The sequence below is a fragment of the Pinus tabuliformis genome, chromosome 4_2, assembly GCF_031772625.1.
Source record: "Pinus tabuliformis cultivar Carrire ecotype Pingquan chromosome 4_2, CPIR1, whole genome shotgun sequence".
Classification (NCBI taxonomy): domain Eukaryota; kingdom Viridiplantae; phylum Streptophyta; class Pinopsida; order Pinales; family Pinaceae; genus Pinus; species Pinus tabuliformis.
The window spans coordinates 87,365,979-87,438,067 of NC_142304.1; the positions used below are offsets into that span (position 1 = coordinate 87,365,979).

Sequence of the window (72,089 nt, forward strand, 5' to 3'; positions counted from 1 at the left end):
CTGGTTCAATGACAATCACTTAAACAGCCTAGCAAAAGCAAGAAAAGAGGAAGGTTTCACCAAACCACAAGCAAGCAGCAAACGAACCTTTGCAAACGAGTAACCAAGCAAAGCTTATCCAACAAACTTGGAACGATAAAACTAGGTCACAAGACAAAAAGCAAGATTCGCTTAACAAGACTCACAAGAAAGTGCTTCAATCTTCAGATAATGAAAATCAAGTCATAAACCAAGTGAAAATAACAGGGGATAGCAAGACCAACAGGCTCAGGAGGTAGAATTGAAGAAATTCAATTCTACAGGAATCAGCGCGGGTGGTACACAGCAACAATGCGCTGATCAGAAACTACACGTAGCAATAATGCGATGTCAGCTCGGAAATACACACCTTACCCACAATGGTCCGTTTTTCAGAACCGTCGTGACTGTTTGGTGTATTAATGCGATGATCAGGAGGTCACAAAAAAGTTTGCGCGATGACAGCGCGACTGTTTAATTATAAACCACGATGATGCTAAAAAATGGCCACAATCAAGACAAAAACTCCCAAACTAGGGCAATCAATCTTTAAACAATCAAGGCACCTCCCAGACTGAACCAGGAAACCCAAAAATAGAGAACTAACCCCCAATCTTTGAAAAGAGAGCAAAAACAAACTCAAGGAAAAAATGAACAAAAAGGACAAAAGCCAGCTCCAAGTTGTTCAGTTTTTAAACCAAACCGGAGATTGATTGAAGTGGCATTGATCTACTTCGCTAATGCAGAGAAATAGCGTTTCGAAGGCTATCTGGCCGTGCTTCAGACTCCGTCTAAAGTTCACAAATTAAACAACAAGGTAAGCTCCCCAGTGGAGTCGCCAAATTGTTGTGGAGGTAAATCCCCTCTATGGACAGGTGCGATCCCTACTAGTCCGAATAGGGTCTAGCAACAATCAAACAACGCTAACACGTAGGTTCCTAATTGCAAATGAAGACCAACGATGAAGGCCTAACTAGATTCCAACGCTAGTACTTATAGAAGAGTTGATGCTCCCGTTCCTTTGCCTCGGCTGGTCATAATCCTCACAGTCCTCATGCACGAGCACCTGCACATGCAAAGAACGATACAAACACAAGCATAAAATCCAATAGATGCAACTATATATCAGTCAGAAAGGATATAACTCAAATACCATCATAAAGACAATAAGAGTGGAACCATAATGATAGTCTTCTATTATTGATAAACAAAGAAGAATACAACCATAGTTCTAACATCAAATCCTTCTCAAGAGGGTCCAGCCAGCAAGTCCCTCAAGCATTCACCCTTGAAGGTAGATCTCGTGAGACAAAAATCTCTCTCACACAAGTTTACACAAGATCAAAACACTTCACAACCTTCCTTAAGCTCTCTAAAAATCCCACACTTGTTACACCAGCTACCTATCAAGCTCACACACTACCAGCAACACTCCAAACACGAATTCCAAAACTAGCAGCTCATGGCAATGGTGGAAGCTTAAATAGGGAAGGAGTCTCCATGAATGGTGGGAGGATGAGCTTATCTCCAAGGAAGGTGGCTCAAATGACGAAACAGACATGCCAGAGAAGGGAGGGCGACATTTACAAGGCCAACAACCAGGTCTCGAGTCATCTAGAAGGCCGGCTATTAGAACAAACTCAGCCAGACTAGATCATCGCGAGTGCCTAATTGCACTGGAGCGATGACATCGCTGCTGAATAACAAAGAAAGTCATATCAGCGCGATCAGATATAAGTAACAGACGCGCTGTCTCATGAAATTCGACCAGCGCGGGAATCATGTGTACTTCCGCGCTGGCAGCATGTTCGGTCTGTTTTGGAGCGCTCATCAGCGCGTTTATTTTTACAACAGTCGCGATGATAGAAGAACTTTGGAAAAGTGGGTCATTTGGCAACATTAGAGAGCATGAGCATGATTAATTTGTTCTCATGACATAGTAGGAAGACTGACAGGAAGACAGTGACAAATTACTATGTAACACGCCCTCAAACGAACCACCCAAACGAGTTTACACGGATGCCCTCAAATGACCCGCGCGAACGTGTTTACACGGACACCCTTAAACGACCCTCCCAAATGCGTTTACATGGGCACCCAAACTACTGAAACAAAGTCACAAGGGAGAGCCAGGAAAATGAGCTACACAAACGTGCACAAAGCCCACCCGAGTCACAACTTAATATTTTTTATACAGGCTCATGTGCCCAGGCGCACCCTCACATTGAACGACACGACCGAACGAGTTTATGTAGGCACCTTCAAACGACCCACCTGAATGATTTTACATGGAAAACGACTCACCTGAATGAGTTTACATGGCAAACAACTCACCCAACAAGTTTACATGGTCGCCCTCAAATGACCTACCCAAATGCGTTTACACGGCCGCTCTCAAATGACCCCCCGAACGAGTTTACATAGGCGCCCTCAAACGACCCACCCAAACGAGTTTACACGGCCGCCCTCAAATGACCCGCCCAAATGAGTTTACACAGGTGCCCTCAAACGACCCGCCAGAACAGGTTTACACGATCACCCTTAAACGACCCGCCCGAACAAGTTTACACAACCGCACTCAAACGACCTGCTTGAACAAGTTTACATGGAAAACAACCTTCCCGAACGAGTTTACATAGACACCCTCAAATGACCTGCCCGAATGATTTTACATGGAAAATGAACCTCAAATGACCCACTTGAATGATTTTACACAGAAAATGACCCTCCCAAATGAGTTTGTACGGGTGGCCGCAAACAACCCACCCGAACAATTTTACATGGAAAACGACTCATCCAAATGAGTTTACACGGGCGCCCTCAAACGACTCACCCAAATGAGTTTACACAGCAAACAACCCACCCAAACTAGTTTACACAGGCAAACGACCCAACCAAATGAGTTTACATGGGCAAACGACCTACCTGAACGTGTTTACATGGAAAACGACCAGCCCGAACGAGTTTACATGGGCTCTGACACACGACCGAAATGAAAGCACATGGGAGAGTAGGGCAAAGGGGCCACACGAACATGCACAAAGCCCACCCTCGGTCACAACTTAGAAATTTTTATATGGCTATGTGTGCCCTGGGCACCCTCACAAGACACGTATGACCCGACCCGACCCGACCAACCCCAACGCGTTTTCACAGGCACCCACACACAACAGGTCCTGACCCACCCGAATGAAAATTTGGCTTTCCATGGGTGCATGACTCAAACAATAAGAGCACAATGTTGGCGAGGCCAATGGCTTATAAACACCTTAGTCATTTTCTCTTAAGGTACATACCCACCCAGGTGTTCCCTAAGTATGACCTTATAGGAAAATTCTTGTCTTGGGTTCCCAACCCTCAAATAATATCACTCCTCTTGCCTACTCATGTCTTGGATGCCCTACACATCCTCTAAGAGCATCAGATGCCAGATGATTACACAATCCTCCCATTCTATCTTTCCAAGTGAAGAGAAGAATTTTGTGTCTATCTCTTCCCCTTGATTGAGGAAGACGTGCCCAAGTTTCCTCTAACAAGGAACTTTCCCATGCCCTTTTGTAGTTGGGAACTTATTATAACTCACTCTTAGCTAGGGACTTGTCCATTCATCAACAATGTCTTCTTCGTGGGTCCTTTAGGTGCTTGATCTCCTTCTTTCCTTTGATGTCATGAAGTCTTCATTTGAACTTCTTCTTCGCAGGGTACCAGCCATCGATCACATTTCCTCCTGGTTTGTCATGTCATTGCTCCCTTCGTGGAAAGTGGCCTTCTTGATATATATCAGGTTTTTTTTGTCAACTCCTTTGTCATCTTATCTATCCTTCATAATACTTATCACATGGATGCTTAGTTGTACTTGCTTGTTCCCATACTTTGATTTAGTGGCCCTTCATGACTTCATTGTGATATTACTTCAACATCAAATGGTGCTTTTGTTGGATGGTGTCGTGGCGGAAAAAGTCGTTTGTGTGGACACAACTGACCTCCCTAGGAGTCTAAACTCTCTAGCGACAAACAAGACAAAATGGAGTGATCTTTCTCTAAATATACCTTTTACAACATGAAAACTACGAGTGTTTAGGCTTACCTTATTCCAAAACGCTGTTGTTGTAGTCCGTCCTTGCCGATCCGGATGAGCTCCTCCTTCATGTCAATTCCTGCAACCACAAACAATCAAACAATTACCGAGCACTTGTATTTCATATAATAAAACATATATTCAACATGCAGACCAAGGAACACATGAAATAACTCATTAACACAAGCTATTGAGAAAAATAAACCAGTTTGTATTAATAACGAAACAAAGAAACTCTTACAACCTGGCCTTGGTGTTGTGCAAGTTCCTCCCAGGGTCCATCAAGGGTTTTCCTCTACTTTGACAAAGCTCACCCACTTCCAAGTAGAATCAAGCAAAGACAATCTCTCCTCACAAGGTTCTAAATGGGAGTCCTAATTCCTGCAGCGTTTACCCAAAGAAAATGTATAGCTCTAACCTCCCCTCCCTCTGGCTCAATGTCTTTATTTATAGTGCTGTAAAGAGGTTATTCAGGTCCACCATCAATGGGATAATCCCCCTCTTTGGGTGGGATAGCTCTCTTATTGATGGGATAAGTTCCCCCTTAATAGAGATACATGAACCAACTGGAGGCGCATCCATTTCATCAAACCGACCTCTAGAAGGTTCTAGAAGTAACCACAAGTAACTTTTTTAAGATGAAACTCGCGCATTTTGCCTTTTACAGAAGGACGCACCTGTCCCTTAACATACAGAGCATCCATGGACGCAGCTTTTGTGAACATGGTGAGCGTCCCCGCAGGTAAGGCTAGAGAGAACCTGCGACCCTAGAGATAAACATATTTTTTACAAGACTTTCTCTCTTCTTTGAGTTTGAGATGGATAGCAGAGGCATAAGACTTGCCTAAGAGGTTAGCATGACTGTTGATTTGAGCCATACTAACTGTAAGTAGTCATGGTGACATTTTTTAGTGTAACAGATTGCCCCCTAAAGTGCGAAGCCTGGAATAGATTAGGGTTTTGTAATTCTAGGAAGGGTGAAGCGCTTTATCATTTCAAGGATTGTCTTGTGGATGACCTGGTTGGAACCTGCAATTTTCAACACAAAATACATGTATAAGATTATATCATCACTGAGGTAGGCATTCCCATACTCAGATTCAAAATTTTAACTAATGGACTAACTATTCTGATACAGGAATGATTTTGCAGTACATCATTTTTTATAGACTTTCGTAGACGCAGTATGGACGCAGCCATCTGTTGATGATTAGTCTACATAGATAATGAATACAAAACTCCTCGCAGCCTGGATGGTAGAAACTAGATCCAGGGTCTTCACTTCTACTTCCCGAATTGGTACGATTCTAACCATGTGATTAAATGATTTGATGTCGAACATGTTAGAAACCACTTGATTACCAGTCGATGATGTAAACTGTTAACAAGCATGAGAGAGACCACCAGTAATGTCAATGGTTCTCAAAGTACCAAGCACAACCCGTGAAATGTGAATAGATGTTTTGATGTCGAACACTTCACGGAATCCTTTGATCGAAAGTCAATGATGTAAACTGACGTCAAAGGCGAGAAACCTGCCATTAATGCATGCAGACTTCAAGGTACTGTCGATTCCTAAGTCATCTTTCTAGATAATGTGTCGATGTCGATAGAAAGCGACCCGTTGCAGGCAAGCCTGCAACACGAAATCATTGTTCAAGTTGAAGAAATGTTGCTGTAAGGACTGACTCAGGGATGGTCAAATGGATGACAAGTATTTTGCAGATGAAAGTTTTGCTTGCAGACCTCTTGAACACATAACGACACGACAGATGGCTTGGTGACGAATAACTCAAAGTTAATCCCCGGAACCCGGTTAAAGACTTTCAAAGTGGTTTGGTCAACTGTGAGGTAAAAGATTTCCCAACCCAGGTGAACGAAAAGTGTCGTGTTCAAGAACGGTAATAAAGTTTCTTTTGAGATAAAAGGTAACAAATAGGCTCATTCTTCTCTCTTTTCCCCCACCATTTCTGGCAAGTACCTCTTTATTTTTAACAAGCTTGAGGAGGATAACATATGCTTGATTATAAGCTCATCCTTCGGACGAGTCCAACCTAGTTTAAATTCGAACCCTAGGAAGGAGTGGTTCGTTCCTGTTTGTAATTGAACAGGTCCTTTACTGTAAAAGTTTAACGAGCCCAGTATAGGAGAAACTCGGCGTTTTTCAATTTTAGAGAGTCTGAAAAACTTAAGGAAACTCCACGTTGAACTTTTTCGTAAATTTGTGTCCCTCAAGCCCGAAAAAGTATAAAATAATACCTGGGGGAACCGCTTGATCTTGCGACCAAGGAGTACTTTCATAATAGTGTCGTCGACCTGAAAAGTAAAAAGCGATCAAGGACACGTCGTTTTATTTCCTTATCGAGTTTGAAACGACAAAAACCCGGCAATCTTTTCTTGATTTTACGGCCAGAAAAGAGCTAAAAAGGGACCATCTTTTAATTCCGTTTTAACGAGTGTAAAAGAAACGCTCGGCGATCTTTTCATGTTTTAGGAGTCAGAAAAGGGCTTAAAAGATGACTCTGATATTTTTATTTGTGAAAAATGACAATTTCCCTCGAAATCCCTTTGTCCTGCACAAAAGCAACACATTACTCATACCTGTTTAAAATAGGCAAAAATACATCGAAAAACATCTTTTCATGGTAAAAAATGAACTAATTCATCCAAAAAACCTATAAAAAGACCTTTTACCATGTCATTTTTACCGTTTGACTTTGGAGGTTGAAAAAGGAGCTTTTGACAAGAAACTTCCCGTGGTCGCTGCGGAAAATCTGACCGTCGGAATCGAACGCCGTCTCATCCAGGTATTTTACACATCCTACTCTGCATTTCTATCCGTTTAGAATTAATTTTTAGGTCTTAGTTTCATTTTTTGGGGGGGTTTTGGTTTTGGAATGCGCCTCTCGGCGGACGCAGGTGCCCTTCGGGTGACCTGCGTCCCCCGACTTTTTCTCATACGGGAAAACGGTCGGAAGACGCGGCCCGCCTTCAGGCCAGCCGCGTCCGGGCGCCCTGTGCTACAAAGCCGGGGTGCGTCTTCCGAGAAGTGCGCATTTCAAAACCCCAACTCCCTCAAAAAACTACCAAAAATCCCCAAATCAATTTCTAATTGCTATTTTTGATATGCAGGGCATTAATCATGTTAGACTGGAGAGAAAGAGAGCATGTAGAGGAAGATGAAGCTGCAATAAATCATCAACCTTCCCTGGATGCCCTAAGAGCATGCGGATTATACAAATATTGGACCATACCGGGCATGAGGGGCCAGGTAAGATTCTTGGAATGGCTGGTTGAGCGATGGAACGTTCAAGAACAATGCTTTTACATAGGAGGGCACCAGCTCGAGATAGAGCCCTCGGATGTATACTTTCTCACTGGCTTGCCAAACAGAGGCGAGCAACTCAATCTTGCGGGGACTAGGCCGGGTGGCCAACCCCTTGATAGTCTCCGCGAGGATTGGTGCACACGTGGGGCTCACCATTCAAAAGGCATAGAGATAAAACACATCACTCTGCCTGAACTCAAAGTCATAGCGTTCACGGTTACCAGAATTTGCGGCGCGGCTGCTTTACACATTGCTTCCGGATCCCAAATGCGGATGGCAATTGACTGTTACCAAGGCACCATTTTCAACTGGTGTGAAGCTGTGTCGGCTCATATGAAGAGCCAACTGACCAAGGCAAAGAACGGACGACTAAAGACTTTTGGATATGGGCCTATAGTCGTGAGCTTTTCCTTGGAGAGAGTTCCAATGCTGATCCCTCAGCAACTCACTGTTGATATCTTGGGTCCTCGGGAGCCAAAGCTGATACGATGGGTTGCGGTGATGGCCCGGCATCCTGACGAGGGTGCGGCAGTGGTTCGATTTTCAGATAGTTACTTTCACTGGTTAGAGGACCAGGTTTTTTCGATACAGGACTTTCCGTATGCCGGAATGGATTTCAGAGGTGATCTGGACATGGTTCTTCCACAGGGAGAACAATGGGACGACAGAGGTACTTTTATTTTCACAAGTTTTCTAATTATGTATTTTTTTTATTTTTCATATATATCGTCTCAAAACTAACAGTAAAACTTTCAAAATGCAGATGTTGGTCCACAGCGTCCAGCCAACCTCCGGCCTTTTGATAGACTACATCCAGCTGCACCGGTACCGGCCCCACAGGACGCGGCAGCAGAAGTACTGGCTGAGTTGGAGCATGATCTAGAGCGTCTCACGGCAGATATACCTGAGACTACTATGGACGACATTCCTATCAGGCTTCAGCGTTTCGTAGTCGCGGTCCCTGGACCGTTTAGGAGATTTTTGCGTAAGGTAGCCCGCGCAGTGGTGTCATACAGAGAGCACCACCAGTGATTGACTAGTCACTTTTGTAGTCACATGTGACATTTTTGATTTTTTGTACTATCATTTTGCCGATCATAAGGTGTTTTCAACCTATGATCGAAGACGATGTATATATTTTTGACACACTTCTATCTATATATATCATTATTACCGGCTTATCCTGTTTAACATGTATGATGAAATGTTTTTAAATTTACTTGCATGATTATTGTAAATGTCTGTCCAACACTCGAGAAGCAATTGCATCTGCTAATGTATTTAAGGACCTTGGAATATGTTGATATTCAATGTAATCAAATTCACGTTCCAAGAGACGCACTCTCAAAAACAACCTTAATAACACAGGATTTCTAATGGCATAAACTCTATTAAGCTGTAATACAACAAGTTCAGAATCTAACCTCACTATCAAACGTCGAATTCCAAATGAAATAGATTCGGATAATAATTCAACCACTGCACTGTATTCTGCAATGTTATTCGTTGTTTGACCGAGGCTTACCCCATGCATAGAAACTAACTCGTCAGAGGGCGAATAGATAACCCAAGCTGCGGAAGAGATATTCCGTGTACTACGACAAGCACCATCAGCAAATCCAATGTATGTTTGGAGAGGCGTCGACATCTACAATATCAAGAGTAAAACCAAGATAAGCCAGAATAACGACGAAAAACCACACTCTCTAAGCTAAGCACACTGACTAAACTAACACACTTGCTAGCTAGAAAGAAAATCTAACCTATCTAAAAATTTCTCCATACCCATCATTTTAAGCATAATACCTCTTTAGGTAAAGTCCATTTCTGGGTTTACCCAAAGAGTCCCCATCAAAATCAACTAGCTCATAAGCCCCTTTTGCTAGCTTTCGCTTTACAATGTAGGGCCCATGCCACATGGGAACGAACTTTCCGGCACCTAGCTTATCGTTAGCTTGATCATATAATAGTACTAGGTCTCCTTCCGAAAAACTTCGAGGGGTTACATTTCTATCATACTGAGCTTTCATTCGTTTCGCGTGAGTCTCGATTGCCAATGTAGCGTCACGTCGAGTCTCATCTAATTTAGCCAAGTATAATAAACGTTTCTCCTCTTCGGAAGTAGCTGGAAGTAATTCGACAGCCATTTGAAGTGATGGGATTTCGCATTCAATGGGTAACACAGCTTCTAAGCCATACACTAGCTGGAAAGGAGTGAACCCTGTTGAATTTTTCACTGAGGTTCGGTATGCCCATAGCGCTGAAAATAACATGTTGTGCCAATTCGACCGATGAACACCAATGGTTCGTCGGATCATGATAACTAGAACTTTGTTGATAGACTCAACCAAACCGTTGGCTTGCGGATAATAAGGAGTAGAGCTATCGTGGCGCAAACCAAGCTGGCTTGTAAGCTCAGTCATCATGACGTTTCGAAAATGGCTCCCATGGTCAGTAATGATTGCTTGTGGGACACCAAACCTAGTTATGATATGATTGAATACGAAAACTGCAGCTGTTTTGCCGCTTGCGTCGAATGTAGGCATCGCCTCGGCCCACTTAGTAAAATAATCAACCGCAAGGATGATATACGCATGCCCCCCGGCCGAGTGAGGGTTACAAGTAATAAAGTCGATACCCCATTTGGCGAATGGACCAACGGCAATTATAGGGTGGAGAGGAGCAGGTGGAGCGCGCATCTTGCGATCAAACACTTGACAGTTGTGGCACTTCCTGACTGCAATGATACAATCCTTAAACATAGACGGCCAGAAATAGCCAGCGCGCAACACCTTCTGAGCTGTGGCATACCCAGACATATGACCGCCACATGCTCCAGAGTGACAATCATTCAAAACTCTCTCAGCCTCTTCGTGAGTTAAACAACGTCGAAAAACTAAGTCTGCCCCCCGGCGATAAAGTGTATCTCCAATAATTTTGTATGGCTGGGATTGAAACCGAATTTTTCGACGTTCTGCTTTGGAAGCTTCAGGCCGGAAGGTTTGGGTTTGGAGATAAATGATTATATCCCTGTACCACGGATCTACAGTACTGATGAGAAACAAAGATTCGTCCGCATTGGACTCTTCTGCCACAGTCTCTGTGTCAGCACTCGGGAAATCACACATCAATTCCGCAAAAACTAAGGATTTCTTAGACTTGGACTTCTCGAACTCCAAGTCGAACTCTTGCAGGATGACAATCCATTTAGAGTACTTGCCCCCTAGCAGTTGTTTTGTCAAAATATAAATCATAGGGTTGCAATCCGAAATAACTGTAGTCTTACGGAGAAGAATGTAGTGACGGAAACGCTGGACAGCTTGAACGGCTGCCAGGGCCAATTTCTCCACATGCGAATATTTTAGCTCAGTGGGATTCAAGGTCCTACTAAGATAATATATCACATGCTCTGCTCTGAATTCATCTTCTTGAACTAACACCATTCCAATGGTGGAATGCGAAGCTGCGAGGTATAAAAAGTAGTCCTGGTTGTAGTTGGGAGGATGCAATAACGGTGCATGGGTCAACGCGTGTTTAAGTGCATCAAAAGATTGTTGGGCAATCTCGTCCCAAAAGAATTGTGTGTTCTGTTTCAACAACCGTGTAAAACCTTTAGTGACCTCGGCGTAGTTTGGGATGAATCGGCGTAAAAAGTTTGCTTTCCCTTGCAAACTTTGGAGTTGGCGCAAACTCGAAGGAGGAGGCAATTTGATGATAGCCTCGACTTTCGAGGGATCGACGCGAATGCCGGCTTTTGAAACAACAAATCCCAGCAATCGACCTGTTTCTATACAGAAAACACACTTGTGGGGATTCAACCGAATTTGATAATGCCTACACCTCATAAAGATTGCTCGTAGGTGGACAAGGTGATCAGCTCGATGTAAAGAATGAGCAGGCAAATCATCGAGATAGGGTTGCACAATGTGCTTGATGTCATGAAATGCATAAGACATTGCCCGTTGAAAAGTAGCGCCGGCATTCTTAAGCCCAAAAGGTAATTTTCAATAAGCAAATGTCCCCCATGGACAAATGAATGCCGTTTTTGGTTGGTCGGCAGGTAGAATATTGATTTGATTATAGCCCGAGAAACCATCCATGAAGGAAAACATTTCACTTCCGGCACAATCATCAATAATTTGATCGATATAAGGCGTAGGATAGTTGTCTTTTGGACAAGCTCGATTGATATCCCTATAGTCGATACAGATTCTTATTGTTCCTTGTTTTTTATTGACGGGAACAATATTCGATACCCAATCCGTTAACGGGATCGGATAAATGAAACCTGATTTCAACAGCTTTTCGACTTCTGCTTTAATCGCCGCCGCTTTTCGAGGGTGAATCTGACGCAACCGTTGCCGAATGGGTTTAGCATCCGGGTAGGTTTTGATTTCATGAACAACAATGGCAGGATCGATTCCTGGCATTTCCTCGTAAGACCAGGCAAACACGTCGCGGAATTCTTGGAATAGGGCCTTGTAAGTTTTGATTTCTTCTTCAGTACATGCGGCACCTATATGAATGTTCTCCTCGATTCCGGGCTTCACTGAAATATCAATGGGAATAGTACGAGAAATATTCCCTAAATTCAACTCCGAATCAGAATGTTTCGTTGGATCCTGAGCGTCTTTGACATATTCAGCGGTAAAGATAGATGAAAAATCATTTTCAAATGCATCATCCTTAGGTAAAAACGAAGATCTGTGATGGAGATCCTCCCATGGTAGATTGTCTACACTTAGGATTTCGCGAAGCTGTTCGTCAGATGACACGACTTCGGGAAACGCTATCCATTCTAAGGGTGAGGTGAAAAGGGATTCTTCACTGACCACATTCATTTGGTCGACTTCGGTTGAATGAAAGTCGGTAAAAGACATAAGAGCTTCATAAGCAATTTCATACGGACTCAACGGCATAACATCACCGAATGAGTCTATCTCAGAGTCAGATGGAACATACCAAGGATCATCATAAATAATGTTTTCTGACGTGATCATATGAATTGTTGCAAATGAAGGTTCTACGCTGAGTGGAGGGAGAGGAAAAGTTCCCAGTAAACCGGAATCCTTAACTAAACCTACACCAACGTCCTTATAAGGGATTGTCGTCTTACCAACATGTTGGATACTCTCTGAAGAGGCTGGGTCGGATGAAAAGTATGTCAGCTGATCAATAGTCACGATCTTACCGTTATGTGGAAACTTAATTACTCTGAAGACCGATGAAACGACCGCTGTCATCGCATATGACCAACTTCGACCCAAAAGAAGGTTGTAGTCTAGAGGGGCATCAACCACTTCCACATCCAGACTAACGGTTTTACCTTCAACCCCTATAGGTAATTCTTGTAGAATACCAAACGGACGGAACCCACGGCCATCAAAGGCCTTAAGGATGGTGGGGGATTGGTTCAACGAAGGAGAGCCAAGCGATCTCCAACATTGAATCGACATAATACACGTAGAAGCTCCCTCATCAATCACAGTCCGATGAATAGGCCTGTTTTTTACTATCACTGGAATTTGGAAAGCCATTTGATGGGGGAGACGTGGCGTACTATTTTCTAGATCAAAGATCATTAGGTTCGGGTCCTGAACATCGACAGCTCCGATAGCCGACAAAAGCAATTTCCGTTGTGCTGGGCATGATTGCAGCACTTCGAGTGCCGACATTGCTGAAGGTGAAACAGCTAAGTCTTCAACAATGTTGTAGTTCTGGGCTGCTCTCGCATGTGGATTGAAAGCAGACCTTCGAAGTACACCCTTGGCGGGCGGCTTAATCACTAAGTCTGGGTTAGGTTTTTCGATTTGTAGTGGATCGGAACCAGGAGCTGAGGTTGATGGGTTAGAGTGAGAAGATTCTGCTTCCTTGCCATCAACAGGAGCCTTACTACCATAATCTTGCGATCGAGTCGCAATCCTCACATGAGACATCATCAAAATGGGTTCTTCACTGGCATTCGAAGAAGAACCTATCATCTTATTCTCCTGCTCTGGAAATGGATTCTTTAACACAGCAGGAGTGGGAGAACCTTTGACTATTTTCACTACCTCGGCCCGATGAGGGCAGTCTCTCGTAAAATGATCCTCTTCACAAATGAGACAAGGATATCGAGGTTTGCGCTTTTCGTCATTGGTTTCCGATATTTCATTTTTCTCCTTAGGAGCCTTGTCTGCTTTAGCCTTCTTCTTTCCTTTCTTCTTTCCACCGTTTTTTGATTTGGCCGTAGATGACTCTACAGCGTGAATATCGGCGGTAAGTTCAGGAGAAGACTCTCCTGTCGGGGAATCGGGCAAAGTGATAATAGGAGTAGTTGAAGCCTTGGAAGACTTCTTCTTGCTCTTCGTAGTCACGATACCAATCATACCATCAGCGGCATGAGATCCCGAAGGAGCAGCAGCGATTTGGTTCGACTTTGGAAGATCCGGAATCTTCTCGTGTAATGTACCCGACTGCGTGTAAACTAAGTCAAGGTATTGTGCCTGAGCAATGAATTGCTCCTCAGTAACTACTCCGGCCTTAGCTACATCTTCAGTAATTCTTGGTAATAGTGATTTAACAAACCATTCAGCTAAGATTTGGTCCGGGATAAAAACTTTCACTAGTCTTCTTCGACGTCTCCACTCATGGATGTGATCTGAAATATACGTGGAGGTCGATTGTTTTAGTGAAGTTAATAACTCTGTACCGTTATCGTATCTGACTGGTAACTGAAAATGAGTTAAGAACGAGGTAGCTAACTGGCTAAAATCGTAAAAAGAGGCCCGTGGTAACTCAATGTACCACTTGGCCGCGAGACCAATGAGCGTACGCTGAAAAAGACGTAAACGGATCGAATCATCCGAGATGGAATTTGAAGCACACCAGAGGTGGTAAGTCATCACGTGATTGGACGGGTCCTCTCCAGACTTACCTTCGAACTTGGGTATATCGCTGGGCAACTTATTTGGCATTGACGGCCAGAACGGAAGATATTGAATTGGATCGTTCGTTAGGCGCGTCAAGTCTGGTAAATCCAAAGTTGCGATAAACGGTAACTGCCGGTTAGGATCTCTAAAACTCTGGGTCACAATACCAGCCCCAGGAGGAGGATATCCAGGATAACTAGGAACAGGAGTCGCATTTGGGATATTATATCCTCCTGGAAAACCAGGATTAACCGGACCGTACTGGGGTTGCTGAGGTTGTTGATAAGTGTACCCAGGATACGGTTGATACTGGTAAACCGGTTGTTGGGCAGCTTGCCCAGGTTGATACTGTCCCTGGTACGGAGGTTGAACAAATTGAGGTTGAGTAGTAACAACCGTACTTGTACCAGGTTGGCCTACAGGCATCTGGACTGTGGTTTGAATCGTAGATCCAGACAACGGTACAGATGTCTGAGGAGTGGTTACAGGGACAGTAGAAACCGGAGCTGCCGATACTCCAGAAGTAAGTATGGTAGATGTGGCGGTAGTTGCTGCAGCCGTTTGAGATGGAGTACCAGGTGCAACTGGCGGCTGAGTAGCTACCGAAGTTACAGGGGTCTGAACACTTGACTGGACAGGTTGCGGTTGCTGGGGTGGACCAGGAACTACAGGTTGTCCTGCTTGAGGTACCGACTGTATACTTGGTTGCGACATCTGTTGACCCTGTGACGGATCCCACACTAACATTCCAGGGTACTGACCCGTAACAGGTTGAGGATACTGAAATCCATAGCCGGATTGAGGATAGGGTTGATAATTGTAAGGTGCAGCCCCATATGATTGCCCTTGAGGTGGTTGATAACTTTGACCAGAGTATTGACCCGTAGGTTGATAACCTTGAGGTAAATACGGGTACTGGGGTTGACCTTGACCTTGAGGTTGGTATCCTTGAGGTTGATACCCTTGGGGTTGATACCCTTGGGGTTGCCATCCTTGAGGTTGCCATCCTTGAGGTTGATATTGATACTGAGGTTGACTTTGGGGTACATATTGAGGCTGGGGTTGACCTTGAGGTATGTATTGCCCCATAGGAGCGTACTGACCTTGAGGTTGCCCCCCAGACACGAATGAAGTACCTTGAGGTTGCCCCCCAGGCATTAACGAAGGTTGCCCCCCAGGCGGTAATTGGCCACCTTGAGGTTGGGTAACGGGAAGTGAACCTGACATCATGTAAATGTCACCTATACTCAATGGTACATTACCACTGTTTCCAACTAATAACCCATGATCAATGGGTTGAGGAGATGCTCCCGCAAAGGTACCAGAAAGAGATTGATACCCAGTAGGAACAGAAGGACCGCCATGTAAAAAAGATTCAGGACTTTGCGTAAACACAGATGACTGACCAGACATATTTACAGGAGTATGAATTCCTCTAGGTGGAAAAGGAGTACGAGGTGTAGAAAAACCTACTGAGTTGTCTAAAAATTTGGTTAACGCAAGGTACCAAGATTCACTTCTAGGAGGACTGTAAAAGATGGATTCACGCTCCCTTAGATCAAGGGTAATTTGATCTTCAGAATTAAAGACGCCTATTTCTTCCTCTGGAACAAGTTCTTCTATAGCAACTAAACCAACAGGAAGATTTTCGGTGATAATTCTTTCTATTCTTGGTGAATCAGGAACACTAGGAGTTGGAGTAACAGGTTCGGAAATTTCAGGTTCTTCGCCTGTTTCACTGGCAGATGAAAAATTACCAGCAAGCTCGGAAACTGTCACAGTTTCGGGATTGTAACCTGTTTCTAAACTTTGGTAATCGGGATGGACTACCAAGGAAGATTCTCCTTCTTCAGGTGAACCTACTCTACTGTCACTAGGAGGAGTTACAAGGACCTTTAACCCTTCGTACTGACCTGGAATGTCTTCAGGAGATTCACCCCGCGATTTACGGAGTTTTCTTAACAAATCTATTCCGGTAACAATCTCAGGAGACTTGCCCCGAAGTCGACGGGACTGTCTCGGTAATTCCGCCACAATTAATGATTTTTTAACTACAACACACGAAAACAAAGTAAAAATTTCAAATCAAACCACCTAAAGTCTTCTAAAGAAGCAAACAAATTTGAAGCACACGCCTAAAGAATCTAGAGCGTCAAACCAAACACAAACAGTATCTTCCGGACCAAAAGCGCTAGTTGGTGATTAGGTCCAACCTCGCAGGATTCAGTACAGAAATGGCGGGTGGAACAGTTACGCCGACAACCTGCTTAATGAATAGACTGGACCAAGTTCCTCCACTTTAACCGTCTCAAAGTGAAGCGAACCCCCCAGAAAATCCAAGTGAGTATAGCCGACGTCTGCTCCAGGTACAGTGGGACCTTCCCTCCACCGTCACCTTGGGTAGAATCCTAGAGATTATGGTCACTAAGGTTACCAACGGCCACAAGTACACCTGGGGGAACAGTCTAAACTCCGACAGCACGCAAGGGCAGAGTAACAAGCTCAATCCCCTTACCGGCTCCTTGACAGTAATCCAAGGTTTACCGATAAGTGACCCCTGGCTCCTCGACAATGGTTAATCCGAGGTTTACCGTTTGTAATACGTACTGTCTGGCGTCGTTCCCAACGAGGGAGGAATGATCCCCTCACTGGTTCGGACACGAGCTCGTGCTTCTCCTTTAAGAGGAGCTTTCCCAGAGTGTAAATGTAACAATTGGATTTGATTCTATCACAAGATCGACTACTTGTTTGTTTTACTGCCTTGGAGAGTTAAGTACTCACCTATTCCAAGACACTAGCCTAAGCTATGTTGGTGCTTTAGAGCCCTAGAAAATAAAAATTACTAGATTGATTTTAATTTAAGCGTTACTTTTAAGGTTGTTTCTTAAGTCAAAAGGTGATGGAAGTGAAACCAGTGGTGTGTTGACCCGACTCGAAACCACTACAAAATGCACCTAGGATGATTTACCCACTACTTTACTTTTTCAATGAATTGCTTTAACTAAAAAGTTGAGAGAATGCAATCTTTATAAAAGCAACTTTTTAATTGAAGACAATCAAAGAAACAATTCGTTTGTCTTTTCCAAGCATAAAAACATGACCGCTCTTTACATGCACGAAAAAACTCTTTTCCTCTTTCAAAAACAAAAAGCTACTTGAAACAAGACTTTTTAAAGAAGATATTTTTGTATTTTTCTTTTAATAAAGCAAATAAATCTAATATAACCAAAAATCAATCTTAACGACTATTAAAATCTACGAAAATCCACTCATAAGCAAACTAAAAGGCAAATTTATTCTAAGCAATCTTAACGAGGCCAAAACTAACAATGATTATTCTAAGGTGTTTTACTTGATCACAATTAAATCAAGGACTAGCTTATTGCAGAACCAAAAACTAGCCAAAACAAAACTCTAATCTTTTTGTTCTTTTTGTAAAATGGAAATCAACACTTTATAAACAAGTAATTCGAAATTTGACCCAAAACAACTTAAATGGCAAGCTGCTCACACAAGGAGACTTTACGACAGGCCCGACTTCTAAGAAGGCTTACTAACCAGAGAGATCTAAGGCTGGACAACTTTCTACTGTCAAAGTCACTACAGAACCTATCCAAAAATCAAACCCTAGGTCTAAACTTCGTTGAAATCCACTAAAACACTCAAAGCTCACAAAACAAGTTCAGGTGAAAATTTTTGACAGGGTACTAAAGGATCTGGGCAGAAAACACTAAGAAAAATCAAAATCTAAAAGGAATTAAAGCAAAAATGGAATTTTCCTAAATTTTACAGGAAGACGCAGGCAACCCGTTATAACAGGTGCGGGCCCGCTCTGTGCAAACGGCAACAGCGCGTCCGAAGACGCACTGTGCAGTACTCAGAGGGTGCGTCCTTCTGGAAAAATGAAGAAAAACCAAATCTAACTAAATCTAAAGCTAAGCCACCCAAATACTAATTCTCACAGTCAAAAACCAGAAAATAAAAATGATTTTCTCAGAGCAAAGTTCACACAAAGGAAAAGACTCTCTCATTAATGGATTCCCCAGCGGAGTCGCCAATTTGTCGTGGCGGAAAAAGTCATTTGTGCGGACACAACTGACCTCCCTAGGAGTCTAAACTCTCTAGCGACAAACAAGACAAAATGGAGTGATCTTTCTCTAAATATACCTTTTACAACATGAAAACTACGAGTGTTTAGGCTTACCTTATTCCAAAACGCTGTTGTTGTAGTCCGTCCTTGCCGATCCAGATGAGCTCCTCCTTCATGTCAATTCCTGCAACCACAAACAATCAAACAATTACCGAGCACTTGTATTTCATATAATAAAACATATATTCAACATGCAGACCAAGGAACACATGAAATAACTCATTAACACAAGCTATTGAGAAAAATAAACCAGTTTGTATTAATAACGAAACAAAGAAACTCTTACAACCTGGCCTTGGTGTTGTGCAAGTTCCTCCCAGGGTCCATCAAGGGTTTTCCTCTACTTTGACAAAGCTCACCCACTTCCAAGTAGAATCAAGCAAAGACAATCTCTCCTCACAAGGTTCTAAATGGGAGTCCTAATTCCTGCAGCGTTTACCCAAAGAAAATGTATAGCTCTAACCTCCCCTCCCTCTGGCTCAATGTCTTTATTTATAGTGCTGTAAAGAGGTTATTCAGGTCCACCATCAATGGGATAATCCCCCTCTTTGGGTGGGATAGCTCTCTTATTGATGGGATAAGTTCCCCCTTAATAGAGATACATGAACCAACTGGAGGCGCATCCATTTCATCAAACCGACCTCTAGAAGGTTCTAGAAGTAACCACAAGTAACTTTTTTAAGATGAAACTCGCGCATTTTGCCTTTTACAGAAGGACGCACCTGTCCCTTAACATACAGAGCGTCCATACGCAGCTTTTGTGAACATGGTGAGCGTCCCCGCAGGTAAGGCTAGAGAGAACCTGCGACCCTAGAGATAAACATATTTTTTACAAGACTTTCTCTCTTCTTTGAGTTTGAGATGGATAGCAGAGGCATAAGACTTGCCTAAGAGGTTAGCATGACTGTTGATTTGAGCCATACTAACTGTAAGTAGTCATGGTGACATTTTTTAGTGTAACAGATGGCCTCTTCATCATGACATATTTGTAGAGTTGAATTGGTTATCTTCACCTTACTATCTCCAAGGCCTTCGTAGGTGTCAAGGGTCCTTTGATCTTTTTCTTCCTTTGTTAGAGTTGCCATGCCTTCTTTCGAGAGATGTTGATGAATCTTGTCAAATATTTATTCTTTGTGACCATACTATCCTTCACATGCCTGATCTCTTTCTTCATTTGCTTCTTCTTAGATTGATTAGTAAACCACCTTATACTCATGAGAGAACTTCTTCATGTTGACGTTTACTCCATTGTAGTACATGCCTCCGAGCATATCATTGGCGAAAGAGATCCTTTTATTCTTGATCATGATTCTATAACTTTTCCAATGACCCAATATATAAGATGACATAACTTAAACTTTGATGCATACATACCTCATCGTGACTATGCTTTTATCATCTTGGCTTTATTTGATAGTTCTCCTTGATTGGTGTAGCCTTTCTTGCTTCATCCGCTCTCAACTGTATATCATCCTTTGATAGTTCTCCTTGATTGGTGTAGCCTTTCTTGCTTCATCCGCTCTCAACTGTATATCATCCTTTCTTGAATCCCATAAATCAGACTCTCAATGAGACATCTACCCCCTTATGTACGAACCTTATTTTGAAGATTCTATCAAACGATCTTGAAGACCCTTACCTTACAAATGTTTCTTCCATTGGTGATGGAGGCCTTCTAAGAATTTTGATCATGATCAATCATTTTTTTATTGTGGATGAGACCCTATAATAGGTATGCTCCTTCTATGTGAATATCTTGAACTATATCTACATCATGCTCCTATATTCTAGAACATATCTTTAACCATGAAATCTGTTCTATTTCTATATGCTCCTATACTACTCAAAAATTTGAATGAAGACTCTAAGAAATGAGGTTGACTTAGCCATAGGAGGATCTTCCTTCTTTTGCTTCTTGTCATCTTCTTTCACTTCTTGAGTTACATGAGCTTCTTCCATTTTTCTCTTGTTGTTGTTGTCCTTCTTAAGTTTAGGACAATCCCTTTTGTAGCGTCCATATTCTTGGCGTCCAAATCATTGTACTTTGGACATATAGTGGTCCCAACCAATTTTTTACTTTCCTTGCAAAAGGACATTGAGATATACTCAGAATGGGACATATACTTACTTGATAGAGTTTGAGATGTAGTGAACTTGCTTTCTTCTTCAAGACTTGATGGCTTTCCTTCCTTAGATCTTGATGTTCTTCAAGTTTCTTTCTTCAAATGGACTTGCATGATGACTTGACTCATGGTGCCTTTCATTTTTCAAGATGGTGTAGCTTGATGTAGGTCCCTCTTTGATTTGTTCTTCTTGTAGGTGCCTTTATACAAGGTGTTTCTTCTTGCTTTGTAGTCTTCCATGATGAATGATAGATGGTAGACCTTCTTGTCCTTGATGTGATTGAGACTTCTTGGCTTGATGCTTCAACCTTGCGGATGTTCTTGAGATTCCATTTCCTTGATGTGTCACCTTAGCTCTGATATCGCGTTGAAGAATCTGGGGCAATGGGGTATAGCAGGATTCTTCTAGACTTGATAACAATTTGTGAAGCTCTTTTACAATTTATCTTGTTATCTTAATCTTCTTCTCTTCTTATTAATGCATGTGTGTTTACTTCATCAAACTGGTGCCAAAAACATAAGAACAAGAACACAAGATGTTGGCTCTCTGCCAGGGAAAAACCTCTCTCTCTCAGAGAGGAAAACCCTTTCGTAAATTTCTCTTATTGAAGCTTCTTATTGGTCATTGTGAAGCCCTAGACCCTTGACAAGAATATCCTCCAAGCACAAGTCAAGTCCTTCCTCCTCTCTGCACTTTGTTTCTTTGGCACTTCGTTCCTTGGCACTATGTCCTTCTTTCAACTTTTGATAGTCCTTGGTGGACTAGCTCTAGAAGAGACTCTGACCTTTGATCCTTAGCGAGATCTCTTACCAATGAAGAAAGATTCATTATATTGACCAACTGAGCCTTTTTCTTGATGTGAGGTTGCAGACTCGATGTACGCCAAGTTTACTGTACCTGCGGGATTTACATTGTGACGAGACATGGAAACCCAAAATTTCCCACACTTGGGAGGATTTCGACAAGGCAGGACATGGAATCCCTGGTTCCCCACAATTTGGAGACTTTTGTCGAGGAGGGATTGGGAGACTCCATGTCACGCTCCTATCCTAGTGGTAGTATTTCAACCACACATAAGTGGGTGCAACACTACCGTACTTTTTCCTTCTACCAATACTTGAGTACATGGTTTGTGCCTACTTCAACACTCAGCCAATACTCCAATAAGTGTTCTTAAAATGCAGCAAAAATAACTTACCATTAATTTATCTTCTTCAATTATTCTTTCAACCCATCGTGTCGTGTGGTCATGTTGCACTACCCGCGGCTTGCATGACACAAATCCACACCTGAACTGTGAACTTGTGCCCCCGAATTTCCATTCTGCGGTGCCCATTCGATAACCTGCCCCGCTCTGCCTGTCCACACTAGCAAGTTCAACTCACTTCCTATAATTTGCCCGCCGGTGCAGCCCTCTTACATGCATCCTTCTCTTCCTTCTGTTTTCACCCAACTCCTTCCTTCACACTTGTTCTGCGATGTGGAAGTCTAAGTTTGATGTCCATTCGTTGAACGCCATCCTCCTTACTTATATGCATCCTTTTGCCCAAGGGTTGTGTCTCTCGAGGATAACAAGGATCGGCTCCATCAACATGCATGCCCAACTGACCTGCCACATAACCTCGACACACCCCATTCCAAAGAACCACCACGTCCCTTTGTGTGCATCGTCGCACCCATGGGTCAGCTCCAACACTTAGCCTATTACACCTGTCACCACATGTTGCACACCTACCCACGTCCTAATTCATCTGTACATGGTCACCTCTTTCATCCAGGAACATAAAAAGGGTCGCCTGCGTGCCTTCTGTTGGTGACTCACCCATCGTGCACTTATCAAGGGGCATATGCCCTACCCAACACAGTGCGCCCGCTATGAGTGTGCCCATCATCATCGCGCATAAGCGAATGTCGTGGCAAGTCTGCAGATATAACCGAACGCTCAGCCAACTCACATATAACCAAACGCGGGTGCTCGTACTATGGGTTTAGTCTTTCAACTCTCTCGGGTGCTCCCGATTCAAATACCTGACACCCCAGGTCCCCCCCCCCCCCACGTGGTAGAGGTTTCCAACGCGATGGGACATGGAAACCTTAGATTTCATGCACTTGGGCAACTATCGTCATGGCGAGGTAGGGAAACCTCACTTTCCCCGCACTTGGATGACTCCTGTCACAACGAGGCATGGAAACCCCAAGTTCTAGAGATAGAATAGGCAAGCGGTTTCCACCCCATCGTGAAATGGAAACCCCAAGTCGCGAGACTTGGGCCTTTCTTGATCGTTCCGCAACATGGAAACCATGAGTTCCATAAACTTGGTGGATTTCGATCGTGTTGTGACATGGAAACCCAAGTTCCCCACACCGAGGCCGCGGTTTTCACTCGGGTAGGAGATGGAGACCCTAGAGGTTCCCGGAATTAGGCAGTTTCCCTCATGCCATGAAACAGAAGCCCCCAGGTTCCACGAACTTGGGCGGCTCTTTGTCGTTCTGTGGCATGGAAACCCGAGTTCCATGCACCAAGGTCATGGTTTCTGTTGTGGCGGGACATGGAAGACCTCGAGTTTCCCATAATTTGGCAGTTTCTGTCATGCCATAGAATGGAAAGCCCTGTGTTCGATAGACTTGGGCGGTTGTTCCCTATCACGCGATGACATGGAAATCTGAAGCTCCCCAAACTTGGGTAGCCGTTCACTGTCATGTGATGAAATGGAAGCCCGAAGCTCCCCAGACTTGGGTTGTAGTTTTAGCCACGGCGTGAGTGACATGGGAACCCCGCGTTTCCTAGACTTGGGTAGAAATTTTTGTCGTGACGCGAAATGGAAACCCTATGTGTCCGCTGACTTGGGTAGAAGTTTCCGTCATGCTGTGAAATGGAAACCCCGTGTTCCTTGGACTTTTGTGGCTTTTCGTCGCCCCACGACATGGAAATCCGAAGTTCCATAGACTCTTGGGTGATTCAAGGTGTGCCATGACATGGAAACCTTAAGTTTCCCAGACTTGGGTGGTTCCGACTGCGCTGTGACATGGAAATCATGAGTTCCCCAGACATGGGCAGCGGTTTCGAAACACCCCAAGTTCCCCAGATTTGTAAGCTGGTTTCCATCATCATGGAAACCCCAAGTTCCCCAAACTTGCGAGTTGGTTTGCATTGTCATGGAAACCCCAAGTTCCCTGCGTTGGGGCATTGTTGAAAACCCCACATTTCCATCGTGGCGTAAAATGTGGAAACCCACGGTTCCAGCAAGGGTAGGACATGGAAACCCCAAGTTTCCTAAGACTTGGGCACCGCCGGTTTCGGCCGTGGCACTACATGGAAACCCCATGTTTCCCAGGCTTGGGTGCCAAGGCATGACATGGAAACCCAAAGTTTCCCCAGGCTTGGGCATCACCGGTTTTGGTTGTGGCGCAACATGGAAACCCCAAATTTCCCAGGCTTGGGTTCCAGGACGTGACATGGAAACCCTAAGTTTCACTAGGGTTGGGCGCCGTTGGTTTTGGTCATGGTGCAACATGGAAACCCCAAGTTTCCCCAGGTTTCGGCGTCAGGGTGAGACTTGGAAACCCCAAATTTTGGGCACGACATGGAAGCCCCAAATTTTAGGCGCCAAGAAGAAGCCCCAAATTTTAGGCACTAGGTGGAAACCCCAAATTTTGGGCGTGACATGAAAACCCAAAATTTTGGGCGAGACATGGAAACCCAAAATTTTGGACATGACATGGAAACCCCAAATTTTTTTGCACCGGGTGGAAGCCCCAAATTTTAGGTGCCAGGTGGAAACCCTAAATTTTGGGCACCGGGGCACAGCATGGGAAACAACAATTTTTCCCATGGTTTGGTGCCTTTTTCGTCACAACGTGGAAACCCCAAATTTTGGGTGCTAGGGCATGACATGGAAAATGCAAAATTTTGGGTGCCAGAGCGTGACATGGAAACCCCAATTGTCCTGCGCTTCAGTGTCTTTTCTGTCACAGTATGGAAACCCCAAATTTCCTATGCCCAAGCAATAAAAAATTGTTGTTTGGAGGAAGAGGCAAAGGCGCGAGAGTGGGAGGGTTGTTTGGATTTGTTTGTGACAAGATCGAAGCTTTGAATAGATGCAACCAAGGGTTGAATCTTAGTGGATCATGGTAGCAAGGCCACTCTGCCACTTACAATACCTCGTCACGTATTTAAGTCATCTGCGAAGGATTATTCTCAATGACCATTTGGAATTGAACTTCAAATCTGCCCCGATCGAGATGCTTCATGGTCATGGTTTGCAAATGACACGAGACCCTAGGGCGACAAAGCCATGCCCCTACTGCGGGTCGAGATACAGTCGAAGAGTGACATGCACCACTTTTAGCATGGATTCTAACTTAGAGGTGTTTAGTCATAATCCGACACACGGTAGCTTTGCACCACTATCTTTTCAACCAAGTGCAATGACCAATTGTGTGAATCAATGGTTCCTCTCGTACTAAGTTGAATTCCTATTGCAGTGCAGTTCATCGGTAGGGTGAAACTAACCTATCTCATGACGGTCTAAACCCAGCTCACGTTCCCTATTGGTGGGTGAACAATCCAACACTTGGTGAATTATGCTTCACAATGATAGAAAGAGCCGACATCGAAGGATCAAAAAGCAATGTCGCTATGAACACTTGGCTGCCACAAGCCAATTGTCCATATGGTAACTTTTCTGACACCTCTAGCTTCAAATTCCAAAAATCTAAAGGATCGATAGGCCACGCTTTCATAGTTTGTATTTGTACTAAAAATAAAAATCAAATGAGCTTTTACCCTTTTGTTCCACATGAGATTTTTGTTCTTGTTGAGCTCATCTTAGGACACCTGCGTTATCTTTTAACAGATGTGCTACCCCAGCCAAACTCCCCACCTGATAATGTCTTCCACCCAAATCAACCTGCCAAAATGTGCGTTAAGGCCAAAAACAGGGGTAGTGCCCCACCTCCACCCCACGGAATAAGTAAAATCACGTTAAAAGTAGTGGTATTTCGCTTGCGCCAAAAACAACTCGCACTTATTCTACACCTCTCAAGTCATTTCACAAAGTCGGACTAGAGTCAAGCTCAACAGGGTCTTCTTTCCCTGTTGATTTTGCCAAGCCTATTCCCTTGGCTGTGGTTTCAATAGATAGTAGATAGGGATAGTGGGAATCTCGTTAATCCATTCATGCACATCACTAATTAGATGACAAGGCATTTGGCTACCTTAAGAGAGTCATAGTTACTCCCACCATTTACCCATGCTTGGTTGAATTTCTTCACTTTGACATTCATAGGACTGGGTAGAAACCACATTGCATCAGCATCCGCAGGGACCATTGCAATGCTTTTTTTTAATTAAACAGTCGGATTCCCCCTGTCCGTACCAGTTCTGAGTCGACTGTTCGCTACCTAGGGAAAAGCTCCCGGCAGGGGGCATTCTATGCCCGTAACCCAATCGGCATGTGACTACCCACCCTCGCTATGAGGGTAGCTCGAGTAGACTACCAACAACCCACGAGTTGAGGGTGCAGACCCCTAGGCCCAGCCCTCAGAGCCAATCCTCTTCCTGAAGTTATGGATCCATTTTGCCAACATCCCTTACCTACATTGTTCTATTGACCAGAGGTTGTTAACCTTGGAGACCTACTGTAGTTATGAGTACGATCGAGCATGAATGGTATTTGGTTCTATATATTTTTAAGGGTTGTTGAGGGCACACCGGACACCGCAAGACGTGTGGTGCTCTTCCAGCTGTTGGAGCCTATCTCTGGGTGAACCGATTTCGGGGTGGGAAAGCTGTTAAAAATAAAAGATAGCTCTTCCTGGGGCCCCCGACAACATCTCCGAATTTCCTAACGTTGCTGCCCACTGCCATGTCTTGGTTCACGAATATTAACCCGATTCCCTTTTGATGCTCGTGCAGCAAGCACCCTTGATACAAGGCTTCCCCATCTGTTATAGACATTTTTGGTCACTAAAACCCCAATCATATATGTCCATAAACCAAGGGATTTTGAGTCCCTAAAAGTGTTGTTTCATGCCCTAAATGAACAAGGTCAGCTAATTACATCATCTCCCAGAAGTTCTCCACAGAAAACTACTCAGAACTGGTCAAAATTGGACCATATAGGTTGCTCAGTGCTAAGGGTGTGATGCATCTCACCTGCCTAGTGTAAAAGGTGTGATGAATACTAGAAAGCCCTTCTGTAGGGTGCAATGGGCGAGAATGGACAAATGGCAGAGACAGTTTTTGAGGTGGATGATCATGGAATCTTCCAAAAACTTCTCCTGTGATACTTGCCTCTCTGAATTCACCCAAGGATGAGTAAGAGATCAACAATCTCCAAGTGGACCTAAGAACTATCAGAGAGAAGAAACTAATCAAAATCCTAGAAGCTGACTTACCTCCCTGCAATCATCTATATATGGATCCCTCATCCCAGAGATCCAGAGGCTGGAATTTTGTATCATGTAAGGAAGTGTTGTTGGTTTCCTAGTTGAATATCATAGTGTTGGGTGATCTAAGCTTTTGATGAGGTGAAGAAGGGCTTTCATGCCGAGAGGATGACGCTGGGTCAGATCAATGGGTTGTAATCCTCTCTTCTAATCTTTATATCAATAAATCTATTCAAGTTTTCGTCCACATTCTTGTATGTCTGGTAGTATATGAATTTGTGTGGTCAATATATATCTAGTCCTATATTGTTTATGATTGTAGATCTCTGCACTTCGAAGGTATTATGCTGATTTTACTTTACAGGTACTCTTTGAAGTGAAGTGGTCAAGCGAGAAGTGGAAAAGACCTGTTGGTGAGGAGAAGGAACAAGTAAGGAACCGAGCGAAAGATCGAGGTTGGTATTCTTTGATCCTCTCCTATCTACTTCTCATAAAGGAAAAAGAAAGTAATTTTAATCTGTTTGTTTCTAAGATAGCTACCCATCTTAGTGGGACTAGCAGTTCTGCCTAGACACTAGATTTCCCGATAACAAAATGGTGACTCTGCTGGGGAGCGAATAGCTCGTTTTCTTGTCTATATTTGTTTTATTTATAAACTTATAGATGGAGCCTGAAGTTAAGCCAGCTAACCTTCGAATTGCATTTTCTATGCAAGTGCAAAGTAGATTAATGCTACTTTAGTATATCTCCGGGTTTTGTTTATAAAATGAACAATCAATTTGAAAACATCCTAATTTCCCTAGTGGTGGCTCTAGTAACCTCATTAGATCAACCCCTGTTATTTCTATTTACTGACTATAATTAGCTTGGCCTAAATCCCTGAACTAAGCTGCAAACTGTGACCAAGAACCAAGTTGAAGTCTCGTCCCTGGACCATCTCACTTTCTCCTCTTGGGAATCTGGATGCATTGCACCTCCCATGTGCATTAGGTGCGTTGCATCATACTTTCCCTATGTTGCAGGTGCGCTAATCAGATAAGACCTCTTCTGCTTCCAGATTTTGGTTTCTTTGTTCACTCTCTTTAGCTTTATTCAGGAGTTTTGCTATTTGTGATCAGTATACCACTATGGAAACTCCCTCCCTTTGCATGATTCCACCTCCATAGTACAAATAATTGTGAATGTTTTTATGTATTGTGTGCCATTTACAGTTCTCTTTTACAAAAAGTAGCGTAATCGAACTGTCATCTTTTGATTTTTAAGTGTCGCAAGTGTCGCTTTCAGTCAAAGAAAAGAATCCTATCATTATTGATGGTTGATTATACAGTTACTCTTGTATTTGATTTTAATTAGTAGTTTTTCAAGTGTCAAAAGCAGTTCAATTCAAAGTCACAAAGTGTCATCATTATCTTCCTTTCGTTTTTGAAGAGAAATTTGTTAGTACTGTCACTTTGAAAAGATAATTCAGATTTGTACTTAGCATTCTTCTTGTCATTCACACATTAAGAAGGCTGAAAAACAAATACATGCATGTGAATTTTCATTTAGACTGCTTGTTGGTTTGATTTAGGACAATGCATCTAGTGTGTGCTCCCCACTCTATGTTGAAAGAATATCATCTCTCTTTCTTTAGTAGCTAGGATTTTCATTGCAAAAATAAGATTAAACGATTGTTTATCATCTTAGATTTCATTTTAGGAATTGTATGTCTACATTACACAGTGTGTTGTTGGGAAAAGTATCTATTCAGAATACCCCTATCCCACTCTAAGGTGTGATAGTGCCTTAGCAACAAACAAGGAAAACTACTTGAGTATTCTTCTTTATGAGATGTAAATGACGAGAAAGGATGTAACTAACCTGTGTCTTTCGCTAGTTTGTTGATCCAATCACTCCTCTCTTCAATAGCTCCCAGCTCCCTGCTCCCTTACAGGCCCAGCTTCACCGAATTCCTGGAAGATCACAAGAGATAGAAACTACACGAAGATATAGATATACATTCATAAAAAGCTCAGGATCAGATTAAGCTAAACATGCAAATATAACAAAACATCATTGATACACAGCATGTAGGAGAAACTCAAATAATTTTATTGATATGATAAGAAAGTCCAAGACGAGATACAACCAAGTGAGTCCCGATCCAGCATCTACCTCCCAGCAAAGGAATCCCTTCCTCTCCTCCAACAAAGCGTAAATCACCCAATGTACTAATCTCAATCTCAAACCAACAGCAATTCTCTGCAAAGTACAAAATTCCAGCCTCCGGATCTCTGGGATGAGGGATCCATATATAGATGTAAGCAGAGAGGATGAGTCAGCTTATATTTTGACTTGTGGCTTCTCTCTGTCAATTCTTGCTTCCACTTGGAGACTGAGAGCCTCTTACTCATCACTTGGTCGAATTCAGTGAGGCAAGTGTCATTGGAGAAGATTCTGGAAGCTTCCATGGTCTTTCCACCTTGTTGAATGACTCTGCCACTTGTCATTTCCCGCTCAACGCACCTGGGTAGTGCATTCAAGTGTGTTGCAACGCACCTAGCTAGTGTACTTGGGTGCTTTTCAACGCAGGCAGCTAGTGGAGCTTCTGAATTGATCCTGATTTGACTAGTTCTGAGTGGTTTTTGGTGGAGAACTTCTGGGAGAAGCTGTCATTGGTTGGCCTTGTTCCTTTAGGAGTTGTAACAACATCTTTAGGGACTTTGGATCCCTTGGATTATGGACATTTCATGCTTATAGTTGTAAGGCACAAAAATGTCTATAACAGTTGCCCCCTAAAGTATGAGGCCGTTTATCGGGTGAAATGCTTTATTAGGAGGATCCGAAGTTCTTTCAATGCTGGGAGGAGACCTGTAATAAGATACAATACAATACATTATTTTTCATACTGTTTTCATGATCTAGCTGAGGCGGGCATTCCCATGCTCAGCTTCATAAATTCATTTTATGTACATAGGACAGACAATCGTCTGATGGTAGACTGATGATTCTGATGAAATCATCATCCTTTTGGTAGGATGATTATCTGTTCTGCAGTGCTGTACATGTCAATGTCTTTATTTTTCCTGAATATATATCGCAGCCTGGATGGATGAAACTAGATCCGGGGTCTTCAATCTCGTCCGATCTTCACTCTAAGTACAAGTCGATCCATGTGAGAAATGTTTCGAAGTCGAACATGGAAAGACATTGCTTGATTACTAGTCAATGATATAAACTGTTAACAAGCGTGAGAGGAATCACCGATAATGATAATGACCCTCAAGGTAATGCAGTACAATTCACGTGGTGTGAATAAAGGACTTGGCGTCGAACACCACGCAAAATCTTTCGGTCGAAGGTCATTGATGTATACCTGTCGCCGGAAGTGAGAAACTTGCCATTGAGGCATGCAAGCTTCAAAGTACTGAAGGGGGTGTTCCTAGATCAAATTCTTGGATAATGAGCTGATGTCGACAAGAAGCGATCCGTAAAAGGAGGGCCTTAATGAATCCCACATCAATGACACGGAATGGAGCAAATGATTTTGATGGAGGTGAAAACGATCTGATGATATCTGTTTCAGGGTGGCGGTCATGAAAGAATGAAGTATAATGTATGGTAGTGGATGGGACACGGTTGACTTCTCTGGATGACTTATCTTGAACATATCGGCGACACTTATATGATGGATTGGTAGCATTTACCCCAAAGGTGGATGGTATGGCGAGACCATGGTGATGTGACCGGTGAATAAAACAACCCAACCCGACTCAGGCATGGAGTGGAAGTGTCATGTTCAAGAGCGACTTGCTACCAATAAAGGTTCTTTGAGTTTCTTCCCAATTTTTCCCCAGTCATTGCTGACCAGTACCTCTTTATTTTTGTCAAGCTTGAGGAGGATAACATATGCTTGTTCTATAATTTGCCCTTCGGGCAAACCCATCACTATTTTTTAATGAGCCTAGCGATAGTGAAACTCGTTCTCGTCTAAAGACAAGTTTGTCGCTATTAATCTTTTTAACGAGTCTAACGACAAAGATAACTCGGTCCTTTTCATTTTTAGAGAGTCTGAAAAGGTACGTAAAGTTAACTCCAGAGTTCCTTTTTCGTCATCTAATCCCTTAAGTCTGAAAAAGTATAAAACAATACAGAAGGGATGATTTTTCGATAGTTTTAACGAGCCGAACAAAACAAGCGCTCGATCTTTTTGTGCAATAATCCCTCAGGTCCAAAAAGATTAAAATCTAGAGGAGGGATAGCTCTTCCGTTCGCTTTAACGAGCTGGAAGGCCAAAACTCGGCAATCTTTTCATATTTTACGAGTCAGATGAAAAGAGCTTAAAGAAGACTCATCTTTGGAGGAACGAGTGATAAAATGGGTAGCAGCTGATTCCAGGTAAGGGTTGGAATTTTCCAAGCACGACAGTGCCACAAGGATGGCTAGTGAAATCACTCTTCGCAGTTGTTCCTTAAAATGGGTAAACAATCAAATGGAGGTGAATGATCGGCCAATGGAAAAGTGGAGGTGACGGTGCAAACACGACCAAGGCTTTAATGGCTGATAATGTTACATTCACGGTGGTTATTTACCGGAGGATAGTTCATTTTTTAACGAGCTTAAATGCAGGTTGAAACACTTGCTCGATCTTATGTTTATTTTTTAACGAGCATGAACTATGTGCTAAAACTACTTGATTAATCCAGTCATATGATAAGAATGTCTCATGTAAGATGCCATTTTTTATGGAGCTTGCACCTTACAAAGCTATGCCCCGCATCCTTTCGTTATGCAAGTTCGGAAATGACTAATCCTATGAGTTTAAAGGGTTAGACCTAAGGGTTTAAAGGGAGGACCTAAAAATTTAAAAAATAAATAGTCGCCCTTTGCTTGCACTCCAAAAGGTTTGCATGCCCCCAGGTATAAAACAGAGTTTCAAGGTTACCTCTACTTCACTTCCGCTAAAACAATTGTTTTACCGAGAGAGGCCTACCTCTTTTAGGTCACCCAAAGATTGTTCTGTTAATCTTTCAAAAAAAACACTTCTTCGGTGATGTCTACCGAGATAAACAAAGGTGAGCGATGAAGCCCGCCAACTCACATAACTTTAACAAAAGAATCTTATTCTAGAATAACCCCTATCTCAATCATGGACGGGGTACAGACTAGTCATATTCTCCGGCGGAAACCTACCCTATACCCAAAGTTTTCCTGCCGAAGCAGACCAGGATGCATGCCCCCTGGGTTCCAGTCATATCCCTCCGAATTACTCGCGCTCATCGGGAGGACGGACCGTGGGTTGAGACATTTCTTGCGTGAAGAGACCATTTAGGGATGGTATATGGCTATTTGCGATGCGTGATCTGGGAAATGAAAGCTGGTCCACGAGCTTGACCACTCTTCCTTCGTGCGGAAAACACATTACTCTAAAGAGTGAGGAGATGATGGCTCCCATGCAATATATATAGTCTCATCCAAGGAGTAGGTTATAATCCAAGGGTCCTTGAATGACCATCACGTTCATTTGAACGGTCTTCCCTTTCAATGTTATGGGCACATTGGGGAGGATCCCTAAAGGTCGACTAGTTCCTTTATCAAAGCCTGTCAGATTTCTCATTTCAGGCAAAAGTGATGGCGAACCAAGCGCTTTCCAAGTAGTAGAGGAAAGGATACTCACAGATGCCCCCTCACCAATGATGGTGCCAGCCATGACCATTCTGTATATTTGGACGATAATTCTGAATGGTATGCTTGCTAGTAAACGGGGTCTGCCTAGTTGATTCCAGTCGAAGGATACAACTAGGTTGCTTGGAGGTGGGACCGAGTAAACGGCCGGGTATCGCTCTGACGAACTTCCTTCCTACGATAAAGGAATGGGTGGATTGCCCCTATGTTCTTCAGAGTCTGTGTTGATGAAGAGAATTTGGATGGTGTCATCCTTATTCTCCTCAGTGATTGTGTCATTCGAAGATAAATCCTTTGAAGGCAAGACCGGGTCAATTGCCGCCTCGACCTTTTGACTTTCGTCGGGTATGGATTCAGCTGGTTCATCTTCAATGACCGGCGCTTCAGCTGACCACTTGAGCAGGCCAGCTAGATTTTCAACTAACGAAGGACTCGGCAAGAGTTTTTTATATCCAGGAGGAAGTCGTAACGGTGAAACTGGATGATCATCCAAAACTCTTTTAGCTTCGTCTAAGAAGGGACAACGGTGGATGGCGTGATTGCCTTCGCACAATTTACAGGGAGATCTATCTCTCCCTTTTTGTCCTGGGACTTCACTTTCGCTAGTTGACGGTGTGCTTTCAACATGGCAATTAGAGGTTGACGCCACCGTATTGTGCAAACGGGGAGACTAGTCCTTTAGTATCCAAGGGATACAGGGACAATGTCTGTGAAAGTTGTCTTCCTTGCAAATGACACATGGCTATTTAGGCCTGGTTAGTGCAGTGTGTGGATTTTCGTTAGATGACACGCGTTTTCCCCTAGTCACCTTTGGCTCCTTCTTCTTCTTCTCTTTCTTCTTCTTTTCCTTCTTCTCCTTAGGAACTTGGTTTTTTTCTTTGCCAGTCCTATCAAGTGAAGAGGAAGGGAGAGAGGAAGAATTAGAGGAAGTAGAAGGTTGGTGGGTAACTCTGGACTGGTCTAACTGCTGATTCGACTGTTCAGGAGTAGTGGTGTTCTGAACGACATTGGTTGAGAAGAGCCAGACTGGCAAGCCAATTTTCAGTCCTGGAAGCAACAATGTGGCCATATGGGGCACACCAACATCTCCCCAAGAGGAGAAGGGACTAGGATTTCCACCAAGGGGAATTCCTTGGTTGGTAGGCTCCATTTTCGCAACCTAAAGATCAACGCAGGAAAAAGGGTATGAATATTCCGTTTAAAATAAATTTTAACGACGCTTGCTTTTTCAATTTTAAAGAGTCAAGAAAAAGCAAAAGATGACTCTAGTCTCCTTCAATTTTTAATGAGCCTGAAGTGACAAGTGCTCAGATAGACCTTTTCCGTTAAGGAGTCTGAAAAGGAAAGAAAGGGACTGCTCTGGAGATCTAGGTAGAGGGTGTGCCAAACCTTTCGCAAAACCGCAGAATACTTTTTAAGGTACGGGCGGTCAATCTTCCCGAATGCTGTGTTCAGTGCATTGCGATCAGTAGGGAAGCCGACACGGTTTCCTATGGATAAAGGTTTTATGCCTATAGGGGTTTCACAATATATACTCGACGGTACGTGGGAGCACAATCCGTACTAGCACTTATCGTCCCTCAAGAGGAATCACCCAACCATCAGTGAGACCGACAGTAACCAGGTTTTACGACGTCAGAACACGTCTCTAGCCTAGACCTCTATGTTGTGCGTTAAGTTCCAATGCGTTTTTAAGTTCATTCAATTTATTTTAGGTTGATCTTTCTTAGAAGTTTTCCTTTTTGGATCACCACGAGATGTAGATGCAATTCCTAAATGCAGTCTAAAGATGATAAGCAAGCTTTTATCTCTTTTCAACAATGAAAATCCTAGCTACAAGGGGAAAAGAAAGACACAATCTTTTCTCAAAGAGCAAAGAGCACACTGTAAATGAACTTTTCCTAAATCAAACCATACAAACTATCAATATGCAAATGCACAAATGCATGTATTTGTTTTCACTTTCTTAATATTGATGCCTTAAAGAAAGCCGTTGTACAAATTTGAATTCGATTTCAAGTGAAAACACAAACAAGTTTCTTTTTGAAATCAAAAAGACGATTACGACACTTTATGATTTTGAAGTAAACACTTGTTTTGACACTAGAAATTCATAAATTCAAACCAAAAGACAAAAGTAAAAGTGCAATCAACTGTCAACAGCAAACAAGCTTACTCCTAAGATCAAAACGACACTTACGAGAGGTCTAGATCTAAGGGCGACAGTATGACTAGTTTACTTTTGTAATGGGAAACTGCAAATGATGTAACAAATACACAAAAACAAATACAGTTTCTTTATACAACTGAGGTGGAATTAAGGCAGAGAAAAGGGGTTTTCAGATAGGTACACACATTGATAACAGGTTGCAAAAAACAGAGATAAAATTGAACACAAGGATGCAAAGAACCACAGCTGCACAGGGCAAAGGCTAATCAGCGCACCTGTTGCACAGAGAAACTAAATTGCAGTGCAGGTAGCCCTCTCGGGACCTGCGTTGAAATGCAGAGTCTCTTCACAGAGCCTGCGCTGAAGCAGAAATGAGAATTGTCTCTGGGTTCTGGGTCACGGTTTGCAGTTTGATCTAAGGTTTTTGGCCGGATAAAAGATATCAATAAGGTACAATTAGAAGGATGATTTAAAGGAGGACTAAGAGCTATCACAAAGGGCAGTTAGAGAATTTGTGGATCAGCTATTCAGATCATAAACAGGCCCAGTGAGTGGACTAGAGTGGCAGATCTCTACTTTGCATTTGTAAATGGCAAATGCAATTCGATTCTCCACTCCTAAGTTTATGAGAAGAACAACAATAGAAACACAAATAAACTAACTAGATACAGTCCCCAGCGGAGTCGCCAATTTGTTGTTGGGAAAAGTATCTATCCAGAATGCCCCTATCCCACTCTAAGGTGTGATAGTGCCTTAGCAACAAACAAGGAAAACTACTTGAGTATTCTTCTTTATGAGATGTAAATGAGGAGAAAGGATGTAACTAACATGTGTCTTTCGCTAGTTTGTTGATCCAATCGCTCCTCTCTTCAATAGCTCCCAGCTCCCTACTCCCTTACCGGCCCAGCTTCACCGAATTCCTGCAAGATCACAAGAGAGAGAAACTACACGAAGATATAGATATACATTCAGAAAAATCTTAGGATCAGATTAAGCTAAACATGCAAATATAACAAAACATCATTGATACACAGCATGTAGGAGAAACTCAAATAATTTTATTGATATTATAAGAAAGTCCAATAGGAGATACAACCAAGTGAGTCCTGATCTAGCATCTACCTCCCAGCAAAGGAATCCCTTCCTCTCTTCCAACAAAGCATAAATCACCCAATGTACTAATCTCAATCTCAAACCAACAACAATTCTCTGCAAAGTACAAAATTCCAGCCTCCGGATCTCTGGGATGAGGGATCCATATATAGATGTAAGCAGAGAGGATGAGTCAGCTTATGTTTTGACTTGAGGCTTCTCTCTGTCAGTTCTTGCTTCCACTTGGAGACTGAGAGCCTCTTACTCATCACTTGGTCGAATTCAGTGAGGCAAGTGTCATTGGAGAAGATTCTGGAAGCTTCCATGGTCTTTCCACCTTGTTGAATGACTCTACCACTTGTCATTTCCCACTCAACGCACCTGGGTAGTGCATTCAAGTGTGTTGCAACGCACCTAGCTAGTGTACTTGGGTGCTTTGCAACGCAGGCAGCTAGTGAAGCTTCTGAATTGATCCTGATTTGACTAGTTCTGAGTGGTTTTTGGTGGAGAACTTCTGGGAGAAGCTGTCATTGGTTGACCTTGTTCCTTTAGGAGCTGTAACAACATCTTTAGGGACTTTGGATCCCTTGGATTATGGACATTTCATGCTTATAGCTGTAAGGCACAAAAATGTCTATAACACGGTGAACCTGAAAGGAAAATTTCTTAAGAAAGATCAATTGTAAAATAAATTCAATGAACATAAAAAACGCTTTGGAACCTAACCAACAACATTTAAAAGTCTAGGCTAGAGACATATTTCGGAGTCGTAAAGCCTAGTAACTATCACTTTCATTGTTGGTTGGGTGATTCCTCCTCTTTGAGACGACAAGTGCCAGTACGAACTTGTGCTCCGACGTACCATCGAGTATATATTGGGAGACCACAATAGGCTATATCATTTACCCTTAGGAAGCTCTGTCTGCTGCCCTATCGATCGCAATGCACTGAACACAACATTCGAGAAGATTCACTGCCATACCATAAAAAGTATTCTATAGTTTTGCGATTGGTTTGGTAATCCCTCTGTCTAGATTTCCAGAGTAGTCTCTTTTGTTCCTTTTCAGACTCCTTAAAAGAAAAGGTCCATCTGAGCACTTGTCACTTCAGGCTCATTAAAAATCGAAGGCTACTAGAGTCATCTTTTTTTTTTTCTCGACTCTTAAAATCTGAAAAAGCAAGTTGTGTCAAAGTGTCTAAAATTTATTTTAATCGTAATAACATCATTATTCCCTTGTTGTTCTTAAGTTGAGAAAATGGAGTCCACCAACCAAGGATTTTCCCTTGGAGGAAATCTTGGTTCTTTCTCCTCTTAGGGAGATGTTGGTGCACCTCATATGGCCACATTGTCACTTCCAGGATTGATGATTGGCTTGCCAATATGGCTCTTCTCGACCTCTATCATTTAGAATACCATCATCCCTAAACAATCAAGTCAGCAACTAGATGATACTAGAGTTAGCCCCCAACCTTCTACTTCATTCGTTTCTCCCTCTCCTCCTTCCTCTTCACTTGATGAAGTTGATAAAGTAAAAAATCAAGTAACTAAGAAGGAGAAGAAGGAGAAAGAGAAGAAGGAAAAGAAGAAGGAGACATAGGCAAAAAGAGGTAACCAAGCATCGTCTAGCGAAAATCCACACACTACACCATCCAAGCCTAAATCTCCATGTGTCATTTGCAAAGGAGACCACTATCATCGAGATTGTCCTTTCATCCCTCAGATCTTAAGGGACTGGTCTCCTTGTTTGCACAATTCGGTGTCATCAACCTCTGAAGATCATGTTGAAAGTACACCATCAACTAGTGAAAGCGAAGTATTTGGACAGAAAAGGAAATGTAAATTTCATTGTAAACTGTCTGAAGGCAATCACATCATCCACCGTTATCCCTTCCTAGACGAAGCTAAAAGAGTCTTGGATAACCGTCCTGCTTCACCGCTACGGCTTCCTCCTGGATACAAGAAACTCTTGCTGATTCCATCACTAGTTGAAAATCTGACTGACACACCATTGTGGTCGGTCGAAGCATCTATTATTGAAGATAAACCCTCTAAATCCACACCAGATGAAATTCCAAAGGTCGAGGCGGCGGTCGACCTGGTCTTGCCTTCAGAAGGTCCATCTCTAGATGATACAGTCACCGAAGAGAATGAGAATGACACTATTCAAATTATTTTTGTAAACAAAGACTTCGATGAACATGGGGACAATATATCCATTCCTTTACCACAGGAAGGAATTTTGTCAGAGTCGTATTCGGCTGTCTATTCGGTCCCACCTCCAAGTAACCTAGTCATTTCCTTTGATTGGAATCTACTATGTAGACCCTGTTTACTGGCTAATGTACCATTCCAAATCATTGTACAAGCTTACATACTGGTCATGGTCGGTACCATCATAGATGAAGGGGCTTCTGTGAGTATCCTTTCCTCAACTTCTTGGAAAGCGCTTGGTTCGCCATCGCTTCTGCCTGAGATGAGAAATCTAATAGGCTTCGACAAAGGAACCAGTCGACCGTTAGGGATCCTCCCCAATGTGCCTATAAAGTTGAGAAGGAAAACCATTTATATGAATGTAATGGTAGTCCAAGGACCTCTAGACTATAATCTACTCCTTGGGTGTGACTATATTTATTGCATGGGAGCCATTGTCTCCTCACTCTTTCGAGTAATGTGTTTTCTGCATGAAGGCCGAGTGGTCCAGCTCTAGACCAGATTTCGTTCCCTAGTTCACACATAGCTAATAGTCAAATGCCATCCCCAAATGGTCTTTTCATTCAAGGAATGTCTCATCAATCTCCAGTTTGTCCACTTGAAGAATGCGAGTAACTCGGGGGGTCGTGACTGAAACCCAGGGGGCATGCACCCTGGTCTGCTCCGACAGGAAAAATCTGGGTATAGAGTAGGTTTCGACGAAGGATATATGACTGGTCCGACACCCATCCATATGGGAAAATTGGATTAGACTGGATAAGATACCTCCGTTAGAAGGTATGCCTTTCCTGATAGAACAAATGTTTTGTTTGCAAATTGAAGGGTAACCTATAAAAGGCAGGCCTTTCCTGACAAAGCAAATGTTTTGTTTGCAAATTGAGGGGTAACCTCAAAACTATACTTCACTATACCTGGGGGCATGCAAACCGTTTTACATGCAAGTGAAGAGCGACCATTTATTTTCTTAGTTTGTAGGTTCTCAAACCCTTTAAACTCGTAGGATTGTTCGTTCCTAGCTTGCATAAGAAAAGGATATGGAGCAAAGCTTCGAAAGGTGCAAGCTCCATAAAAAAGGGAATCTATCGATGGGACATCCTTATTATACGATTGGCACGAGCATTTTTTATGTGAAGTTCAATCTCGTTAAAAATTAAACCGAAGCAATGAGTAAACGTTCCCCATAGTTTAAGCTCATTAGAAATGAACCAATTTTCGGTAAATAACCATTGTGAATGCATTATCAACTCTTGAGCCTTGGTCGTGTTCTCATCATCACCTCTTCTATGTTTTAGCCGATCATTCACCTCCATCTTATTGTTTACACTTTTTGAGGAACAACTATGATGAGTGATTCTATTAGCCATCCTTGTGACACTGTCGTGATTTGAAATTCCAAATGTTACCTGGAATCAGCTGCTACCTGAAATTATCACTCGTTCCTAAAAAAAAGAGTCTCCTTTAATCTCTTTTCATCTGACTTGTAAAATATGAAAAGATTTTCGAGTAGTTGGCCTCTCCAGCTCATTAAAGCTACCGAGAGTGTTGTCCCTCCTCTAGATTTTAAACTTTTTGGACCTGAGGGATTATTACACAAAAAAATCAAGCGCTTGTCTTGTTCGGCTCGTTAAAACTATCAAAAATTCATCCCTTTATTATTATTTTATACTTTTTCAGAATTAAGGGATTATATGATGAAAAATAATTATTGGAGTTTCCTTTACGTCCCTTTTAGACTCCCTAAAATTGAAAAGGACTGAGTTATCTTTGTCGTTAAACTCATTAAAATCAATAGCGAAAAACTTGTGCATATAGACAAGAACGAGTTTCATTGTCGCTAGGCTCGTTAAAATATAGCGACGAGTTTTCCCGAAGAGAAAATTATAGAACAAGCATATGTTATCCTCCTCAAGCTTGATAAAAAATAAAGAGGTACTGGTCAGCAATGATTGGGGAAAAATTGGGAAGAAAACTTGAAGAAACTTTATTGGTAGCAAGGTCGCTCTTGAACATGACACTTTCACTCCATGTCTGAGTCGGGTTGGGTTATTCCATTCATCGGTTATATTACCATTGGTCCACCGTACCATCCATCTTTGGGTTTAACGCTACCAATCCATTTCAGTTTCGCCGATATGTTCAAGAGAAGTCAATCAGAGAATTCACCAACCCATCTTGTGTCTCATCTGCTGTAATACATTTATGCTTCATTCTTTCATGACCGCCACCCTGAACCCTGTATCATCAGATCGTTTTCACCTCCAAAAGTCATTTTCTCCTTTCCGTGTTGTAGATGTGGGATTCATTAAGGCCCTCCTACGACGGGTCACTTCTTGTCGACATCAGCTCATTATCCAAGAAGTCGACATAGGAACAACCCTTTCAGTACTTTGAAGCTTGCATGCCTCAATGGCAAGTTTCTCACTTTCGACGGCAGGTTTACATCAATGGCCTTTGACCGAGAGATTTTGTGTGGTGTTCGATGCCAAGTCCCATTTTCACACCACGTGAATTGTACTATCATACCTTGAGGGTCATCATCATTATCGGTGATTCCTCTCGTGCCTGTTAACAGCTTACATTATTGGCTGGTAATCAGGCGATGTCTTTCCATGTTTGACTTCGGAACATTTTTCACATGGATCGACTTGTACTTCGGGTGAAGATTAGACGAGTTTGAAGACCCCGGATCTATTTTCATCCATCCGAGCTACAATATATTCAAGAAAATAAAGACATCAAATGTACATCATTGCTGCACAGATGATCATCCGAATCAAAGGATGATGGCTCTATCAGAATCATCAGTCTGCCACACAGATGGTTGTTTGGCCTATGTACATGAAAATGAATTTATAAAGCTGAGCATGGAATTCCCACCTTAGCTAGATCATGAAAATGTTATGAAGATAATGTATTGTATTGTATCTTATTACAGGTTGCCTTCCAGTTCGAAAAACCTCAGATTGTCATGATAAAGCATTTAACCCGACATCAAAAGATTAACGACCTTATGCTTTAGGGGGCAACTATTATAGACATTTTTTCGGCACTACAACCCCAATCATATATGTCCATAAAACAAGCGCTTCTGAGTCCCTAAAAGTGTTGTTTCATGCCCTAAAGGAACAAGGTCAGTTTATTACATCATCTCCCAGAAGTTCTCCACAAAAAACTGCTCAGAACTGGTCAAAACTAGACCATACAGGTTGCTCAGTGCTAAGGGTGTGATGCATCTCACCTACCCAGTGTAAAAGGTGTAATGCATACTGGAAAGCCCTTCTGTAGGGTGTGATGGGTGAGAATAGACAAATGGCAAAGACAGTTTGCGAGGTGGATGATCATGGAATCTTCCAGAAACTTCTCCTGTGACACTTGCCTCTCTGAATTTTCCCAGGGATGAGTAAGAGATCAACAATCTCCAAGTGGAACCAAGAACTATCAAATAGAAGACACTAATCAAAATCCCAGAAGATGACTCACCTCCCTGCAATCATCTATATATGGATCCCTCATCCTCCAGAGGCTGGAATTTTGTATCTTGTAAGGAAGTATTGTTGGTTTCCTGGTGGAATATCATATTGTTGGGTGATCTAAGTTTTTCATGAGGTGAAGAAGGGCTATCATGCTAGGAGGATGACGCTGGGTTAGAACAATGGGTTGTAATCCTCTCTTATAATCTTTATATCAATAAAGCTATTCAAGTTTTCCTCCACATTCTTGTATGTCTGGTAGTATATTCATTTGTGTGGTAAATCTATATCTCGTCCTATATTGTTTATGATTGTAGATCTCTGCACTTTGAAGGTATTATGCTGCTTTGACTTTATAGGTACTCTTTGAAGTGGAGTGGTCAAGGGAGAAGCGGCAAAGACCTGTCAGTGAGGAGAAGGAACAAGAAAGGAATCGAGTGAAATATCGAGGTTGGTATTCTTTGATCCTCTCCTATCTACTTCTCATAAAGGAAAATGAAAGTAACTTTAATCTGTTTGTTTCTAAGATAGCTACTCGTCTTGGTGGGACTAGCAGCTCTGCATAGACACTAGATTTCCCAATAGCACCATCTCTTAGGATCGACTAACCCATGTCCAAGTGTTGTTCACATGGAACCTTTCCCCACTTCAGTCTTCAAAGTTCTCATTTGAATATTTGCTACTACCACCAAGATCTACACCAAGGGCTGATCCACCCAAGCTCACGCCCAAGGTTTCTCAATGACCCCCGCGTCCTCCTACTCATCGGAGCCAAGCAATTGCTCTGATGGTAAAGTATAGGTTTTTCACTTTAGCACCATCCATTTTCAAGGCTATTTGATTTGGCAGGTGAGTTGTTACATACTCCTTAGTAGATTTTGATTTCCATGACCACCATCCTGCTATCTTAATCAACCAACACCCTTTATGGGATCTAGGTTAGCGCACAATTCGGCATCGTAACTCGACTTTCGGTTCATCCCGCATTGCCAGTTCTACTTACCAAAAATGTCCCACTTGGAGCTCTCGATTCCACGGCATGGCTCAATGGAGTAGCCACACCTTCTTACCTATTTAAAGTTTGAGAATAGGTCAAGGGCATTATGCCCCTGACGTCTCTAATCATTTGCTTTACCCGATAAAACTTGCGTGTGAGCTCTAGCTATCTTGAGGGAAAATTTGGAGGAAACCAGCTACTAGATGGTTCGATTAGCCTTTCGCCCCTATACCCAAGCCAGACGAATGATTTTCACATTAGTGTCGCTATGAGCCTCCACTAGAGTTACCTCTGGCTTCGCCCTGATCAGGCATAGTTCACCATCTTTCGAGTCCCAAAAGGTGTGCTCACACTTGAACCCTTCAAATAAGCTCAATGTTGGTTGGCAATGCACCCCCCTAGAGAGGGGATCTCACCCATCAGCTTCCTTGTGCCTCATAGGCTTTCAAACTCGATGACTCGCACACATGTTAGACTCCTTGGTCCGTGTTTCAAGATAGGTCGAATGGAAAGCCGGCCAACCAACACCACGAGCACGCAGGTGCACATGGCTAGCCACAAGGGCACACGCTCCCTTCCTTGACCACCGCAATGGCAAACTGACAGGTAGTAATCCACTTGCGATTGTGATGATGTAGCAGCCCGTGTTGGTTTGCACCTCAAGTCGAGTGGCGAACTAGCCTGAGCCGTTCCACATCTGACCAAGACACATCGACAGCGTACATCTGCTTCCCTCTTGGCAATTTCAAGCACTCTTTAACTCTCTTTTCAAAGTCATTTTCATCTTTCCCTCGCAATACTTGTTCTGTATTGTGATGCAGGAAAGTGTTTTCTCTGCAGACAGAGGCAACCCCTCTAGCCCTACTACCTAGAGTGGGTCTAGTCACAGCAAAGACAGATCAACAATTGATTTCCTTAAACAGTCATCATTGGAGGCCTACCTCAAACAAGTGGTTGATGAAGTTCCATTGCACTGCTCCAGCTTCCGCTTCCTTCTCCTGAATGAGTGATTAACCTGAAACAATACGTAGGAAAAACGACAAAGCACGTAACCGGGAAACAACAATGATCTATTTACTCATAAAGTCAAGAAGTCATGAGCTATCAAGTAAATTACATACAAGACATAGGAAAACATCATTCATTGTATTAATGATGAATCAAGAGCAATTTTACAACCAAGTCTTGATGTTGTAAGCCTTCTCAGAGGATCCAGCCAGTATGTTCCTCAATAATTCACTCTTGAAAGATGGATCTCCAAACATACAATGTCTCTCTCTCACTCATAAGCTTTAACACAAAGTTAAGGGCACTCCACAACCTTCCACAAGCTATCAACAATCCCACACTTGTCACACCCACACCAGCTATCTATCAAACTCAAAAGCACTAGCAGCATTGCCCAACCAAAGGAACTACTAACTCAGGAACTAACAGATCATAGTAATGGTGAGTGATTTTATAGTAGGAGGAGCCTCCATGAAATGAGGGAGAGGGAGCTTATCCTCAAGGGAGGTTGCACAAGAAGTGGAACCACCATCCTAGAGGTGGAAAGGTGACCCAAACTGACCCAACAACCAGCTCTAGAAACATCCAAAAGGCCGAATGTTTGAACTAATTCGCCTAATCTGGATCGTTGCGGGTCATGAACTGGGGACTAGTGACCACGTCACAACGATATAGTGCATCAAAGAGAACCATTGCATATTTTAAGGGTTTACTAGTGACGATGCAGGAACTTAGTAAAAAAGGGTCAATATTCAACATTAGAGAGCATTTTCTTAATCTTATTACGTCAGTGGGAAGATATGAACATGTTTATTTGACACATGACACAGCAAAGAGAATGAGATGAGGACAATGACAAATTATTGTGTAATAGCTATCGGTCTCTTGCCTGTATTTAGCCTTGGATGGAATTTACCACCCAATTGGGGCTACATTCCCAAAAAACCTAACTCACCGACAATTCCTCGTGATGTGGAAGGGTCCCGACCCAATGGGGCTCTCACCCTCTCAAGCGCCCCCTTCCAATGGACTTGGCCCAAGTTTGCCGCTGAGGATGCTTCTATAGACTACAATTCAAGCAATGATGCCACCCAATTTTGATGTTGGGCTCTTCTCAGTTCGCTCGCCGCTACTAGGGGAATCCTTGTAAGTTTCTTTTCCTCTGCTTAATTATATGCTTAAACTCAGCGAGCGCTCTCGTGTATGCTGAGGTAGAAAAGTTGGAGCTAAATCCGCCTTACCTAATGGGAGGACAAGAGAGAGTAAACCAAGTTCGAGCGATGTCACACAAAGCCTGCATTAGCTAACATCGACTACCCATCCAAGGGGACAAGATCACCGCTTGCCGATGCACACCACGAAACATTGCTTGAGGTATTCCAGCCAACGCACTGCATTGGGCACGGACGACCAGCTCCACTGCTCCCTAACATATTGCAGGGAGCATGTTTGAATGGGATGTCGTGCCCAGACAGATGTGCCCTCGACCGAGGCCTCGGGCGAAAATTGCATTCAAAAACTCGATGATTCACAGGATTCTTCAATTCACACTAAGTATCACATTTCGTTATGTTCTTCATCATAACAAGAGTCGAGATATCCGTTGCCAAAATTCATTTCCACGTATTACCAAAAAATCAGCCACAACACTGAATAGGGGCACCCCACACAACAAATGTAAGGCTAAGGGCCAAAAGGAGGAAAGGAAGAAAAACACATGAAAGAAAGAGAAAAAAAGGTGTCTACCCCCCTCACATGAGGAGGCTCAAATAGAGAACAATCTCCTTGAGCCCCACACCCTCGCAAAAAGGGAGGAAACACATGGAACAACAATCGAGAAGGACTAGGGTGGCCACGCTGGGAGCTTGCACTGCTTTTAATCCTTCCTAAACATCAGTTCACAACAATTCCCCCTTTTCTCCATAAAGCTAGGGACTGAAAGGAAGAAGGGAAGAAAACAAGGTGAAAGAAATAGATATCAAACATGGCTACCAACTCACAATGGGAGGCTCAAACAAAGCACAAGCCTCCCAAGCCCCGTGCCCTCGCAAAAAGGGGGGAAAAGAAGGGGACGACGATCGAGAAGGACTAGGGTGGCCACCCTAGGAGCTTGCACTGCGTTTTGTCCTTCCCAAGCACCAATCCACAGCAATCCCACCTTTTCTTTGTAAAGCTAGGTCCAGAAGGAAGAAGGGAAGAAAACAACATGAAAGAAAGGGATATCAACTGTGGCTACTGGCTCACAAGGTGAGACTTCAAACAGAGAACAAGCTTCCCCAATCCCGTGCCTTGGCAAAAAAGGGGGAACTGCAGGGGACGACGATTGAGAAGGACTAGGGTGGCCACCTTGGGACCTTGCACTATGTTTTTTCCTTCCCGAACACCAATCCACAACAATCCCACCTTTTCTCCGTAAAGCTAGGGGCCAAAAGGAAGAAGGGAAGAAAAAAACATGAAAGAAAGAGAGATATCAAACATGTCTACTGGCTCACAAGGGGAGGCTCAAACAGAGAACAAGCTTCCCCAACCTCGTGCCTTTGCAAAATGGGGGGAACTACAGTGGAAGACGATTGAGAAGGACTAGGGTGGCCACCCTCAGAACTCGCATTGCTTTTTGTCCTTCCTGAACACCAATCCACAAAAATCCCACCTTTTCTCTATAAAGCTATGGGCCAAAAGCAAGAAGGGAACAAAAAAACCTGAAAGAAAGAGATATCAAACGTGGCTACCAGCTCACAAGGCGAGGCTCAAACAGAGAACAAGTTTCCAAAACCCCGTGCCTTCGCAAAAAGGGGTGAACTACAGGGAACCGCAATCGAGAAGGACTAGGGTGGCCACCCCGAGAACTCGCACTAATTTTCATCCTTCCTGAACACCAATCCACAACAATCCCACCTCTTCTCCATAAAGCTAGGGGCAAAAGGAAGAAGGGAGGAAAACAATAACAAAGAAACAATGATCCCAAGAAAAGAGGGAAGCTCAACATCACACTGAGTAGATTTCCGTTAACCAAAAAGAAATCAAACAAGGCACCCAATCAAAAAGCATCCCACCTCTTCACAACCTCCCACATACATTATGGCACAACACCCTTTCTAACTTACAACATAACAAACAACAATCAAACAACCAAGGAAATAAATCACAACCTAAATTTGACCACTAGAAAAGACAAGGGCTGCGATGAGACCAGTGTTTGGAGCACGTTACTAAGAGGTAAACAACCACACAATCCAGCACAAGGCTTTAAACAACAAATGGACTTCTAATAACAAACCCACCCCACTATTGTGCCCCTTCGTGTACAAAACACCCAACAACCTTTCCAGCGAAAAGTTCAATGGGGGTCAAGAATCAAACTCTGAAGAGGAGTTGTCATGGGCCGATACTCAATATTAGAGAAAGCCACAAGCCACAAATACATCAATGGTGCAAGGCCACTAAAGAGAGGGACGTCCGCAAAGTGCACACCATGAAACAAAGAAATGACCAAGTCCCACAAAAAACCCACAATCCAAAGGGAGGAACAAAGACACAACCCGCTACTTCTTTTTTCCTTAGAAGGGGAGTGGCTCATGAGAGGATGAGGAATTCCCTCGATAGCAAAGGCACGAGATAAGATTGCCACCCTCATGCCCATTGGCGGGGAAAATTGTGATCTCGATGGAGCTCAGACCGAGGGAGGGGTTTTTCATTACCTGGACACCCAACCCTTCCGCGAGGGCATATCAAGGAATGGTCAGGAGGACTAGGGTGGCCAGCCTAATGGGTTGAACCACTCTTCATCCATCCCATACTAACCTCACCCCAAAAATTTCCCCTCACGGAAGGTTTGAGCTACTAGGTACATGTGCAACCACTCCCTCGACTCAACCACTAGAAAAATAGCTCACCCAAGCAACACATCAACCACCACCACCTTTTCCAGAGAACCAACTATGGAAGCCTGCACCCTTGGCCCATGCTTTCCAATGAAAAAAATACTGAGCACTGCCACTATAAATGAGTAAAAATTTATCCATCGTATTTCCCAAGCACCTCAATTGCAGCAACCATGCCAAGCTGAAAAAATCATTGGAAAGGCTCCCAAGAAACAAGCTCTCGAACCCCCTAGAGAAACACATTGGGGGAAAGAAAAACAAAGGATGGGTGGGACAAGCACAAGCATGGCTTGCAAAAACACACACAAAAAAACAAGCATTGCCTCAAGACAAGCAACCAACAATGTTCCCGCCAAACACCAAACCTGCTCCCCTAGAGACACACCACATAGTCCCACATTGCAATCGAAACACCAACCAACCCGAACCAAAAAAGAAAATCCCTGCTATCAATGATCCTATCGCAAATTCACCTACAGTAACCTTGTTACGACTTCTCCTTCCTCTAAATGACAAGGTTCAATGAACTTCTCATGACATCGACGGCAGTGAACCACCATCATTGATGCAATCCGAACACTTCACTGGATCATTCAATCGGTAGGAGTGATGGGCGGTGTGTACAAAGGGCAGGGATGTTGTCAACATGAGTTAATGACACACACTTACTAGGAATTCCTCGTTGAAGAGCAATAATTACAATAGTCTATCCCCATCATGATGAAATTTGAGAAGATTTCCCGATCCTCTCGAATCAGGAATAAAAACTCATTCGCTGCATCAGTGTAGTGCACGTGCAGCCCATAACATCTAAGGGCATCACAGACTTGTTATTGCCTCAAACTTACATGGCCTAAATGACCATAGTCCCTCTAAGAAGTTGGCCGCGAAGGGGAACCTCCACGTAGCTAGTTAACAGGCTGAGGTATCGTTCCTTATCGGAATGAACCAGACAAATCGCTCCAACAACTAAGAATGGCCATGCACCACCACCCATACAATCAAGAAAGAGCTCTCAATCTATCAATCCTTACTATGTCTGGAACTTATAAGTTTCCCCGTGTTGAGTCAAATTAAGCCACAGGCTCCACTCCTGGTGCTACCCTTCCGTCAATTCCTTTAAGTTTCAACCTTGTGATCATACTCCCCTCGGAACCCAAACACTCTAATTTCTCAAAAGGTGTTGGCAGAGTCCTTAAAGAAACATTCGTCAATCCTCGGTTGGCATCGTTTATGGTTGAGACTAGGATGGTATCTGATTGTCTTCGAGCCCCCAATATTTTTTCTTGATTAATGAAAACATCCTTGGCAAATGCTTTCGCAGTGGTCCATCTTTCATAAATCCAAGAATTTCACCTCTAACAATGAAATATGAATGCCCCCATAGTCCCTATTAATCATTACTCTAGTCCCAAGGGCCAACACAATAGGACCAGACTCCTATTGTTTTATTCCATGCTAATGTATTTAGAGCATAAGATTTCTTTGAGCACTCTAATTTTTTCAAAGTAACAATGCCAGAGCCACAACCTAGCCAATTAAGGCCAGGAGCATGCCGCCGACAAAAGGGATGGAAGGGCAGGTGCACATTGAGTAGGCAGATCGACCTTTATGATGCAAGATCCAACTACGAGATTTTTAACTGCAACAACTTAAATATATTCCATTGGAGCTAGAATTACCGTGGCTACTAGCACTAAACTTGCCCTACAGTGGATCCTCGTTAAGGGATTTAGATTGTACTCATTCCAAGTACTAGACTCTATGAGCCTAGTATTGTTATTTATTGTCACTACCTCCCCATGTTAGGATTGAGTAATTTGCACACCTGCTTCCTTCCTTGGATGTGGTAACCGTTTCTCAGGCTCCCTCTCCAGAATCGAACCATAATTCTCTATCACTCGTCACCACCATGGTAGCCTCTATCCTTCCATCGAAAGTTGATAGGGTAGAAATTTTAATGAAGCATCACCAACACAAGGGCTATGTGATCCATCGAGTTATCATGATTCACCAGAGAAGCGGGCAAGCCCGTACGACCTTTTATCTAAAAAATGTATCTCTTCCAAAGACTCGGGACTTGGTGCACATATTAGATCTAGAATTACTATGGTTATCTGAGTAGTATGGTACCATCAAAAAAACTATAACTGACTTAATGAGCCATCCACAATTTCACAGTCTGAATTAGTTCATACATAGACATGCATGGCTTAATCTTTGAGACAAGCACATGACTAATGGCAGGATTTTGATGCAGGAAAGTGTTCCCTCTGCGGACAGAGGCAACCCTTTTAGCCCTAGAGTGGGTCTAGTCACAGAAAAGACAGATCAACAATTGATTTCCTTAAACAGTCATCGTTGGAGGCCTACCTCAAACCAGTGTTCGATGGAGTTCCATTGCACTGCTCCAACTTCTGTTTCCTTCTCCTTAATGAGCAATTAACCTGAAACAACACAAAGAAAAACAAAAAATCACGTAACTAGGAAAAAACAATGATCTATTTACTCAAAAAGTCAAGAAGTCATGAGCTATCAAGTAAATTACATACAAGACATAGGAAAACATCATTGATTGTATTAATAATGAATCAGGAGCAGGCTTACAAGCAAATCTTGACGTCACAAGCCTTCTCAGAGGGTCCAGCCATTATGTTTCTCAATAATTCACTCTTCAAGGATGAATCTCCCAACATACAATGTCTCTCTCTCACTCTTAAGCTTTAACACAAAGTTAAGGGCACTCCACAACCTTCCACAAGCTATCTACAATCCCACACTTGTCACACCCACACTAGCTATCTATCAAACTTGAAAGCACTAGCAGCACTACCCAACCAAAAGAACTAGCAGATCATAGCAAAGGTGAGTGCTTTAATAGGAGAAGGAGTCTCCATGAAATGTGGAAGGAGGAGCTCATCCTCAAGGAAGGTAGCACAAATGATGAAACTACCATACCAGAGGGGGAAGGGCGACCCAAACTATCCCAACAACCAGGTCTGGAGACATCCAGAAGGCCGACTGTTGAAATGAATTCACCCAATTTGGATCGTCGCAGGCCGTAAACTAATTCTTCGCGATGGCATTGCGAGGAGGCAATGTACACAGACCCATCGTCGCTATATACAACTCATAACCTTGCACCGGGTCTAGAAATACGACCATCATGGGAAACAGATGTACACCTTCGATGGAGTCCCAATGAAACTGTTATGGACATGGGAATGTCGCATATATTAAGGTTTTACTTGCGAAGAGGTAGAAACCTAGGGAATGAGGGTCAATTGGCAGCAGCAGAGAGCATTTGCTTAATCTTCTTACATCAGTGGGAAGATATGAACATGTTTATTTGACACATGACACAGCAAAAAGACTGAGATGAGGACAACCAAAAATTACTGTGTAACAGATGCCCCCTAAAGCATGAAGCCCAAGAGAGTGGGAGGGGTGAAATGCTTTACGAAACTGTCTGAACTGGAACCACCTTGAAGATACTACAGGCGCAAGTACAACCGATATCTATGATAGTGAAATACATATAGTCTAGGCATGGGCGCAACCATCCATAAGACATATGAAACTTGGTCTGTGGTATGGACGCAGCCACCGAGTTGATAAGACCATAATAATGACAAAGGTATGGTCGCAGCCATCCATCATAGAGTCATATATGTAAACACGAACCCATCCATGCAGCCTGAACATATGTAATCTTAGTTTGGGGTCTTGAAACCCAACCAATCATAGCACAAATTCTATCATGTGAACAGATGTGCTAAATTCAAACATGATAGAAATTCGCTTGATTAAGGTAGAAAACAACTTGCGATGCAGGAAAGTGTTCCCTCTGTGGATAGAGGCAACCCCTCTAGCCCTAGAGTGGGTCTAGTCACAACAAGGATAGATCAACAATTGATTTCCTTAAACAGTCATCGTTGGAGGCTTAACTCAAACCAGTGGTTGATGAAGTTCCGTTGCACTACTCCAGCTTCCGTTTCTTTCTCCTTAATGAGCAATTAACCTGAAACAACACAAAGAAAAACAAAAAAGCACGTAACCGAGAAACAACAATGATCTATTTACTCAAAAAGTCAGGAAATCATGAGCTATCAAGTAAATTACATACAAGACATAGGAAAATATCTTTGATTGTATTAATAATGAATCAAGAGTAGGCTGACAACCAAGTATTGACGTCACAAGCCTTCTCAGAGGGTCTAGCCATTATGTTTCTCACGCATTCACTCTTCAAGGATGAATTTCCCAACATACAATGTCTCTCTCTCACTCATAAGCTTTAACACAAATTTAAGGGCACTCCATAACCTACCATAAGCTATCTACAATCCCACACTTGTCACACCCACACCAACTATCTATCAAAATTGAAAGCACTAGAAGCACTACCCAACCAAAAGAACTAGAAAATCATAGAAAATGTGAGTGCTTTAATAGGAGAAGGAGTCTCCATGAAATGTGGAAGGAGGAGCTTATCCTCAAGGAAGGTAGCACAAATGACGGAACTACCATACTAGAGGGGGAAGGGTGACCCAAAATATCCCAACAACCAGGTCTGGAGACATCAAGAAGGCTGACTATTGAAATGAATTCACCCAATCTAGATCGTCACAGGCCATAAACTAATTCTTCATGATAGCATTGCTAGGAGGTAATGTACGCAGACCCATCGTTGCTATATACAACTCATAACCTCGCGTCAGGTCTATAAATCCGCCCGTCACGGGAAACAGATCTACACCTATGATGGAGTCACGATGAAACCATTATGAACATGGGAACATCATGTATATTAAAGTTTTACTCACGACGAGGCAGAAACTTAGGGAATGAGGGTCAAATGGCAGCAGCAGAGAGAATTTGCTTAATTTTATTACATTAGTGGGAAGATATGAACATGTTTACTTGACACATGACACAGCAGAAGGACTGAGATGAGGACGGTGACAAATTATTGTTTAACAGATGCCCCCTAAAGCGTGAAGCCTGAGAGAGTGGGAGGGGTGAAATGCTTTACGAAACTGTCTGAACTGGAACCACCTTGAAGATCCTGCAGGCACAAGTACAACTGATATCTGTGATATTCAAATACATATAGTCTAGGCATGGATGTAGCCATCCATAAGACATATGAAACTTGTTCTGTGGTATGGACGTAGCCACCCAGTTGATATGACCATAATAATGACAAAGGTATGGTCGGAGTCGTCAATGAAGACTCAGGTATGGTCACAGCCATCCATCAAAGAGTCATATATGTAAACACAAACAATTCCACGTAGCCCGAACATATGTAATCTTAGTTCGGGGTCTTGAAACCCAACCAATCATAGCACAAATTCTATCATGTGAACAGAGGTTCTGAAGTCAAACATAATAGAAAGTCGCTTGATTACCGGTCAATGATGAAAATTGTTAACGAGCGTGAGAGAAACCATCAATAATGCCAATGGATCTCAAGGTATTGTCTAGCACAATCCACTAAGTGTGAAAAATGAGCTGAAGTTGAACATTCGTGGAATCACCCAATGGAAGACCAATGAGGAAAGTTTGTCGTCAGGCGCGAAGAAGTTGCCATTGAGGCATGCAAGTTCCAAGGTACCGAAGGGGATCTCTAGATCAATCTCCTGGATAATGAGCTGGCATCGATAGAATATGATCCATCGTAGGAGGGCCATGATGTTTCCCCCATCAATGACATGAGATAAGGAACAAGTGGTAGATGGTGAAACAGAATATCATAGGAGGAGATAAGGATGTGAATTGCAGAAGGATTATACTCTTGAACATATCAGCAATATGACTCTGGAATCTGGTAGCATTTTGGTACCAAGGGATCGAAGGCTTAATAGAGGCAACATAGATCAGATGGAATGAGGCAAAATGGAAACCTAGAACCATGAAAGGCCAAATGATGATGTGTGGATATCCCAACCCGACAAGAAGAAAAAGTGTTGATGTTCAAGAGTGACTAGTTGCCGCAGATAACCATTGATGATTTCCAAATTCCCCCCACCATTGCTGGCGAGTACCCCACTTATTTTTGAAAAAAAGCTTGAAGGGGATATCATATGCTTGTAATATAAGTTTCACCTTCAGTTGAATCCAACCTAGTAATAGTTTAATGAGCCCTAGGGAGGAGAAGCTTGAGTCTCATCATGGTGATGAGTCCAATATCATCAGGTTTTAGTGAGTGTGGCATAGGTGAACTCGGAGTCTTTTTCATGTTTAGAGAGTTTGAAAAAGACATGGAAAAGAAAACTCCAGGAGGGTCCTTTTTCGTAGATTTGTGTCCCTCGAACCTAAAAAAATATAAAATAATACTCAAGAGAACCACTTGACCATTACGATCAAGGATTACTTTTCGTAATTAGTGACCTCAATCTAAAAGAGTAGAAAAGCGATCGAAGACACGTCGTTTCGTAACCAATATCGAACTTGAAATGATAAAATTCCAGAAATCTTTTCACATTTATACAATCGAAAAAGAGCTCAAAGTTGACGCCTCTTATTTCATTTAACGAGTCAAAAGGAATAACTTGGCAATCCTTTTGTCTTTTAAGTCAGAAAATAGCTTAAAGAGGACTTTGCCGAAAAAATGGACCGTGATATGGGCTAGCCATCGCTATTTCTACACAAAACATTGCACCATAAGATCCATTCAACATAAATAGATTATATATGTGGAAATAAGGTAAAAACCCAAAAAACCCTAATTAAAAACCCAATATAAACGAAAAAACCCACACCCTAAAGTGTAATTTCTATTTTTTTCAAAAAAACACTATAAAAAGGGCTTGTGCTAATTCTAATTTTTTACATTAAATTGTGCATTTTTACTTTTGGCATTTGAAGCACAAACCTGAGCAGACTTCCGAAGTCGATTCCACCATCAACAGTTCGCAGTTTCTCTTGAAACTTTCTCCAAGTAAGTAAATTCCTCCTTGCACTACCTTTTAGTGGTTTTTTCATGCAATTTGGTGTTAGATAGGTGGTTTTAGGTGTATTTTCAAATCCGAGTCTGCCTCTCGGTCGTCACGGAAAATCCACTTGGGTTAGCAACGACTAAGCGTGGTAACACATACCACCATCAGCATCATCGTGAGAGATAGATGTACTCTCACGACGATCGCGGGAAAAATGAACTATTGAGCTCGAGCCATCGCTGCTGTTTGGAAAACAACCGCGATGGCGCTGTAAAGTTGAAATTCTTTATAATTTATGGATTTAAACTTATAAAAAGAGTTCTAATTCATATTTCCTTTAATGTAGGGAAACATCGCATCTGTATGGCAAGAAAGAACTCATGATATCAACAACGAATAAGTATTCAATGATCTCGGGTGACGAAGAGCTTTACTCACTTGTGGATTATTAAAATTCTTCCTCACTCCACATCTTTGGGCCCAACCTAACTTGTTAGAGTTGCTAATTCGTGTTTGGAACCCGACAGATGGAAAGATCATCATCTGGGGAAAAGACATTGAGTTCGATACTATGGATATATATTTCCTGATTGGATTGTCTCATCGTGGTGAGAGGTTGATCTTAGAGGGCCAACAAGTCACCGACGAATCGCTAGACATGTTGATAGCACAGGTGAGCCTAGGGGCACGCAAATCAAACTCTAGTGGGAAATTGAAAATCCCAATAGTAGAAGACCTGATTCTTTGCTCAGTTTTATTTATGGTGACGAGAGCAGTGGGATTTCAAGCCCAGCACGAGGCAACAAAGACCCACATTTGGTTGGCTTTTGAGTGCCTTAATCTAAACATGTACAACTGGGCTGAAGTAGTGGCCAGTAACATGAAGAGGCATCTCACCAAGTGTTGTCACGGGGAGGTGAAGCAGTTTGGTTATGGGCCTATTCTGATCTTGCTCATGCTAGAGCGAGTGCCGTCACTTTAGTTATAGTACATGGACTTAGACAGGCCTAGACCGCAGGAGACCTAGATCACTCGCTGGGCACATGTCATGCCGCGAGGGGGCGGCGGTCGACTAGTGTCATGGGGGACACTATTCCGAGAGTGGCTAGATCGCCAGATGCTCTTTGTCGAGGATTAGCCATACGCAGGTATGGATTTTCGCGGGGACCCCAACATGATGCTTCCTGCTGGCGAGCAGTGGGATGATGGAGGTAAAACACTTGATCACACTATTTTGTATTTTGTTTTTAATGATGTTTTTCGGATTTTTATCATGCATATGTCTTAACGATGTATCTTATGGTACTTTCAGATGTGGGACCAGAGAGGCCTGTGGGACTAGCTCTTGAGGCATGAAGGGATCCACAAGGCATTAGAGAGCTGGCCTTGGTTCCCCCAGCTGGCAGTTCAGTGGAGACAATAGCCCATAACCTTGAGAGCCTGATAGAGGGGATCCCAGATTACAAGGGGATCGACGAGGTCCCCATAGAGTATCAGATACATACAACAGGGGTGATACCTAGGGTGCATAGACTCTTGAGACAAGTCACACGAGTAGTGTTTTTCTACAGAGAGCATAACCCACCGCAGTAGATGCCTAGGTTTTATTTTCTGCTGATTTTTTGAGAGACATGTGTCTCGGATGTACACAGACTCTATTTTTTGACATATACACTTATTTTTTGAGCGCCTTGGTGCACCACACGACATATATATATATATATATATATATATATATATATATATATATATATATATATATATATGATACATATATATATAGATACATACATACATACATACATACATACATACATACATACATACATACATACATACATACATATATATATATATATATATATATATATACATGCTATCTTATGGTTCATTATTGTGTTCAATACTTCTATACAATGTTTGATTACATGTTTCATAAATGTTTGTCTAATACATGATTTCCTAATGCATCAGTTAATGTGTTTAATCTCCTTGAAATGTGTTGATATGTAATAAAATCAAAACTTCTTTCCAATAATTTAACACGTAAATACAACCTTAAAATCCGATGATCTCTGACGGAATAACACCCATTAAGTTGGTGGACAAGAAGTTGAGAATCCAGGTTCACAACCAATGCACGAATATCGAGGTTAACTACCTCGGTCAACAATTCAATAACAACGTTGTATTCAACGACATTGTTTGTGGTGCAATCCAGCCAAATGCCCTAAAGGTCTACTAACTCACCTGTGAGGATCATAGATCACCCATGCCACAAAGGAAAGATTCCAAGTACTACGGTAGGCACCATTAGCGAAACAAACGTAAGGTGTAGTAGACATCTGTAGAAGAAGTGGAGAAAACACAATAAGTGGCAATTTCGCCTACACACCAAGCCATACAAGCAAACGAACACTGAAAATGCACATGCTGAAAACACATGTATGTACAAATCAAATGCATGAGATTCATGCATAATATTTTTTCAGATAAAGCCCATTTCGGGGCTTATCTAGAGGATTCCCTTCGTAATCGATCAGCTCATAAGCCCCTTTTTGTAAAACAAGTTTGACAATGTAGGGCCTATGCTACATAGGCTTGATTTTTCCTACCCCTAACTTATCATTCGTTTGATCATAGAGCAGGACTATGTCTCCTTCAACAAAAGAATGAGGATGAATAGTTTTCGCTCTCTTCTTCTGTGGTTCAGTGACTAGAGAGGCTAGTTGATGGGTCTCGTCTAACCATTCTAGGTAAAGAAGACATTCTTCCACCGGAGTAGTGTTCGGGAGCAATTCGACGGCTAATTTAAGAAAAGGGATTTCACACTCAATTGGAAGAGTGGCCTCCATACTGTAAACTAATTGGAACAGGGTGAAACCAGTGGCATGTTTTGTGGAAGTTCGGTAGGCCCATAAGGCAGAAAGCAACATCAGATGCCATTGGACTTATGCATGCCAATGGTGCGTTGAAGCATCATGACCAAAAATTTGTTGATAGCTTCTACTTGGCCATTGGCCTGAGGATAATATGGCGTAAAACTATCATGCCGAAAGCCTAGCTGGGTTGTTAACTCGGACATCATATGATTACGGAAATGACAACTGTGATCAGTGATGATAGTGTTATACAGTAATTTGTCATTGTCCTCATCTCAGTCCCTCTGTTGTGTCATGTGTCAAATAAACATGTTCATATCTTCCCATTGATGTAAGAAGATTAAGAAAATGCTCTTTGCTTCTGCAAATTGACCCTCATTCCCCAAGTTTTTGCCTCGTTGCGAGGAAAACTTTAATATACACAACATTCCCATGTCCATAACAGTCTCGTCGCAACTTCGTCGCAGGTGTACATCTACTTCCCACGACGGTTGGATTTCTAGGCCCGACGTGACATTATGAGTTGTATCTAGCGATGATGGGTCTACGTGCATCGCCTCCTCATGATGCCATCATGAAGAATTAGTTTACGACCTACAATGATCCAAATTGGGTGAATTCATTGCAACAGTTGGCCTTCTGGATGTCTCTAGATCTAGTTGTTGGCATAGTTTGGGTCGCCCTTCCCCTCTTGACATGGTAGTTCTGTCATTTGTGCTACCTTCCTTAAGGATGAGCTCTCCTTCCACATTTCATGGAGACTCCTCCTCCTATAAAATCACTCACCATTGCTATGATCTGCTAGCTTTTTTAACTAGTTAGTAGTTCCTTTGGTTGGGCAGTGCTGCTAGTGCTTTTGAGTTTGATAGATAGCTGGTGTGGGTGTGACAAGTTTGGGATTGTTGATAGCTTGTGGAAGGTTGTGGAGTGCCTTTAACTTTGTGTTACAGCTTATGAGTAAGAGAGAGAGACATTGTAAGGTTTGGAGATTCATTCTTGAAGAGTGAATGCTTGAGGAACATACTAGCTGGATCCTCTGAGAAGGCTTGCAATGTCAAGACTTGGTTGTAAGCTTGCTCTTGATTCATTATTAATATAATCAATGATGCTTTCCTATGTCTTGTATGTAATTTACTTGATAACTCATGACTTCTTGACTTTATGAGTAAATAGATCATTGTTGTTTCCTGGTTACATACTTTGTTGTTTTTCCTTCGTATTGTTTCAGGTTAATCACTCATTGAGGAGAAGGAAGTAGAAGCTAGAGCAGTGCAATGGAACTTCATTGACCACCGGTTTGAGGTAGGCCTCCAACGATGTCTGTTTAAGGAAATCAATTGTTGATCTATCTTTTTTGTGACTAGACCCACTATAGGGCTAGAGGGGTTGCCTCTATCCGCAGAGGGAACACTTTCCTGCATCACAAGTTGGCGACTCCACTGGGGAGTCCTTTGTATGTTTTTTCTCTTGTTTGCTTTTTTTTGGTTTTGATTTGGTGTCTCTTGAATTTTGGGGTTAAACCATCAGTTTTTGGGCTACCTGGGTCAATCTGGGAAATCCCTTTATTGTCTGTAAGGATAGACTGGTCTTTGTTTGGGAGTTTTCATTTACCTTTCATTGTTTTTAAGTTCATCGCTGTAAAAATTTAAACACCTGTGCCGATGTCTCATTGTTTCTATTTTCGAAGTCCGTGCGTCACTGAATCCTGTCACACAATCGCGATGATTTCTGAAATTGATCTGTCACGTTGAAGGCGTGCACTTTCATGATGACGTCGCTCTGTTGTTATGGCTAGTGTTTGATAGGCACTAGTTGCTTGTGTTATGCCAGTGACGATTCCTGTAGAATTGTTTTTCTCAATTCTACCTCCTGAATTCATTAGTTTGGTTAATCCCTTGTTGTCCTTCTCTTATTTATTAGTTTGTTTTAATTGCTTTTAGTTAAGGTGCTTATTCTTTAGTTTCGTTGAAGTGAATCTTGTATTTTTGGGTTTTGTGACCTGGTTTTTCAAGTTTTGAATTATTTGGCTTGGTTACTTGCCTATCCAAAGATTCATCCATAACCCTCCTGTTGGTTTGCTTGAGGTTTTTCCATCGCTTGTTTCTTGCTGATTGGTTTTTAGTGCTACTTATTGAACCGATTTTCATATTGATTCAGTTGTTTCACTACCAGACATAGATTACAATTGTTTGGGTCAATCGGTTTCACACTTGCTTGTTTGTTTCTTTAGAATTCAAAGCTATCAAAATCAAAAGATTACATTCATTAGTATGCGAAAGTGAAAGTACATTTTTGCATTCCAAGTTTTCATTTTTGAAAAATTAGAAGGAAAATTTTAAATCTCTCATTAATAGTATCGGTGCACTATAGGGATTGATGTGTTTTGTATCTTTTGAGTGACTGCATTTGCTAATCTTGGTTTTTTCTTGGTTTGTGAATGATCTCTGTACCCTTTTGTAACTAGGAGTTCATCGAAGTGAAATATGCTTTATTCATTCTAGTTGCATCCTAGGTTTTGTTATACATACGGTAAGGCCTGGAAATTGAAACATAATTCAAGATCAACTCTAAAATGAACTGAATGAACCTAACAATGCATTGGAACATAATGCACATTATTTAGAGGTCTAGGCTAGAGACATGCTCCGACATTGTTAAACCTAGTCACTATTGTTTTCACTTAAGGTTGGGTGATTCCTCCTTCTATGACTCAATAGCTGCCTAGTACGGACTTGTGCTCCCAGTACCATCGAGGATATGTTGGGAGACCCCACTAGGTTATCATCCTATATCCTTAGGAATCCTTGTCTACCACCTTACAAACCGTTATGCACCGAACACAACATTCGGGAAGATTGGCTGCCGTACAGGAAGTCCTTGGTTTGCGTATGATCGCCAAGGTGTATATGTAGTTTGATGGGTTGTTTGGTAAACTTTTTGCCTAGTTCTCTAGAGTAGTCACTTTCGTTCCTTTTCGGACTCCTTAAAAGAAAAGGTCCATCTGAGCACTTGTCCTTTCAGGCTCATTAAACCTCGAAAGAGATAGAGTCACCTTTTCGTCCTTTTCTCGACTCTTGAAACATGAAAAGGTCAAGTTTTGTTCCTATGTCATAAAATTTACTGCCCACAAAATATTCCTGGTAACAATTAGAGTTCTTCGTTACAGTTCGATTGTTTTTCAGGCTCATTCCTGATGGCAACATTCCTCGAGTCTACTAGCCAAGGTCTTCCCCTAGATGGGAACCCTTGTCCATTTCCTTCTTTTGGAAATGCCGGTGCTCCATACATGGCAACTTTGTCTTTGCCTGGGTTAACCATTAGTCTACCCATTTGGTTGTTTTCAACCTCAGTGGTCCCGAGCGTCATGACTCCTATCCCACCGTCTCCTTCATCTGAACCATGACATGTTGATTCCAAGGTTGAGCCTACGCCTTCTTCTTTTGTTTCTTCACCTTCATCTCCTCCTTCGCCTGGTGAAAGTTTCACATCTAGTAACCAGGAGACTAAGATGAATAAGAAGAAGATGATGAAGAAGAAGAAGTTTGATAAGTGCGAGGCCACCTATGCAGCTATTTCTCCAAGTACATCTCAGGTCGGACCACCTCCTGCTCCTCCACGGAAGGTTAAGTTTCCTTGTAAATTGTGCAAGGGTGACCATCTTCTTCGTTATTGTCCTGAAATTCCTAGGATATTAGAAGTATGGTCTCATAATCTGGCTCGTCCCTCATCATCCTCTAAAGCTCATGACGATGCTACCCTATCAACTGGCAGCGGTAAGAAGAAAGGGAAGATTCGATTACCTTGTAGGCTATGTGAAGGAAACCATCCCCTTCACCTTTGTCCACTCATGAAAAAAGCTTCTGTTGTTTTGGAAAGTCTTACAGCTTCTTCGCCTCCACTTCCCATTGGTTATCAGAGGCTCTATTCAGACCCTCTCTTGGTTGACAAAGAGATTAACTTAGATTCTTCTCTTGTCCACCCTTCTCTTCTCGAACCTGGTTGTGCTCAACCTGTTCCTAACCAACCATTGGTTGAAAAGAGTGTCGACTTGGATTCACCACCTGTTGATCACTCTGTTCTAGAAGAGCATCATGTTCTTCTTGTCTCATTAGATTCTCCTTATTCTGAGAATGACCCTCCTATCCCAGCTGATTCAGAGGGTCCTTCTTCAATTCCTGTTGAGCATGGGGGCAATCATATGATACCCCCACTAAGTAGTTCAGTCGTTTCCTTCGACTAGAATCACTTGACTACTTTCTTCCTTCCATCCTATGTGCCTTTTTAGATTATAGTACATGCTTATGATAAGGCACTCCTTGGCACTATCTTGAATGAGGGTGCATTAGTTAGCCTCATGCATTTTACTACTTGGCAAGCTTTGGGCTCCCCACAGCTTGTGCTAGTCACACAGAATCTATTGGCGTTTGAGAGGAACCAGTCAACCTTTGGGGATCCTGCCAAAGTTTCCTGTTACTTTGGGAGGAAAAACCATCTATATAGATGTAATGGTTGTCCAAGGTGCTTTCAATTTTAGTCTTCTCCTTGGCCGTGACTATATTTATGCCATGGGAGCTCTTGTTTCTTCACTTTTCCATGTGGTTTGTTTTCTGCACGATGGAAGAATGGTGACTATTGATCAATTTTTGTTCTTTAATCAACCAGTGCCTCATGTACCACCATCATCCCCCATTGGTTCTTATCCGCAAACAATACCTTCCTTGCCACAGGTCAATTACATGGCTACCCATTCCATCTCTGCCTCTGTTGATGATCATGCAGATGGTCTCCTACATCATGTACTGTGGGCATTGGAACTCGATCTGTCATTAGTTCCTCATGACATGTATTCCTCCCAGAGTGCGGTTCTTCCATCCTACAAAGACCTCTTGGGAGCCATGTTCTCATAAGGCCCATGAACAAGAACATAGAGGAGAGTTATTTTCTTGTGTCAACCTCAACCTCATTAAAAAATGAAACAAGGATCATCGAGCATAGTTCCTTGTCTCACGTCAAGCTTGTTAAAAAATGAAACAAGGAGTCTTGAGGAATGCTCTTGATCTTGTGTCAACCTCATTAAAAAATGAAACAAGGGTTATGAGGATAGTTCTTTTACTATGTCAACCTCATTAAAAAATGAAACACCTCCCTTTCCAAATTGAGTCTTTGCTTAAGATCTCGTAAAATCCGAGTCGAGTCTTTCCAAGATCTCAGAAGTGAACCTTCATTCCATCCACCTCATTGAATGCAATGAAGCTTGGGGGGCATGTACCTCAATTTGCATCATTATGTTGGGGGCATGTGAACTTATAACAAGCATAGCTTTTTGTTTCAAGCTTGTGTAAACATGAAATCGAATCCAATCAGAGTTCTCCATGGTTCAAGCTTGTGTAAAAATGAACCCATACCCGATTTACATCTCGTGATTGCCATTTTTATCTGCTAATTTCTACTAGATGAGCCTTGGTTGTTCATTCCATCGCCACCATCTCTTTGGCTGATCATATGCTTTCACTTGGTTGTTTTTCCTTTCCTAAGGGACAGCAGCGAGGAGTGGTTTTATTAGCCAGCCTCTTGACCATTATATGTTTTGAGCAGTTCCACCATTGTCGGAACAAGTTGCTACCCTTTATACCACTTGTTCCTCCATAACGAGTCTCCTTTAATCTCTTTTCTGTCTTGTAAAAGATGAAAAGATTGCCGAGTTTTTTTCCTTTTGACTCGTTAAACGAAATAAGAGGCTGCCCACTTTGAGCTCTTTTCCGACCGTATAAACACAAAAAGATTGCTGGATTTTTGTCATTTTAAGTTCAATATTGGTTACGAAAAAATGTTTCTTTGATCACTTTTCTACTCTTTCAGATCGAGGACACTAATTACGAAAAGTACTCCTTGATCGTAATGGTCAAGCGGTTCTTTCGAGTATTATTTTATACTTTTTTAGGCTCGAGGGACACAAATATACGAAAAAGGACCCCCCCTGGAGTTTTCTTTTCCGTGTCTTTTTCAAACTCTCTAAACAAGAAAAAGACACTGATTTTTCCCTATGTCGGACTCATTAAACCCTGACGACATCGGACTCATCACCATGATTGGACTTTAGCTTCTCCTCCCTAGGGCTCGTTAAACTATTACTAGGTTGGATTCGATTGAAGGTAGAACTTATATTACAAGCATATGCTATGCCCTTCAAACTTATTTTCAAAAATAATTGGGGTACTCGGTAGCAATGGTGGGGGAAAAATTTGGAAGTCATCATTGGTTACCTGTGGCAGCTAGTCACTCTTGAACATTGACACTTTTGCTTCTTGTCAGGTTGGGATATCCATACATCGTCATTTGGCCTTCTGGGGTTTTGGGTTGCCATTTTGCCTCATTCCATCTAATCCATGTTGTCTTCATCAGACTTCCGATCCCTTGGTACCAAAATGCTGCCACCCTCTGGAGTCGTGTCACCGATATGTTCAAGAGTATAATCCTTCTACAGTTCACATCCTTACCTCCTCCTCTGGTACTCTATTTCACCATCTACCACTTGTTCCTTATCTCGTGTCGTTGATGGGGGAAACATTATGACCCTCCTGCGATGGATCATCTCCTGTTTACCCCAGCTCATTATCCAGGAGATTGGTCTAGAGATCCCCTTCGATACCTTGGAGCTTGCATGCCTTAATGGCAAGTTCTTCACGCTTGACGATAGACTTTCATCATTGGTCGTCGATTGGGTGATTCTGCAAGTGTTTGACTTCAACTCATTTTTTGCACTTAGTGGATTGTACTGGACAGTACCTTGAGAGCCATTGGCATTATTGGTGGTTTCTCTCACACTTGTTAATGGTTTTCATTATTGACAAATAATAAAGAAACTTTCTATCACGCTTGACCTCAACACATCTATTCACATGCTATAATTTGTACTATGATCGGCTGGCTTTCAAGACCCCGGACTGAGATTGCATATGTTCGGGCTGTGTGGATTGGTTCGTGATTACATATATGACTCTTTGATGGATGGCTGCGACCATGCTTGAGTCTTCATGGATGGCTGCGACCATACCTTTATCATTATTATGGTCTTATCAATTGGGTGGCTGCGTCCATGCCACAGACCAAGTTTCATATGTCTTATGGATGGTTGTGCCCATGCCTCGACTATATGTATTTCACTATCATAGATATCAGTTGTACTTGCACCTGTAGGATCTTCAAGGTGGTTCCATTTCAGACAGTTTCGTAAATCATTTCACCCCTCCCTCTCTCTCAGGCTTCACGCTTTAGGGGGCATCTGTTACACAGTAATTTGTCACTGTCCTCATCTCAGTCCCTCTGCTATGTCATGTGTCAAATAAACATGTTCATATCTTCCCCTTGATGTAATAAGATTAAGCAAATGCTCTATGCTGCTACAAATTAACCCTCATTCCCTACGTTCTGACTCGTCACGAGGAAAACATTAATATATGTGACGTTCCCATGTCCATAATGGTCTCTTCATGACTCCATCGTAGGTGTACATCTGTTTCCCGTGACGATTAGATTTCTAGACCCGGCACGATGTTATTAGTTGTATCTAGAGATGATGTGTCTGTGTGCATCGCCTCCTTGCAATGCCGTCGCGAAGAATTATTTTACGACCCGTGATGATCTAGATTGGGCAAATTCGTTGCAACAATCGACCTTCTGGATGTCTCCAGACCTAGTTGTTGGCATAGTTTAGGTCGCCCTTCCCCTCTTGGCATTGTAGTTATATCATTTATTCTACCTTCCTTAAGGATGAGCTCCTCCTTCCACATTTCATGGAGACTCCTCCTATAAAATCACTCACCATTGCTATGATCTGCTAGCTTTCTTAACTAGATAGTAGTTCCTTTGGTTGGGCAATGCTGCCAGTGCTTTTGAGTTTGATAGATAGTTGGTGTGGGTGACAAGTGTGGGATTGTTGATAGCTTGTGGAAGGTTGTGGAGTGCCCTTAACTTTGTGTTAAAGCTTATGAGTAAGACAGAGAGACATTGTAAGGTTGGGAGATTCATTCTTGAAGAGTAAATGCTTGAGGAACATACTGGTTGGATCCTATGAGAAGGCTTGAAACATCAAGACTTGGTTGTAAGCTTGCTCTTGATTCATTATTAATACAATCAATGATGTTTTCCTATGTCTTGTATGTAATTTACTTGATAGCTCATGACTTCTTGACTTTATGAGTAAATAGATCATTGTTGTTTCCTGGTTACGAGCTTTGTTGTTTTTCCTTCATATTATTTCAATTTAATCACTCATTAAGGAGAAGGAATTGGAAGCTAGAGCAGTGCAACAAAACTTCATCGACCACCAGTTTGAGGTAGGCCTCCAACGATGACTGTTTAAGGAAATCAATTATTGATCTTTCTTCATTGTGACTATACCCACTCTAGGGCTAGAGGGATTGCTTCTGTCTACAAAGGGAACACTTTCCTACATCACAGATATCCTGAGGGACTCTGAAACGTGAAATGACATGATTAAATAAAAATTGCGCCACTGTCTTACCGTCATTAGACAGTGTAGGCGTTGCCCCGGCCCATTTCGTGAAATAGTCAATGACAACGATGATATACCCATGTCTTATGGTCGAGTAAGGTTTACAGGTCATATAATCAATGCCCCATTTGGAAAGAGGGCCGACGATAATGATAGGGTGAAAAGGAGTAGGGGGCGCACGTATCTTTCGTTGGTAGATTTGGCATGCATGACAAGAGCGGATGGCGAGAATGCAATCCTTGAAAATAAACGACCAAAAATAACCAGCACGGAGGATATTCTGAGCAGTAGCATACCCAGACATATGACCACCACAGGTGCTAGAGTGGTAGTCATTCAAGACTCATTTGGCTTCCTCGAATGTCAAGCAACAACGGAGAATAGAGTCAGCGCCGACCCGATACAGGGTGTCCCCGATAATGCGATAGGGTTGAGAATGATGGTGAATACATCACCAATCATCCTTAGATAAAGACTAATGAAAGGAGGACGTCTGAAGGTAGACAATAATATCCCTGTACCATGGATTGAGGGTGCTAATTAAAAATCGAGACTCATCCAGAATATGGTCCTTTGATCGAGAGGGCGTAGTTGGAGATGGCAGGGAGCAAAGCAACTCAACAAAAATGAGGGATTTCTTAGACTTGGTTGTAGTGAACTCCAAGTCAAACTCTTAAAGGATGAAAATCCATTTTGAGTATTTGCCCCCCAGTAACTAACGTGAAAAGATGTATGTCATTGGGTTGCAATCGAAAATCACCATTGTGGTGCGCAACAATATATAGTGACAGAAACGTTGGACGTCATGAACGGCAACCAAAGCCAACTTCTTGACATACGCATATCAAGTAGATTGTGGCTGAGATAGTAGAAAACATGCTTAATACCATCATCATCGTCTTGGACCAGAACCATGCCGATAGTGCTATCAGTGGCGGCTAAATACAGAGTATAGGCATGGTGATAATTAGGCGGACGTAACAATGGAACAAAAACAAGGAGCGCCTTGAGCTGCAAGAATGAATCTTGTGCAACGGCATCCTAGACAAAAGGGGTATCTCATTTTAATAACCACATATAGCCTTTAGCTACTTCAGCATAGTTTGGAACAAAATGGCGTAAAAAATTTTCTTTACCCTGCAAACTCTGCAATTGCTGCAAAGAAGCAGGGGAAGGAAGATTCAAAATGGCTTCAACTTTAAGGGCCCTATTTGGAGACAACAAACCCAAGAAGTCCGCAGGATTCAATGAAAAAGACACATTTATGCAGATTAAGGCGAATACAATAGTGCCGATAGCGAAGAAATATTTCACATAGGTGTTTTGGATGGTCTGGGTGCTTTGCTGAATGAGCCGGAAGGTCATCCAAGTAAGGTTGTACAATGTGTCAAATATCGTGGAACGCATAAGACATTGCACACTAGAAGGTACCACCAACATTTTTTAGACCAAAAGGGAGTTTCATATAGGTGAAAGTACCCCACGGATAGATAAAGGCGGTCTTGTGTTGATCTACGGGTGATATATTGATCTAGTTGTAACCAGAGAAGTTGTCCATAAATGAATAAATCTTGCTCCCAACACACTCATTAATGAGTTGGTCAATGAAAGGTGCGGGGAAATTATCTTTGGGATAACTGCGATTAATGTCGCGATAATCAACACATACCCTAATAGTGCCCTGTTTCTTGATCACAAGGACAATATTAGAAACCCAATCTATAAGCAATATACGGTAAATAAAACTAGCTTTAAGAAGCTTTTCAACTTTCACTTTGATAGTTGCAGCCTTTCAGGGGTGCATGGGGCAGAAACACTGTCGAATAGGTTTAGCACCTGGATATATAGGAATTTCATGAACCACGATGCTAGTATCGATGCTGGGCATCTCTTCGTACAACCAAGCAACAACATAATGAAATTCTCAAAAACGATCAGTATAAAGTTGAATCTGCTCTGGAGTACAGGTTGCTCCGATGTGGATGTGCTTGACAACCCCTAGATTAACAGAGATGTCGATAGGTTGAGTTTGTGTAATGTTCCCCATATTTCCCTTAGAAAAAACTTCATGGATTTGAATTGGTGTCTGAAGGGGTTGGTAGGGGGCACAGGAAGCAAACTGCTCAAGATAAGTAAGCATAGCCTGATGGGTAGGGAGAAACGTGGAACGATGGTGATGGTCAGACTAGGGGGGTTCCTCAGAAGACATAGTCTAAATAATCGCTTCATCCAAAGGAAAGAATTCCTATAAGGGATCCAAAGAAGTGCCATCTCCAAGCCAAGGGGATTGGACGTACAAGTTGAGATCGCTACTCGAAGGAGTAGGTTTAGAAAATGAAGCTGATGCAGAAACAATTTCAACGTAGTTGAGCTCGGCAGGACTCAACATCATAACATCACCTCAAGATTCTATTCGATCAATGGGAGGAAGAACCCATGGATCGGAATGAACAAAAATCATATTGACAGGAGTGATGTTTGGAGGTGGGAATGAAAAAACACCCATGAGGGTAGGATCTTTAAAAAGTCCAGTACCCACACTCTCATACGGAATGGAGGTATGCTCCATGAAAGGCATGTTGCCATCGGAAGAAGAGGAGGCGAATAAGGATATTTGGTCTACCATGAAAATCTTCCCTTGATGGGGAAAATGAAGGACACGAAATAAAGATGAGGTCGCGGCTTGCATGGCATAGGTCCAGCTTCGTCCTAAAATAAGGTTGTAAGTCAAATTGGCATCAACAACTTCGACCTCAACTTCAACCGTCTTCCCTTCCAGAGTAATAGGCAGAGATGGGAGTATACTATAAGGACGAGAATCTCTCCCATCGAAGGCTTCCAAGGTATTGGGAGACTGGCTCAGGGTTGGAGAACCAATAGCATTCCAACAAGAAACAGACATAATGCAAGTAGAAGTGCCTTCATCAATAAAAATACAGTGAATAGTCTTAGAATTGATGATGACTTGAATAAGAAATGCTATTTGGTGAGGCAGTCTCGGTACATGATTTTCTAGGTCAAAAGTGATCAATTCCAAGTCAGCCGGGTCAATGCCACTGATGGCTGATAGCAATGACTTCCTCTGGGAGGGACAACTCTTGAGGACCTCTAATACGGACATAACCGAAGGAGCTAGGGCTAAGTCCTCAACAATGCTATAATGCTGAGCCGCATAAGCATTAGGGTTGTAAGAAGACTTCTGAAGCACTCCTTTAGGAGGAGGTTGAATGACCGTCTCAGTACTATGTCACTCGATATGGAGTGGACCCGAGATGGATAGAGGAACACTAGAGGGGACCTTAGTTTCCTTCCCGATAGGCAAAGGATACTCTTTTGACCATGTACTGATATGGATGGGAATTGTCCCAACCATAAAAACTTGAGAGCCAAATGGGGAAGAGGATTGAGATGGATCAACCACCATTTGAGTCTATTGCAAGGGAAAAGGCTCTTTAAGCACAACAGGAGTCCCAGGGGCACCTTTTAACAAACGACTAACCTCAGAACGCCCTAGGAAATATTTAGTATAGTGATCCTCATCACAAATAAGACAAGGGTACTTAGGTTTGCACTTGGTACCTTCCTCGTCCGGAGGCTTAGGGGGATCCTGTTTAGGTTGATCAATTTTATTCTTTACTTTTCCCTTCTTCTTAACTTTAGAGGTTTTGTCCGTCGAGGTGGACTAAACGGCGTTAACCTCGGAGGTCTTACCAGAATTGGATGAATCCTGGGAAGCATTTTCATTTGGAGCATTAGATTTTTGCTTCGCAGGGTTGGAAGTAGCTTTTCGAGAGGATGCATTAACGAAACCTATGACATCATCAACGGATGATGTTGATGGAGCTTGGGAAGTTTCGGGTCGCGGAGCGTTTGGAAAATAATCATATAACATACCAGACTAGAAGTAAACCAAGTTAAGCTACTAAGCACGCGTAATGGCCCGCTCTTTAGTTACGCATGCCCCCATAGCGATGTCCTAGGCTATCGGACCGATGAACGAAGTTGTGAACGAGTCGGTTAGAAGCTGGTCGGGGATCCAAAACTTAATTAAATGACGAAGACATCTCCATTCATGAATGTGATTAAAAATATGCGTAGCTTTGTTCTGTTTCAAAGATGTTAGGAGGTGTGTGCCCATTTCATATCGAATCGACAACTGAAAATGAGTTAAAAATGCCATAGACAGTGAGTTAAAGTCCTAAAAAGTTCCACGAGCCAACTCAATATACCATTTTGTAGCGGAGCCAGTGAGGGTCCATTGGAATAGGGGGAGCCGGATTGAATCATCAAGCCATGAATTCGATGAACACCATAGGTGATAGGTCATGACATGAGCTTGGGGATCTTCTCCATCTTTACCATCGAATTTGGGACAATCACCGGGAATCTTAGTTGGAACTGGTGGCCAATACGGGTTATGAAGGATAGGATCATTGGTTAGTTTGGACACATCCAGTAATTCAAACGTCTCCAAAAAGGGTAATTGAGGGTTGAAGGACATCTAAGGCCACAGGTAAGAAATAGCACTAGAGTTCCATCCAGTTCCTGGTTGCCCCCATTGATTTTGTCCAAACGGATTTGGCAAGTAAGGGTTTTGTCTGTAGGGATTTTGTCCATAGGTGTTATAGCTGTAACTGGATGGTTTACCCTAGATTTTACCCTCTGCATTCCATTGATTACCAACTTGACTCATAGGAGTAACATATGGTTGATAAAAATTCTGATAAGGGTTAACCTGTGGTTGTTGATAATTTTGGTATGGGGTAAATTGAGTTTGCCCTTGGGGCTGCTGTAAACCATAAGGCAGCTGGGCTCCAAATTGAGCTTGGGGGCTAGGCTGTATTTGTTGAGCAGGTTGGGTTTTGGGCTCAACTTGAGATTGAAGACTGGACTAGGTTTGCAGCCCAGTCTCGAGCTGAAAACTAGGTGGAGCTTGAGAAGTAGCGAGCGTTTGAGTGCCCAGTTGAGCAGGCCCAGATGGATGTTCTTGGGAGAACTAAGACTGAGCCATATAGCTAGAAGGTTGACCTGGCTGAGATTGAGGTTAACCCATTTTCCCAGAAGGTTGAGCTTGCTAGGTGTTGGGTTGACCTTGCACAACCGAGGGTTGCCCTGATTAACTAGATGGTTGAGCAGACTGGACAATCGGTTGGCATTATTGGATCTGAGGCTGACCAATTTTTCTAGAGGGTTGACAAGGCTGGATAGTTGGTTGGCCTTACTGAATGTAAGGCTGACTGACTTGCCTAGAAGGGTAGCCTTGCTGGACACTGGGTTGGCCTTGTTTCATGTAAGGTTGTCCCGGGTTACCAGAAGGTTGCCCGAAGTACGTAAAAGATGAACCACTCAAGGCTGAAGGTTGTCCCTGGAAGGGTTGTCCTTTTGGGATGACAGGTTTCCCTAGATATGGTTGATTGTAATATGGAGGTCTGTGAAGCAGTTGCCCGTATGACGACTGACCTTGATAGGGTGGTCCATGAACATTCGAAGGCTGTGCTTGGCCACCATGATAAGTGGTGGTACCCCAAGCAACAGATAATGGAACCGAGAACTCAACCGTGGGTTGAGATGGCATGGATCCGAAGTGATAGATATGATTTCCTTGAGAATCATAATAATGAAACAGATTATGCAGATCCAGATTATGAAGAGCCTGGAAATATTGATCATATGCCCCCCCTACTAGAATGGAACTACAAGAAGGTGGGGCACTCCGTGTAGGCTTAACAACTCCAGATGCGGATGCCGTTGGACCACTATTTTTAGGACCAGATGAAGGTCTAACAACAGTAGTCATCACTGAAGATGCAGTGATGGCACTAACAACAGTGGTTGAAGAAGCCTCACAAATGGTTGGAATAATCGCAACAGATGTGATAGTCACATTATGAATCTGGGGCGTAAAAGACTCCGAAGTCGGAGTGACGGTATGAGACCACATGGAACTTGTAAGGGGAGATCTAGAACTGATGATATCAACTAAAGCATTATAGCGTAAAGGCAACAAGATACCAAGAGAGGTGACACAGAAGGGTGAAGTTTCCATAGATATATGGATTTCAACTACCGCCATAAAGGTTTCTTCACCGGAGACAGGGGTCGTCTCATCCATGTCGGAGGAAGACATTGGGAACACTAGGAGGAGTAACGGGAAAGTTTTCTTCAGAAGGCTCCCAAATAGGGTTCCAATGAATATCATAAGACTTGTCCTCTGGAGCGTGAGAGTTAAGCGGTTGGATACTTGGAATAACTGGA

At 42.6% G+C, this 72,089-nt stretch overlaps 1 non-coding gene and 3 pseudogenes across 1 annotated transcript; all 4 read right to left on the minus strand.

The window, feature by feature from the left end:
• Window positions 1-24,701: 24,701 nt before the first annotated feature.
• Window positions 24,702-26,220, minus strand: LOC149168352 (25S ribosomal RNA; annotated as a pseudogene).
• A 16,074-nt stretch (window positions 26,221-42,294) lies between these two features.
• LOC149168353 (25S ribosomal RNA) lies at window positions 42,295-43,088 on the minus strand (annotated as a pseudogene; the record flags this gene model as incomplete).
• A 1,985-nt stretch (window positions 43,089-45,073) lies between these two features.
• Window positions 45,074-45,227, minus strand: LOC149168354 (5.8S ribosomal RNA). The gene has a single exon (XR_016260016.1). It is a non-coding gene; the product is annotated as a 5.8S ribosomal RNA (ribosomal RNA).
• Window positions 45,228-47,943: 2,716 nt separating this feature from the next.
• LOC149168355 (18S ribosomal RNA) lies at window positions 47,944-49,746 on the minus strand (annotated as a pseudogene).
• Between the last annotated feature and the right edge of the window lie 22,343 nt (window positions 49,747-72,089).